General features: G+C 43.4%; 2 protein-coding genes across 2 annotated transcripts in view; both read right to left on the reverse strand.

Moving 5' to 3' along the window:
• Window positions 1–2,491: 2,491 nt before the first annotated feature.
• On the reverse strand, window positions 2,492–46,870 carry kif20ba (kinesin family member 20Ba). The gene is made up of 34 exons (XM_063192266.1): window positions 46,641–46,870; window positions 46,222–46,335; window positions 46,027–46,107; window positions 45,805–45,924; window positions 45,395–45,533; window positions 44,553–44,737; window positions 43,969–44,011; window positions 43,648–43,857; window positions 42,978–43,089; window positions 42,749–42,811; window positions 42,460–42,606; window positions 42,124–42,286; window positions 41,584–41,844; window positions 40,818–40,948; window positions 40,233–40,362; window positions 39,649–39,865; window positions 39,020–39,069; window positions 38,691–38,759; window positions 36,735–36,891; window positions 34,362–35,844; window positions 33,836–33,974; window positions 33,467–33,589; window positions 33,099–33,153; window positions 32,493–32,618; window positions 31,659–31,789; window positions 30,859–31,014; window positions 29,961–30,137; window positions 27,368–27,559; window positions 25,221–25,331; window positions 21,924–22,133; window positions 8,552–8,626; window positions 4,656–4,776; window positions 3,858–3,985; window positions 2,492–3,191 (listed from the first exon to the last, which is right to left on the reverse strand). Exons 2-34 carry the CDS (start codon window positions 46,327–46,329, stop codon window positions 3,111–3,113), a joined length of 5,694 nt encoding a protein of 1,897 aa, XP_063048336.1. The 5' UTR covers window positions 46,330–46,335; window positions 46,641–46,870; the 3' UTR covers window positions 2,492–3,110.
• A 3,732-nt stretch (window positions 46,871–50,602) lies between these two features.
• ankrd1a (ankyrin repeat domain 1a (cardiac muscle)) overlaps window positions 50,603–55,000 on the reverse strand; it is a 4,950-nt gene continuing 552 nt past the window's right edge. Inside the window, exons 2-10 of the mRNA XM_063192177.1 lie at window positions 54,141–54,317; window positions 53,638–53,763; window positions 53,037–53,144; window positions 52,825–52,923; window positions 52,558–52,656; window positions 52,256–52,354; window positions 52,015–52,113; window positions 51,584–51,693; window positions 50,603–51,248 (exon numbers count right to left, since the gene is read on the reverse strand). Of these exons, the coding sequence (XP_063048247.1) occupies window positions 51,592–51,693; window positions 52,015–52,113; window positions 52,256–52,354; window positions 52,558–52,656; window positions 52,825–52,923; window positions 53,037–53,144; window positions 53,638–53,763; window positions 54,141–54,317 (909 nt within the window). The 3' untranslated portion in view covers window positions 50,603–51,248; window positions 51,584–51,591. The remainder of the gene's footprint in view (window positions 51,249–51,583; window positions 51,694–52,014; window positions 52,114–52,255; window positions 52,355–52,557; window positions 52,657–52,824; window positions 52,924–53,036; window positions 53,145–53,637; window positions 53,764–54,140; window positions 54,318–55,000) is intronic.

Here is a 55,000-nt window from a genome sequence, read left to right on the forward strand (position 1 = left end):
ATTTATTTAATGTAAATATAGCGCAATCTCCCTCTCTCAAAAACCATCTTATTTTGAAATTAATTAGAACCATTCATCACAAACTTAATAAGGGCCCAGTTCTGGGCCCCCCTATCCCAGGGCCCGGGACAAAAAGCCCTTTTGTCCCCCCCTGTCGGCGGGGCTGGTAGTATGTAACTCATTTCCTGAAGATGCGATGCAACTGCCCAGAGTAGACCTTTGGGACACTTCTGCAGAACTATCATTTTATTGCCATACCAGGACATGTCCTGATGGGAACAGCGGTAACACTTTAGTTTACGGATCGCGGCCCGTCAGGAAATCAGTGTCCTCTCTCAGACTACAACTTGTGGACCAATAGCAGAGGCTAAATCAAATGTCCACACTCCAAAATATTCAGGGCATAGTTAAACTAGTGTTTCATAGTAGTCTCACTATGCCCTGAAGAAGGCCCAATTGCCGGTATGCATGGGCAATTTCCAAGGTCCTCAGTGGACATTAAATTTAAATAAAGACACTATTTTGGAGTGCCTTGGTGAAGAGAACCTTTTTTTCACTCACTCGGGACAAAATTCACCAAAAACCAAAGAGCACCCACCGAGAACTGCTTTTTCATCTATTTTTCTAAAGGAACCAGGCACGGCTCTGACTTACTACAAGAGTAGCCTAACTCTACAACTATAGTAATAAACTAATAAAAACTGAAAACTGGAATAAAAACCAAAAAACACAAGTATGAAATGAAATTTGATTCAAAAGTCAGTGCTAAAATAAATGTTAGAAGATTTTGGCTTCGCGACATTTCAGTGGTAAAAACGTAAAAAAAAAAAATTAAAAAAAAATGTGTACATTAATTCGATCAACCAACTTTATTTTGAAAGATCAAAGCCAACACGAGCCTGAAAATGTGCAAAATAAAAACAGTGTTACATAAGACAACTCACAGATGCTCTGAGAACAACGGTCTCTCTCCAATCGGTCATTATTGTGCCCATAAAACTCCAACTGCGCCGTATCAGTGCACATCAAGATGTGAATTTGTACCTGTCTGTTTATTTTGCATCGTGACAGGATGTATAAATAGCACACCTGTTTTCAGTCATTTTTCCTGTGTATGTAAACGTTTCAGACTGGCTTTTCATTTTACACCCATTTTTTTTAACAACTTTAGACACATACAGTAACTTGTATCTACGTGTGTGGTGATACTTTGTCTGACACATTAAAAGTGTCAGATATACCTGGTCCCCAACATGCAGAATTAATTGGATATTATATCCTGCTTTGTGAGACATCTTTGGTTTGGTAAGGAAGCTACAATGGGCAGGAAGGACAGCTAATATTAATCATCTTGGTGCATCGTGATACTATTGGGTATGTAATGTCACGCAAGTGAGGACGTTTGCTGATTTTGTCGCCTTCCAACATTTGAGCGCTCTTTTAAGATCGCCATGACAACACGTACAGAAGTACCTGTACTCTCGCTGACAGGAGAATCTGTTACTTTCATTATGGTTCTCTCGTTCTTCCCATAATTTAGTTAATCTTTTTCAGATCATGCAAACCTTACTTATATATAGCTGTACATTTTGACAGTGGAGGTGTGTGTGTGTGTGTGTGTGTGTGTGTGTGTGTGTGTGTGTGCGTGTGTGTGTGTGTGTGTGTGTGTGTGTGCGTGTGTGTGCGTGTGTGTGTGTGTGTGTGTGTGTGTGTGTGTGTGTGTGTGTGTCACTTAGTATAGGGACCTATTTTTGTAGCAACTGTCTTTGAAAATTCTCATTCATTCAGGTCACGTTATTCAAAGAGTTAAGCTGTAGGCAGCTGGATTTGGTAAATACAGAATTTAGTTGTGGCCAAGTAGTTTTTACAGACTAGAGTTTAGAGGTAGACAAGTGGACTAAACTAACTGCAGAACACAGACAAGCACAGGAAATAAATAAATAAACAAACAGTAAAATGAAATAAATAAATAATAAATGAGATTAGCTATAGCCCATGATGTGTGGCTTCGCTCCTGTGAGCACATGTAGCCCCAGAGAGCCATTTACAGCTGTGCTCCTCTCCAGCGCCACTGCAGATGGACTGTGCTGCCCTAGGGTGCAGTGGGCATATGCTACCTACAGCTCCCCTTTAACTTACTTCCCCAATCAGCCTTGAAAGTGTGTGTGTGCGTGTGTGAGTGAGTATGCACGTGCGAGTGCTGCAAAAACCTCTGTAACTGTGCCAACCTCACCTCTGCATCTAGATGTGTCTAGATAGTGTGTGTGTGTGTGTGTGTGTGTGTGTGTGTGTGTGTGTGTGTGTGTGTGTGTGTGTGTGTGTGTGTGTGTGCGCGCTGCAAAGACCTGTTGAACTGTGCTAACCTCACCTCTGCATCCTCTTGCTCGTGGCTCTGGTCAAGGCCCTGCTGTAAAGGTGGCATTGCAGGCCAGGGTGCATGAAAATGGATAGGGCCAGGGCATACTCAAACACTACAAACAACAAAAGGAGGTTGTGTTAAATGCACATGTGTTTATTCTCGCAGCTATGAGCAGTTTGATTTTCAACATTACCGTGGAAAAACATTACAAATAAATCAACTCAGGGTTTCTGAGAAACCAAGTGAAGGAAGGCACTAGAATGTTAATAGACTAGGCTTGAATAATCAATGTTGAGAATATTATATTAGTGGAACTGCCCCATAGTTGTCAAGGTAATGAAGTCTTAAGAGATGTCGTGCTATGTTAATATTTACATGTTTACACAAACCCACATACTCAGCATGGTCTGCGGGTGTCAAATAGGAGATCTGTAAAAAAATACACGATCGTCTATTTAACTGGTCAGTTAAAAAAATTATTGAATTAATGATTGAAAAAAACTCTCCTTATGTGTGCAAAATGATTACGTATAACAAAGATACACAATAAAAAAAAATACTAATACTTTGTTCTATAAAACACTACAGTGTACAACAATAATAATAATACAAGAAAGTGCAAGTATTTCTTTGAAAAAGACAGTACTATATATGATGATATCATGGTGCAAAGAAACAAGCTACTGTTGGATTTGACAGAGTCGTCCCGGGCTGAACATTATTGCGTAGGTTGGTTTCCCCAGGGAGGACTTCACTTCCCTAGCCGGTTGCGCAGTCGTCTCTTGATAATGAGGTGGTCGCTGTCCTTCTCCTCTGGCTCTCGTCCAATGATCTGTGAGATTGTATACAGGTCAGTGCTCTTTGGCTAAACTCAATGACTTGGCTGAACACCTCTCCCCATTTCACACCCACCCAGACTCCATTCCAACACAATTCCATCCCCCCGTGACATTTTATTGGACGGAAGGGAATGTCAAACCTCATGCAATATGCATGTAACATGTTTTCAGTGGACAGTGGTTTCCACACCATTGGCTGAAAGAACAAGTTACTGGATTATGGGAAATGATTGAGCCCCACTAAAAATGAAACCAAAAGAACTATACTACACTTTCTTCGTCTACGCCCTGATGAAGGCCAATATGGCCGCAACGTGTAGGCCCAAGTGTTTTTAAACAGAATTGCCATGTTAAATTAAAGGCTTTTTAAAAGGCTTTTTAAAGGCTTTTCCCTCCCTTTTTTGGACTTACACTTCACCTGGTACAGATGAGCACCTGAGTAATATTGTCTTGCAAAGTCTCCTGAGCTCTTCGGTAAGCCCTTTAGTGTCTTCTCAGGGCTATACTATTTTCTGAGTATCTGGCACAGAGCAATGCAATTCGATATTTATTTATTTTTACTCCTGGAGTTCTTTTTAGTTCATAAATCTTTTATTTTTCTTTTGTAATTTGTGTGAGCTGCACTTGGGAGTGAGCAGAGTTTGGTGAGCCGCGTTTACCTGGTGGGCAGGTATGTCCATGGGGGCGGAGATCTCCGGGTGGAACAGCTTCTTCTTGGGCCGCTTGGACGAGGAGCAGCCTCTCTCCACATCAGACTTGCCACTCACCAGGCCCATGATCTTCTTAGCTGTCAGGACCAGAGGACAAACGAGAGTCAGATTAATCAAAGCAAAAGTAGAGGACAAAAGATACGAGATAATGAGATGGGATACACCTTTTCCCCTCTGAAGCAAATCAAAAGGAATGCAAATTCTAAAAGCAAAGTGTCTTGACAATGGAGTGGTAGGCCTACATTGTAACTTGTGTAACTATATATTTTTAATAGAGTAAACAAAAATGTATGGCTTCATTAATCCATCTCAGCTGCTTCAGAGGCATGAGGGGGGAACTACGCAGAGATGATGCCAAGAATGTCAGTCCCTTATGACAAGCATGAGGGGTTGGTCTACCTGCCCAGTTAAGTGTGGAGGGTATTATGAATGAATGAATGAAGGAAAAACAAACAAATGAACAAATGAATGAACGGATGTATGATCCAACGAACAAACAAACAGCCAAAACCAAATCCTGAACTTTAAGTGGTGGTGTGACGAGGTCTGTGGAATGAAGATGATGGGTCTGCTTCAAACCTAACTAAGGGGTGTAACACGCTCAACTCAACCAAAGTAAAAAACTGGGTGCTCATTCCTCAAGAATATACGAAATAAAGAGAACAGGACAGCACTCCAAGCTTTGTGTTTTATTGCCCGTCAGACGTTTCGGTTTTAACCTTCTTCAGTGTTGCGTTTCAAGCCTACCTTTGCTGCCCAGGAAGGTGGGGGAGCTATGCAGGAAGTCTCCGATCTTCTGCAGCTTGCCCTCTCTGCCGCTGCGCAGGCTGGACTGGGAGTTATTGGAGTTCATCAGAGCAGGGGAGCGCTGCAGAGAGAGGTGGAGACGATATGATATTTAATAGTTTATAATGATGCTCCATCAGCTGATGGGACACATCAGCTACTCTTTCTGTGGTCCACGCAGAATATATAACAAACAAGAGATCAACATACAAAGCTACAGATATATACCGTACAAAAAGCAGGAAGAGGAAAAATCTTTTTCTTAGTCCACACTCTTAATCGGACAAAACCTCAGCATGCAGAGGAGATTGATGTTACAAGGATACTCTGAGGTAAAGATACTGATTAAAGCAACCATGCATTGGAATTTGCTGTTAGTCAGCCTGTGGAGTGCTGTGTCACAATGACAATGGGAGTTGGAGTTTCCCAGTTGGGATTTCGCTTTCGCTAATCTAGTGGGTGAGGGGGATCACCCAGGCCTTGCATGGTGCAGTCATATAAACATGGTACAAAGAAGTGCTGCAAGTGCACACAAGCAAGTGCACACGGCACCAAAAGATCTACTGAAAGTGTTTTTCTTTTTCCTACACAGAACAAACTTTTTTCCCGTACGCTCAAGGTTGCCATCTGTTTAAACTCAATGCATTTATAATGGCTGCATACCACTCTCATCGTCTCCGAATCTACGTGGAGGACACTGGGACGAGGCCTTACGGTTTTCACTTCACTTCCATTCGGTTTTAATTTGTAGACTGACGTTAAAGGGGTATGCCACTGTTTTGGGGCTTAATACAGTAAAAATCATTGGCTGTGGTTTATAAAGGTGGTAAAGTGTCTTATTTTTCATGTTAAGCGTTGTCTTGCTTTAAGACAAGTTAAAAGAGGGAATATGTCGCTAAGCTAGTGAAAGCCAATGCATCCGTGTAGCATTGTAGCATGCTACATGGATACATTGACTTTCACTAGCTTAGCGACATATTCTCCCTTTTAATTTGTCTTAAAGCAAGACAATGGCTAACATGAAAAACACGACACTTTACCACCATTATAAACCCCAGCCAACGATTTTAACTGTATTAAGCCCCAAAATAGTGGCATACCCCTTTAACACCGCATTTGTCCCCTGGAGACTGACGTGGAGTCTCTGAACCATTTCATTCAGGTACATTTTCACACCTTTCCCCAAAAAAAGTTTAATAAAAAGAAGCCAAAAATAGGCATGGAGTCAATTTTTTTAAAAAAATGCTAGAACAATTTCTTTGACTGCAAAGAAACAATTTATTGAGCAGCAGTACGCCACAGCACCATAACCTTGAATATGTCTCAAGGCGCCTTGTAGTTATTAAATGTACTGGGGTTTTGGCCTTCCACTGTACAGATATGGAAAGATATATATATATAAAAAAAACCATTATCCATTTAATGTTTTTAAAAAAGAGAGAAATTAATCTCTAGCAGGATAGGGCCAATGATGTGATCACAGTAGTTCTGTAAATCGCACATTTCGCAGCACACATGACTAGAATGTATTAACCGTCTAATTAAATTGTGCTATGATGCCATTTAATAATGTTCCCAGAACATGGCAAAGAAACGAGCTCGTTGCACGCACACTCAAAGAGGCCTGCTCAGATTCAGCCTGCTGTCCACTCGGCAATTACATGGTGTGTGTGGTTGTGTGGTTGTGTGTGTGTGTGTGTGTGTGTGTGTGTGTGTGTGTGTGTGTGTGTGTGTGTGTGTGTGTGTGCATAAGCTTGGATGATAAGCACTGTGTGACTGTGTCTGTGTGTGCGCAACATCACAATGTATGTATAAGTCTGTGTGTACTGTACATACGTATGTATGTGCGTATGGCAAGCACAGTGAGACTGTGTGTGCATGAGACTGTGTGTGTGTGTGTGTGTGTGTGTGTGTGTGTGTGTGCGTGTGTGTGTGTGAGCGCATGTCTTCTTCCTGGCACTTGTTGCCTGAACTCCTGCAGTATCATCCTCCTGCGTGATTGCACGCAGTGCTGCAGGGCAAAGTGCTGCTGTGCCTCTTGATGGGCATGGCTGCCTCATTAACCCCCTACTGCTCCAACCGACCGGTGATGATGATGCCACCATCGCCAAACAACCGCAAACACCCAGACAAGTTATTTTTAGGAAGATCTGAAAACGTGACTGAGTGACCGCCTATAGAAAAAGAAAGAAAGTCAATTTTTCCACTGCGCTACAACGGTCAGTTGATGATGCAATGATGAAGATGGCGGGTTTTTTTTTGAGTGGCGTACGTACGTCAATGCGCCATGCTGTCAGGCGTGCCGCCACCAAGCAGTGCCAGGTGCACCTGTCTGCCCGTGACCAGATGGACATGCTCATGCACCAGGCGCTAGATGAGCATTAGTATTCATCTGCTGGCCGAACAAAGACTGTGGTGTGTGCTATTGCCAAAAAAGCTGCCGTTGTCTAATTGCGAAGTACATGTTGTTCTTTTCCTTGTCTGAGACACGGCTCATGTGCCGTGGGTGTAGCATGCCTAGTACACACCGTTGGTTTAATGTCAAAATCTGTGGAATAGAATCGCCATGACCTTTACTTCATTTCCACTATCAAGTTTAAAAGGTGCACTGTGTAACATGGTGGTCAGAGTAGGTATTGCAATTGTGCTTCACATTGAAACTGTGCTGCCTATTGCCATATTTCATCTTTTCATTAATATTTACTAAATAATAAACGAATATTTACTAGTATGACCAAAGCACAGTAGGTTTTGCAGCTAAAAATGTCAATTTCTGGACATTCAAAATGGCCATGGGATAGATCCCCATTTTCATGTATGAAAAATGCAATTTCCCCAGTCATAATGAATTCTCATTATGATGGTGGTATGATGGTTGTGGTAAGTATTCATGAAAAAGGTAACATTTCTGAAGGGGCAGCATGAAGCAAAAAAACAGTAGCAAATAAAGGGAACAGGTTAACTAATGCTGTTCGGGAAATGTTAATTGTTATGCTCTTGGTCAGACCAAGTCTGGAAGAGATTTGAAAGTTGATGATAATCAGGCTGACAATTTTCTTTTTTGGAAAAATATAAAACCAGTACAATGTGAAAAGATAATTATGTCCATTCGTCTGCATTATGAAGACAATGGTAGGTGTTTGACAGATTGTTTCATTACCCAGGTTTGGTTTTCCCATTGGTATTCCATCAAAGTTTTCTCGAGAGGACACGATGGGCGAAATCCCATTACAGAAAATGTATGCTTTATTGACTACATCATCAATGTCCTTGATGACTAATATCACTTGCTGCCTCCAATCCTCTACCTATAATTTGTTTAACCCATCATTAGTAATAGTGCTATATATTGCTGAGACCTCTTCTTACGTGCACAGAAGAAAATGGCTCGTGAAAAATTGTTCATGTCTACTTCTGCTGTTTGATATGTACTCTAAAAGTATGTCCTAATAAAACAATACATCAAAAAATAAATTAAAACATCCATTCCCTGTGTGCTCCTTCATGTTGTAAAACAGAGACATTTGCCTGCAAAGCCAAGAGCTGATTCGTGCAGGCACTGGGTTGGAACCAACCTGCAGTGTGATAATGGCTGTTGAGCATCTGTAATAGAGCTATTAAGCCCTGCAAATGAAGATGGGTGAAAAGGGAGCACTAGTGTCGGTATCAGAAAGCCAACACCACCAACCTTGCTACCTTATGGTATCTATCGCAACTCGGTCAACAGGAGGGGAGAGAGAGAGTGAGAGAGAGAGAGAGAGAGAGTGCGAGAGAGGGGGGGGGGGGGGGTGGGAGGCTTGTAAATAACACATGGGGAGCCGTTTCCAGTCGGGCAGGTGTTTCTTTTCCGGACTCACCTCTTCCTGGTGCACGGCCAGTTTGGGGGTTCTAGTGGTTCTAGTGTTCCTCTTGTTCTCACTCTCCACTGGATCCTAAAGAGACGAAGAAGCCAGACAGAGGGGTCACCAGAAGAAAAGAAAGAGACGAGAAGGGAAGAAGTCACTACGTTTCAAACTGAACGTCTATAAATCAAATTTTGTCGTAAAATATGTAATACAAATGCAACAAAACAGAGCCACAAAATTGCAAATTAAAGCAGTGACAAATTACTATAAAAGAAACATTAAAATAGAAAGAAAACAGAAATAGAAAACATAAACATAAAAAACCCTCTGTAAACGTCAACGCACTTCATGAGCAGAATAGTGAGAGGTTTCTGCTTCTCCGAACAGATATCAAACAACCCCCTGAAACACAGAATCAATGGGCTGAAAGAATTAGGAAGACTGATATGATGCAGGATTTCTGTACTAAAAATCTAGGTTAGTGACTGGTGAGGTTTAAGGTGATTCGCGTGGCCTTAATTTTTTTTTAATAAAATAAAAGATTTCTGTGTTAAAGGAGTGAGATGTTTGTTGTGATATGGTGACCTCATTTCAGCATTGAATCAGTTAGAGGTGTAGGTTAGGTGTGATTGAGGTCGATGTGATTGAACGGCTCTTGAGGCTCAACGTCTGTTAGGAATCTGGGTTACTGAATCACAGCCGCGTCCATGGACCCAAACACACACAGATGGAGACGAAGTGGCAGATCCTCCACCTCCACCCCCAACTCTTTCACACACCCCTCAACGCTTCCACATGCCACCTCTACACAACACAACACATCATGGACCATCGGCCCGATGGTGAGAGACAGTGACGAACGAAGACAAGACCAGAAGAATAAAGGCCATAAATAAATTAAAAATATGTAATAAAAATGCAACAAAACAGAGCCACACAATTGCAAATTAAGGCAGTGACAAAGCACGAAAAAAAAAAACATTAAAATACAAAGAAAATAGAAATACAGTAGAAAACCCTCTATAACTGTTGAAACGTAAGGCATAAAAGACAATTTCATTTGGGATCAATAAACGTCCTCTACTCTACTCCACATATGGTTGTGCCATGACCAGACAAAGGTACATTCCATTTGTCTCTGCGACTGAGCTTCTCAGGTCATAATGACCTCACATCCAAAACACAACTCTAAGTTCTCTGTGCTGTTACTGAATTTTTCGATTGAACATCTAAGATTTCTCTTAGTTGGGAACCTTTCCATCTCCTGGCTTTCGAATGCTCCCCAATTACTCAGAAATCAATCTTTGCATGGACATGCTGGGATCTGGAATGCTGGGAAGTGGAATCTCCCATAAGCCCCCTGAGCACACACTGTGCTGGTGTTCTGGTAGAATCTGTGCCTCAGATACAATATAGACGGGAAATGGACACCAGCGATCGCTCTGACCTCACGTCCACCACAAACAGTTCTCTGAGCTGCTCCTGACTGACTTCATAGGCTGAAAACCCAAGATTCTCTAGCGTGCATCGCCGTACCCTTTTATACTTTTCACATTTTGCAAATTTACTTAAAAATCAAGCTCTGGATGGACATGGAAGCTCTCCCTGGAGAGAGACACCACCGATCATTCTGACCTCACATGCACCTCGAAACATTTGTTAGTTGGCCCTACCGTGGCTTAACGGTAGGGCACTCATCTGCTATGCGGCCTCTCCCTCCACTCACTTCCTGTCACCATCTTCACTATGCTATCACAAATAAAGCCAAAAAGACCACAAAATATCTTTAAAACAAAAAACAAAAAAACAAAAAAACATTTGTCCGTTGTCTGTGCTGCCCCTGACTGAGATTCTGTAGAGTAGAGCAGCGGGCCATTTCCTGCTTTTGAACATGCACGACTTGGAACTAAATGGAATCTCCCATAAGCCTCCTGAATACACCGCAGGCTAGTTAGTTAAATCTGTGACTGAGATACATAAGAAGCTGGAGATGGACATCAGCACGGTTGGGCTTGAGTGACGGGTTGAGACAGTGGCAGAACAATTGTACACAGGGTCCTAGGGCAAAACACTTATCGGGCCCCCTATATGACCTGACAAGATCACAATTGGGCCCCCACCACCAATGCAAGGGTGCCCTGGGCCCAGGGGCCAATGCCCTGCTCGCCCTCCCTATAGCCCCTGCCCTGGATTGAGAGCTTGTTCTTCACTCCTGTTAAGTCTCAATAAGTCATCAGATGCTTCTGTCTTTGTGTTTTTCCCTGACTAGATTGTCCAGGCCACAAAACAAAGATGACACTGGCACAAAACCAGCTATGAGAAGACACAACACAACACACGCATTGGAGAACGTCCCGATTTCTGTCCTTATGAATTACAATCACTTGTGTATGCATGAGCACAAAGACGCTCACAGTCAAAAAATGGGATCCCATGTATAGAACTGCAGAATGCAGAGGCAAGTTCTCAATTACTCAAAGAAAGGCAGATGGGCGATTAAATCAAATAAAAGACATAAATGAATCAGAGGACGATCTGCGTGATGACCTCAGTGGGCGGCGGGTTTAGTCACTGTGAGGATGCTTTTCTGGTCTCTTTCCCTCGCTGCTGCCTTGCTGGATGTGCCACTGTATGATTAGCGAATGGGTTTTCGCCAAAACGGACGTGACACACTCATTACGCTCAAGACATTCACCAAGAGAAGAAAAAGGAAACAATATGAAAAAAGAAACAATCGAAAGCAAAAATTGTAAGAGGAAAAAAACAACAAAATGCACTCTCCAAAAATACCTTAAAAAAATAAATAATAATAATCTCTAAACACAAATGGACATACAAATACAACTTCATACTTGTATACAGCATATATTTGTATAACATTTAGGACAAGGACATTTTGGCCGACTTACACGCTCTTACTTTGTATCTACAAGTAACATTTGGTAGTAAATTGGAATGTACTCATGACGTATTCTATGCATACGCATAGACTTAAGCATGTGACAAACTGAAAGTTTAAAAGCATGTACAACAAGACATTAACCCAAATCCATGAATCAATCCAAATTACATTTTCCCATCAGAGAGCATTTTGATGATTAATGAAGTGATTCTATGCCAAGTGCTACGTAATTACATGATGCCGCAATACCATGAATTAAAACGGGTATGATGGTAGTGGTGATGGTGATGGCAATGGCAGAAGAAACAGTGGATGATCAGGGCAAGCAGGAGTGAGGACTACAGGACAGGCTACACGGTGAAGACGGCTGAGAGGGAGCAAATACCTGAACAAAGTTTGTGTGTGTTTTTGGCTTCGCCTTAGCTTTCTTGCTGCCTTGCACCCTAAGAGAGAAGCCCTGTTGCATGAAGGAGGAGGAGGAGGACAGAGAACCATACAGATTTCATCAGCATTTTGGATAACAAGTGTCAGAATAAGCTAGCGACAGGGCACATAGAGAATAAATAAGTAAATAATAACAGAGGTATCTAATAGAAGCACCGGTGTCATTTGCTCAGGGAATTGACATAAATCGACACACTAGTTTCACCAGAAGTTAACTCCTTACACGAAGCAGAAGGACCAGCATTGATTCACACAAACACACAGACACAAGTTCTTACACCAGAGAGAGAGAGAGAGAGAGAGAGAGAGAGAGAGAGAGAGAGAGAGAGAGAGAGAGAGAGAGAGAGAGAGAGAGAGAGAGAGAGAAAGAGAGAGAGAGAGAAGGCAGTGGCAGACAGTGGTTGCTTTGCATAGCCCTTGTGTGAAAGCACAGAGGGGAGGGAGAGGATGGATGGATGGATCACACAGCAGAGTAGTCCCACTGCAGCGAGCAGCAAGGGCCAGACTCTAGTACTGTGGTAGTCCAACCTTCAGATTGAACTACCTCTGCACTCACATGTCACGCTGAATACAAGCTGAGCAGTATACAGCTCCAGGCCTTTTTATTAGAATACCATGAAAAAGTTGATTTATTTCCATAATTCCATCAATAATGTTAAACTGTCATGGATTGTAGATTCATGGCCCAGTTTTTTAACTATTCCAATCATTAAATTGTTTATTTTTACACATTTTGGCCTTCCAGCTCAAAAAAAACATGAATTGGGGAATTCACATCATTAGAATATTGTAATAAAATCACAATTTTCTTCATCAAAATTTGTTTCACATCAGTGCACATCAAATCAGTTGAACTTTGGTACTTTCTACACAACATGCAATGTTCAATACTTGGTTAGGACTCTCTCTGTCTTCATATTATTAATAATAACGGCCATGATGCGTTTAACATTGAAGTCAATGGCAGAAACAGTGCATGGGAGTAATGGAAGGCCAGATATCCTTGATGCTTTGCCGTCAGCTTTTTTTGTATAGCTGACCTGGTGTCCCACACTTCCCTCTTCAATATACCCGAAGATTTCCATGCCACGTTTTGGTGTTAACTCACCAGTTTAATTCTAACTCAACAGAAATTAAACCCCATTCATTTTCAATGGGGATTCATTTCTGGTTATTTAGAATTAAACTGGTGAGTTAGCGCCAAAACGTGGCATGGAAATCTACAGGGAATATTGAAGAGTGAAGTGTGGGGTACCAGGTCAACAAACAAGAACAGCTGACAGCAAAGCATCAAGGATATCTGGGCTTCCGTAACTGCCATGCACTGTTTTTCCATTGACTTCAATGTTAAACGCATCATGGCCATTATGAAGACAGAGAATGTCCTAACCAAGTATTGACCATTGCATGTTATGTAGAAAGTACCAAATTTCAACTGATATAATGTGACCCGAATTTTGATGAAGAAAAATGTGATTTTATAACAATATTCTAATAATGCGAATTCCCCAATTCATGGGTTTTTTGAGCTGGAAGGCCAACGTATATAAAAAGAAAAAAAATAATGATTGGAATAGTTAAAAAACTGGGCCATGAATCTACAATCCATGACAGTTTAACATTATTGATGGAATTATGGAAATAAATCAACTTTTTCATGGTATTCTAATAAAAAGGCCTGGAGCTGTATGTGAGCTAGGCCATCCAATTAATAAGTATACAAATGGATGAGTGCGCGCGCGTGCGTGCGTGCGTTCAGGCATGCGTGGGTGTGTGTGTGTGTGTGTACGCAATATTGCATTTCTTTTAGTGTAGTAGCAGTATGTGTGTAGTGTGAGAGAGAGAGGGAGTCCCCAGGCATGTGTGTGTGACCCCAGGTGTTTGTGCGTATGTGTGTGTGTGAGTGTGTGTGTGTGTGTATGAGAAAGAGTCCCCAGGTGCTTGTGTATGTGCGAGAGCGCCCATGTGTGTGTGTGTGTGTGTGTGTGTGTGTGTGTGTGTGAGTGAGTGAGTGAGTGAGTGAGTGACCGTCTCTCCATACTCAAGTGTGTAGTATAAGGGCAGGTCAACAGCGCACTGTGCTAGTGTAGCAGCAGCAGGGGTAGATATTAATGAGTATATTAATCACACTCCAAAATATCCACATGAATAGTCAACCCATCCCGGCTGATAAATATGCAACGGCCCCAGCCAGAGATCCACTCAGCCAGCTGACAAGACTAAACAAGCTCCCAAGGGCATTACAGGCTCAGAGAGAGAGAGAGAGAGAGAGAGAGAGAGAGAGAGAGAGAGAGAGAGAGAGAGAGAGAGAGAGAGAGAGAGAGAGAGAGAGAGTGTGTGTATGCGTGTAGCGGTGCCCATGTGGGAGATAACTGTGAGGAAGAGGTGGGTGCGAGCCAGACGAGTGTCATCATCAGTCTGGTTGTTGTTATGTTATGTAGGATGATGATGATTTTGACAGTTCCTATTGTGCAGTCGGGTCCGGATGAACGCAAACATATGCACACATATCGTGTGTGTGTGTGTGTGTGTGTGTGTGTGTGTGTGTGTGTGTGTGTGTGTGTGTGTGTGTGTGTGTGTGTGTTTAATAAATTGGGGTGTGTGCAAGTGGAAGTTGTGGCAACTGTGTAAAGGGTGCAAGCCTGCGGGGCATTTGTGAACATTCATCTTTTTTACTCTGGATCAATGCACTACACATTTGGATAGAAAGGTCACATCTACAGTATGTGTACACATTGAGTGTGTGTGTGTGTATCTTAGGGAGCATGTGTGTGTGTGTGTGTGTGTGTGTGTGTGTGTGTGTGTGTGTGTGTGTGTGTGTATCTTAGGGAGCATGAATGTGTGTGTGTGTGTGTGTGTGTGTGTGTGTGTGTGTGTGTGTGTGTGTGTGTGTGTGTGTGTGTGTGTGTGTGTTGCTGTCTTAATGAGGATGAGTGTCTAAGCATGAGTTTGGGGAGTTGAGGGATAGAAAGTGTGAGTGTGTGAGTGTGTGCCCGCCTGGGCGGATGATTGGGAAAGGAGCATAGTGTAGCCGCATGCGAGAGAGAAAGAAAGAGAGAGAGAGAGAGAGAGAGAGAGAGAGAGAGAGAGAGAGAGAGAGAGAGAGAGAGAGAGAGAGAGAGAGAGAGAGAAAAAGAAGAGCGGGAGAGATGAGGAAGAGAGAGAGGAAGAGAGAGAGGAAGAGCAGGAGGGGCCGCAGTCAGCACAGCAGTCATTAGCAGGATTATTCTGGGACACAGACAGCTTTTTCCTCCTTACCAGACTCCATGTAACAGATTATTCACACGCGCGCACGCCGGCCGGCAGTAGACTTAGCACACTTATGCAGGATTCTCACTCACTCAAGTATGCAAATTTACCCAGGAGAACAGACAAGACACACACGTCTAAAATTCTTGCACCGGACTTGATGCAACATATTCTCATGCAGACACAAACACATGCAAACACTTTCCCACAAGTATGTGAACATGCACACACACATGTAGCTAGACTTAACACAAAACTCAATGCTCTTTCTTGAACACACACACACACACACACGCACGCACGCACGCACGCACGCACGCACACACGCACACACACCTATACATTCACTACCTTCTCCAAACAGGAAATTACATAACTCATTCACTCCCCATCGATTTCCCCTTTTGTTTGTAACTGCAATTACAAAGGTTGCTAAATCTATACATACACCATTACAGACGCAGCCATCAATAACCACCATACAGCGGTGCAGGCTAGGTTGGGAGCCCAGACAAACTAGAGGTAGGCATAGGCCTATCAATTGCTAATGAACACCCAAGGAAAGCAGACAAAAGAGAGAAGAACTAAAAGAACTGGGAGCATCAAGTGATTAGATACAGTAGATATTAATTTGGGTACTTTGCCTTGTTGGCCAATAAGGAACTCGGAGGTGGCAATCCTGTGTTCCCAAAACCCAGATGACAAGTCTGCTGTTTGTCCTAATCGGACAACTTCGAAGACTTTACCGAAAGCTGAGCTTACCAGTGTTGAGTGCTCACTACGATTAGCTTTTTCAGAATTGGCAGTGTCTTACTTGTGAAAGGGTTTTTACTTTCTGTCCCTGGAATTGTCCACTGATTTGGAGTATTGGAGTAAATTTGGCCCTGCAGAGCGAAGTTGGTTCAGATGCACACCAGCATAACAAAAAAATATGTCAATAAATGAATATTTCACTTTTCACTTGAGACTTGTAGTCCATCAGTGGGAAAAGGAAAAGCAAGGAATTATTTTTATGCAGGAAATCACCAAACGTTTAAAAAGTTATTACTGTAGGCCCATCTACTTGCAAATGTTGAATAAAGCCAACTGCCCTACGCCAGTTTTCAGCCACCACGTCTGGACTCTTTCAACCCTGCCCACCCCACATCTCATAGGCACTGGTTCAACTGCGGATTATATGCTTGATCCCTTCAATCACCTTTTTACAAGGAACATAGCTGTCACTTACAATTTAGACCACTTAACATAATACCATCATACTGAAGAAATAAATTGCAGGGTAATATATATCCTATTACATTTGTGCATGGGGTGTGCGCATGAGAAACACGAGATTGTTTTCATGAATTCTTTACATGACTTCTGGAAGACCTATTTGAAAAGTTTCATGACTGCTCTAGTCATGATTTGGGCATAATTACACTATAAAAATGACCTTAAAAACATCTCAGAGTTTAAGACTCAATTAGAAGTAAACAAGTATTTTACAACTGAGTATTTTTTAGAAATAAAAACAACATGGGCTCTTCCAAAAAGAACAATGAAACAACCTCAACGATCTCAATAATGTCTCGCTACTAACAAACATTTTGTTGAAAAAAAAAAGAGAAATAATTAAAAAAGCTTTTTCCAAAGCTAGACTTTTCCTGCCAAGTCTGATGATGATGATATACATTTGCTGACATTTCATAGTTTCTGCATGGCAGTGAGAATACTGATCTCATGGTGAAAACAGAGAGACCAAAAGACTCCCTTTTACACAACTCCAGTTTGAGGTGGTCATTCTCAATTTCCCTCGAATAGCTGCCTCACAAGCCAACATAACCGATTCACTGACGAATGCGAAAGACATTAGAGGTAATTATTTCTCAAGTCACCCTCAAGTAACCTGTCGCGGTACATATTGTTTTTTCGAGATAGCATCAAACTTTTATATCAATCTACTCTGACAAAACTACACGGCCTGGAGAGGTTGGTTAATGTTCACTTTGATGACATCATTGACATATTTCTGGGGTATATAGAGTCTGTTGAATGGTTCTCTGGTCTGTACTGCAAGCCCCGAGTGTCCGCAGTCCGCCCCTGCCGTCAACACCCTGACTGATGTGTTCTTTAGGTTGGCTGCGGATCACAGCGGGAAAGCTAGGGTGGGATCCATCTGAGTAACATGGAAAGCGTATTAATGAAGTGGAGGGTTACATTTGAACACATGTGAGCCTGCTGGAATATTTATGTTTGCTCTCGTCCTCAGTTGATTAATCTAGACTGACTCAGATGCACGCACCGTACGGCTCGTTGGGGTTTCACTTAACCGACTCCCGAATCTCATGAGATGCAAACTTGTTTCTCATTTTCTGCCACATACAACACACTTTTCAGGAATATTAAACTAGTATGATCTGTAGACCTCAGTTCAGAAAACGATATTTGTCCCATCCATGATTAAATCAGACCTTGAGTAACCTTTAGAACAGTCACTCAACAATAAATAGCCTTAGTGTTCTCAGAACTGAGATGTACATTTCTGTGTGTTTCTGTGTGGGTGCACATTTCTGGGTATTCTCTATCGGAGTGACTGTGATAAAGCAATTTCATTGCTTTGTTCTCACTATTGACTGTACTCGCACTGCTGTGTTTTTTTCCTCCTGAATTCTTCAATCACACAGATCTGATTCTGCAGAGGTGTCCTCAATGCTGCCTCTACCAATCCATCAGCTCCCTCCCAAAACCGTAAGACGTGACTGATTACTCTTAAGTCACAGAAGACGAGCACTCTCCATTTTCCACTGCATCAATCAGTCATGTCCTGCACGATCTGAGGAAGCGTCAACATGCCCGATTACCATAGTGCTGCCGCCGCAGTACAGCCTGGCTGATTAAGTTTTAATGGCGGTTAATGACCCCAGCCGAAATAAAGCTAGGTAGGTATGTTTTTCCCAATCTCTCTGCAGTCGAGACAGATGAGAAGAGGACAGGGAGACAGACTGGGCAGCTATGAGAGGATCTCTAATAGGGGAAGATGATGAGAGGTGCAATAGAATGGTGAGGGGAATTGGGGAGCTGTTGTGTTGTTGCCCCGGTGGAGTTGTAGCTTGAGAGTCCAAGAGGGGGGCACTTGAGGAGGACGGGGGAAGGGGGGTACATACGGACGGGGGAAGGCAGAGCAGGGCAGGGCAGGAGGGATTAGGGGCAGGCCGCCTGGTGTAAAGCTCCCTGTACCTGCCTCAGAGGGAGAGGTGGAGAGGGCACGGTCGAGTGCTCAGACTAATGACCTAAGAGAAATAAAAGTGGAGTGGATTGGGGTGGTAAGGGGGGTGACGACGGCGATGGTGGTGAATGCGAAGGGTAGCTTGGCAGCTTTATTTTATTCGCCTGGAGGATCCCTCAGGGAATGGCAGCTGTGGTGCACACTCTCCACGTGTACGGCTGGCCCCCTGGACTTCAAGCGCTGGGAAAGAACCCGACGGCCAAGTGCATGGACTGTTTCATTATTAGATGGAGAGCAAGTGTGTGTGTGTGTGTGTGTGTGTGTGTGTGTGTGTGTGTGTGTGTGTGTGTGTGTGTAGCGCGCATGTGTATTGGCAGAGGGGGGGGATTAGAGACACCCACTCAGCCAGTGATGAGCCAAAGGTGGAATTTCTGTCCGAACTGGCCAAAATCAATAAGCCAGATGAAGGCAATTTAGTCTGCCAAGATACCAGCGAAGCTCCTTTAGTGCCACTTTCACTCACGCAGGTTGGCTGTTGCCGTACTACAGCAATCATCTTTCTTTCTTTTGATCCCCAAACACGGCCCCCCACGCAGTGCTTTAACAGCCATTCTGCACAAACAAAACACACAAATAGGCGAATGCACACAGAGAGCATTAAAATGAGGCCTTAGATAAGTCAAGTGAAGGTCTAGAGTGGAGATATGGGGATGACACACCATCACAATTCTGTATACAGTACAAAACTCCAAGTAAGCTAATAGGTATAGGGATCCATTAAATGTGGTTTCAGTTGAGTTTGGAGTGTCTTGAATGGAGGTACTGCATACAGTTAGCAGTCTAGTAGGTAGGGGGTTTGTTTTTAATCCCTTTTCAATAGAAACATGTGGATGTGGAAGGACCCTAGCATGGCGAGCCAGACTAAAACTTTAGTCTGGGGCTTGCTCACATCAGACAGCAGAAGGGTGAGTGGGACCAATCCGTTGTCGTTATGGTTCAAATTTTGCCTCTGCAATACACCAAGACCAATGCTTTGGCCCAGTGACAACTTTTCGTTAGCTGTAGCCACTCTGTTGTTGCCACCGTCCTGCCAAAGCCTGACCCAGCGAATCACCCAGAAGGGGAAACAAAAAAAAGTGTGCCTTGATTTTTGATTGGTGGGCTGTACATTATTTTCTGATGTGAGGTTTGGTAATTGGCACTGGAAAAGACTGAGCGGATTCCTTTATCCTCATACAACAATAGTACATTATGTCCGTTGTGTTCCAAAAGCATCCACAGAGTGCGATTTCCGACACATTTACAAAATTCAACCATTTTTCTTGTGCCTTTCACACACTGGCTGTGGATGAATCATAGCATTCCATTTGTGATAATTTACAAAGAAAAGAGAAAGAAAAGAAAATTGATCTAATTGCGCGGAGCTACCAAAAATAAATCATGCCATCGGCAGCAGTAACAGTGGTGTATGAGCTCGCACTGAAAAGAATGAAATCTAAACTAAGGAGTAAAATGTCAGAAGCGCAGCATGTTGCACTCCTGTCAAAGCTGCTGTGCGGAGCCCTTTCAAGGTAACAGGAGAAAGGCACAGGAGGCTCTCTGCTTGCAGCAAAGCCGCAGGGAGCGCCGTCTTACCTCACTTCTGGGTCACTGAGCAGACGTGAAGGTGGTACAACCACAGCTAATGCCCATCAATTAATAATTAATGTACGAGCAGCAATGATTATGCTTCTTATACAATCCAGTACATCAACAACAACAACAAAACATTAAATTCTTACAATCGTAGCATTAGCTATGACTGCACCACCCCGATGCTACTAAAAAAACATCAACGATCCTTCTACCAGGCAAGTCAAAGTGGAAAAGAGCCAACAGTGTGTGAATGTGTGCACTGTGCAGACTTGTCTGATCTTTGCCTGTCTGTCTCACGCCAGGTAAAGCAACCCATTTTCTTGCTATTGCTTACCAAATTAACTTTTAGACAGCACTTAACAGTAGGGGTGGTACGGTTCACAAAATTCACGGTTCGGTTCATATCACAGTGTCAAGGTCACGGTTTTCGGTTCTCTACGGTTCTTTTTTTTAGTTCATGATAAATGATGCACTGGGAATAAACAATATTTATATAACTGCAGTTATAAAGTGATGTATAGGCTTATAATAGGCTTATTTATAGTCTCCTAATGTGAAAATGTTGTGATTTTAATTGTGTCATCCTCTGATTGGTCTTATACAAATGTTTTAATCAGAGAGACTGGATAAGATACTCCTAGAATGTCTGTTTTACATATTTTTCTGGGCAGTACATGAATTGCGGTTTGCGACGGATGGCACGGTTCGGTTCGGTATGTGTGTGAATTGTACGGTTTCGGTTTTCGGTGCGGTTTGTGCCATCCCTACTTAACAGTAGTTGAACACACAGTTGCAAGTGAAATGCATGCCGTCTTATTCTCTGTTACACACACACACACACACACACACACACACACACACACACACACACACACACACACACACACACACACACACACACACACACACACACACACACACACACACACACACACACACACACACACACGCACGCACACACGCACAGATCAATACCTAGTTGGCTCAGCAGCAGGTTTAAAGTGGCTAGATGCATGCTTGGTGCAGTTTATAGGCTGGGACAGTGAGCTACACTCTCAACATTGTAAAGTCACTGTTAGTAGCGATCCTTTGTAGGCAATAGCAGGTGTGTATGTGTGTGTGTGTGTGTGTGTGTGTGTTCGCCCTTCATGTGCTGCAATGCTATGGCCTTGAAGAACAGGACTTGGGTATTGATTATCATGTGTACATCAGGATCCTCTCTTTATAGTAGCACTGTCACCGCCATTAAACTCTAAGTATTCATTATGACTGGGAAAATTGCGCTTTTCATACATGAAAAGGTGGATCTTCTCCATACCTGCCATTTTGAATTTAGTAAATATTCATGAAAAGATCAAAATTAGCACTAGGCAGCACAGTATCATTGAGCAGCATAGCTGCAATACCTACTCTGGCCACCATCCTGCACAGTTCACCTCTTATTGGCATAATATATTTATTAGCGTATTGTTTTATTTCATATTCCTCATATTACTTACCATACATATATCCTTACATTGACATTTTTAATCTTGATTGATGGCCTTCTATTGGTGTTTAGTGTTCAAAAGTGATCAATATTAAGTTGATTCTTTTGTTTAAATCCGAAAAGTGATCAATATTAAGTTGATTCTTTTGTTTAAATCCGAGGGCATGTGGTGAAATCAATAAAAAAGAAACAATTGATTGATCAACACTACATTCAATAAGTTGACAGCTTGCTAACTAAGGCTGATCTATTGGTTGCTACCCAGTCCTTTAACCCCTTTCCTTGGCTGACACCCAAGCCCTTCACCCCTCACCTTCAGGACTGGATTGGGTACAAAAAAAGACCCGGGCATTTTTGCGTAGCACTCTCTAAATAGTGGGCCAATCGTAAAATGCAAAAAAAACCAAAGCCCCAATCCCAGTCCATTGACCCCTTTCCTTGGTTGGCATCAACTCACCTTCTCCATGTCGTTGCTCTTCCTCTTGCGTGCGGAGCGTGTGATCTTGACGGTGACGGCCTCCTCGTCCCCCTGCCGCTTGAGGGCCAGCCTGTCGGGCTGCAGCGGGCTGAACGAGATCTCTAACTCCGGCCGCGGGAACCGGGAACGGCGGCCTGCGTCCGTGGAGATCTCCGACGACTCCAGCACGGACGGGTAGCCCGATGAAGCCTGCCAGTGTCCAGACGCACAGACGGGGCGAGGACGAGAGGAGGTGAGGGTGGGGACGAGAGGAGGTGGGGATGAGAATAAGAGGAGATGAGGTGAGGACGAGAGGAGGTGAAGGTGGGGAAGAGAGGAGATCAGGATGAGAGGAGATGAGAGTGGGGAGGAGAGGAGGTGAGGAGGAGAGGAGGTGAGGGTGGGGACGAGAGGAGGTGAGGACGAGAGAACGAGAAGAAACAAGGGTGAAGAGGAGGTGAGGACGAGAGGAGGTGAGATGAGGTGAGGACGAGAGGAGAGGAGGGTGGGGAGGAGAGGAGATCAGGACGAGTAGAGATGAAGGTGGGGAAGAGAGGAGGTGAGAAAGAGAGGAGAGGAGGTGAGGATGAGAGGAGATGAGAGTGGGGAGGAGAGGAGGTGAGAAAGAGAGGAGAGGAGGTGAGGATGAGAGGAGATGAGAGTGGGGAGGAGAGGAGGTGAGAAAGAGAGGAGAGGAGGTGAGGATGAGAGGAGATGAGAGTGGGGAGGAGAGGAGGTGAGAAAGAGAGGAGAGGAGGTGAGGATGAGAGGAGATGAGAGTGGGGAGGAGAGGAGGTGAGAAAGAGAGGAGAGGAGGTGAGGATGAGAGGAGATGAGAGTGGGGAGGAGAGGAGGTGAGGAGATCAAGACGAGAGGAGATGAGGGTGGGGAAGAGAGGAGGGGAGGATGAGGACAAGGGATGAGGTGAGGTGAAAGAGGAGAGGAGATGGAAGTGGGGAGGAGAAGAGATCAGGACGAGAGGAGGTGATGGTGGGTAGGAGGTGGTGAGGGTGGAGACGAGAGCAAATGAGGGTGGGGTGGGACAGGAGAGGAGAGGACAGGGGCGTGGCAGTTAATTAAAGTCCTGCTGCTCCCCATGGGGATCAGACATGCACCACCCCACCCCACTCACAACCATGAACACAAGACACAGTAGCAATGCCACCTGTTCCACATACTGAAGAACGCCTATTGAATACATGCCATACGTCTGTCCGTCTATGTATAATGTGATCTATGATGTCATCGGAATGTATAGGCAATTTTACACAGAGTAGGTCGCAAACACAATGCCATATGAATCGTGATATGAAATGGGGGATTTTAGGCTTTAAAATGACTGAAGCTAAGAGGTGGTGGTGCGCACATCCGAACTACAGGTGCAAGACCAAGGGGTAAACAACTCTACTCTACTCTACAACTATAAAAGTAAAATGGAATGTCTGCTTATTTGCTCTGCATTGTTTTTGTTTTTTTGGGGGGTTTTTTAAATCCCAGTACCCTGTATTTTTATAGGCTTTATAAATATAGAAAATATTTTGTAACACTGTATTTGCTCATAATCCATCATTAAAATGGAATATGCGAAACACAAATTTCGCACATGCACACACACAGGTGAATAAATAGTGCGATGCCTGCCTGCTAACTTTAATGACAAACCTTTCCTAATCCATTGACTTTAATGGCATAGGTCAGCCTCGGCAGCTAGATCAGTTTTTATACTCCCATGAGACTTGATTTCACCGGGGTTAGGGTAGTGTTTATAGCTTTTCCCTTCTTTTACCATCCTTCCAGGGGTGCGTTGATGACCATGGGCAATGATATTGGACAAGATGACCTGGCTTACGGCCTCCAACCTTAATTCACCCCAAAGGTGCTGTACTTGGTTGGGGGGGATCAGAGTTGTGTGCTGGCCGGTCGAGTTCCTTTACACAAAACTCACTCATTCGTGTCTTTATGGATAATGTTTTGTGCACTGGGGTACAGGCCAGTGGTGGCATAGGGAGGGGCCAACACAAAGTTGTGCCAACAAAGTTGGAAGAACATATGGTTTAAAAACCTCTTCAAATGCATAAATGAATAAATAAATAAAAATAATTAAAAATAACATTACGAGTTTCTTAAATTGAAAGTAAGGGGTCAAAAGAACACCCCTAATAAAATACCCCCCCCCAAGCATTGCATCAAACTTTACACTTGGCAAACCAGTGAGGTAAATCCTCTGCTATCTTGGGAGTAGGCCAAAGTCTAACTCATTCGTCTGACTGCCAGACAGAGCGGAGAAGAGAAGCGTGATTTGTTACTGCAGAGAGCACGTCTCTACACTCCTCTAGAGGCCACTTCAGCTGTCAATTAGGATTTTAAACTCTACTACTTCGCATTGATGGAATACTTGGATTTCGACGCAGGAGGGTTTTTTTGGCTATGTATAACCCCACCACGCCATGAAGCTCTCTGTGTACTAATTTCTGACCTAAGAGGAGGGCCACGCAAAAGTTTGGAAGTCCCTACAAGCCATAAACATATATGAAGAACGTTCACTCAGCAAAATTGACACAATTTTAACAGACAGAAGACATTCATTGTTTTATACTTTTGAGCTACTGCCATCTGGCTGCAGATTTAGACACTCTGCTTGGATCTGTTTTTAAAAACAGCAATCTTTTATCCCACAAGCAATTAGCTTTTTTAACAAAAGGAATGAATGACACTCTAATGCTTTATCTTATCTTTATCTTTTTTTATAATGTTGTGCTTATCTATTTATTTATTTGCTGCTTGCACATCCTCCCATGCTTTGTCCACGCTATGGGGTTAACTGGGACTGACCACTGTTGATGGATGACATCTGTTTTTGTCCAATGTCTTGTCTGTGTTATGGGGGAATGTGTTGCTAGGGGTAAATGTGCTTGGTAATCTGACTGTATTGTGTTTGTTTTCATGTCTTACGCTCCTCTCACTAGAAGAAATTTCCCCCATGGGGGACAATAAAGCTACTACTACTACTACTACTACAAGCTACTGGCATCGCAGAAAGTTGGCTACTTTTGGGAATAATGCGTTTTAGCATGCACTGACTGGCTGGCTGTGAATTAGATTAATGTTACTGAATGAAACTGTGATTTCAACAATCATGGGGGGTGGGGGTGTCCCAATATGTTTTGGCAAAATGGTGGTGTGTGTATGCATGTATCCTGCTAATATATATATTAATCTGGGATGTACACTTGGGTCTCTGCTTGTGCACTCGGGTCTCTCGATTGCAATGATTTGCGTGTGTCTGTGTTACGCTACCTGGCTGATGACAGACGCTCTGGTCTTCTCTGTGGATCTCAAGGTGCTGGTGTCCAGAGGTTTGTCTGCATAAAAGTCCGAAAGCTTTGTTGGTTCTTCCACAGGTATTGTCTGAAAACCCAGTTAAAAGCAAGTGATCAATTAAATCAGTAAGAAAAAGGGACTTCAAAAGGCCGGCCAGCAGCATACAAAATTCTAACCAGTGAACTTACACCTACACTGCGGGACACATCCAATCTATTTGAGTCGGAGGGTGCCAAACTTTAGATTAATATTAGGACCACATCATGACAGTGTAATTTCTTTAAAAACACGGGTTGACCCCACCGCCCCTGCCTCCCCTCCCTGCCTGCCTTAATTCCCATCTCTAAATTACATACAGTATGATGATGCCATGTGGCACCTATCCAGCTAGTGTGTGTAGGGAAGCCGACATGGGGGGGGGGACAAAGGGGTCAGTTGCCAGATCCCCATAATCGGGTCCTCCTCATTACATTGGATGTATTGGGTGGGGGTCCCTTCGAAATGATTTTGTTCTGGGCCCAGCCCAGCGTACAGCGCTATGACGCAGCAATAGCGGGGGCGCTAATAATCAGATGGCGCCTGGCCAATGCTGCGCTGATGGGGCTACACTCGCTCGCTGCTTTGAGCCTGTGGTAGCTCTATTTGAAGGGGAGGGGGAATTGGCAGAAATGACGTCGCAAATCAAACCACGTTCGCCGTAGCCATCAGAAAAATTACAGCGGGGTTAGTAGAGCTTCAGATCATGATCACTCAATTGTGTCTCTTTCACATTTGCTGACTTCCAATTGGTGAGCTTGCATATCAGAAGCAGGCAGACACGCACGCACGCACGCACGCACGCACGCACGCACGCACACACACAGTTGCTGGCTTCACTACTTTTTTTGCAGCCTTTTGTGGAAATGAATTGTAAAACTTTGGATAGAACTGCAGGTCTAAAATACGACTATAGTAGGGCTGTAACGATATTGTATCGAACCGAGAAATCGTGATACAGAGAGTCACAATACTGTATCGTGATATAATGAGGCAGTATCGTGATACGCCCTTTTAACATTTTGATACCCATCAGTCCAGAAAACTACCACATGATATGAAGTGATAGTGCTTCAAAGCAACATCATTATGTATAGAAACTTTTAAAAATAATTAGTGGCCTATAAACTATGATCGTTTTTATTCATAAAGTTTATAATGTTGGCAAATGTGAAATCGCGGGGTGTATCGAACGGTAGGTCATGAATCGTGATACAAACCGAATCGTGAGTTGAGTGTATCGTTACAGCCCTAGACTATAGGCAATGCTGATGAAGACTTGTGGAAGTTAGACCCTGGCACACAACAACAGGACTGTCAATTTAGGACTAGGGGCAGCAATAAAAATAATAAAACTAAATCTTCCCCCAAACGAACGGCATGATAAAATAAGGTTTGTACTGAGGAAAAGTCAAGTGCTCTCTGTAGCTTGTGTTCTCTCCAAACTACTTACATAATATGTATCTCTTTCTCTATGTATCTCGCCATCTCTTTTTGGAGGCTTTTGGCTTCTGGTGTCCACAAGCACACACCTACACACTTACCCACGCACACCTACACTGATATCATGTTAAGCGACCTTGGGTGTTTTGGAAGGCGCTATAACGAGTATTATAATTATTTAGATTTTTTTTTTTTTTTAACCCAACTGGGAAACAATCCCATTGGCATTGTGACACAGCAATCCACAGTACACAAGTGAACACTGCACACAACAAAATTGTATTCATGCCTCACCCGTGCAAGGGGGCAGCCCCAAATGGCCCCCGAAAGGGATCAGTGCGGCGGGACAGTACCATGCTCAGGACACCTCAGTCATGGAGGAGGATGGGGAGAGCACTGGTTAAAACAACCTAGCAGGTCGGGAGTCGAAAGAGCAACCTATGGGCTACAAGTCTGACACCCTAACCGCTTATCCATGATTGCCCAAACCTATTACTATTGTTATTATATAATTGAACATTTGATTACAGTTCCATAAGTATATTCATTCACAGTAAATTATATTTCAATTGGGCAGATTTTCACAGCCTGTGCCTTCACGAACAAAGACAATGATTGGTGTAGGCCAGCAGGCCGGAGCTGACCTGAGTGGAGGAGTCCTGCCGAGGCCTGGGTGCTGGAGCTGGTGCTGGTGCAGGTGCTGAGGGTCCAGGCTGGCTGCTGCTGCTGGTACTGGTCTTCAACTGCTCCTGCAGACACTGGATCTCTGCCTCCCTCTCACACAGCAGCCTCTGCAGACGCTCCACATCAGCACGTGCATCAGCGTCTGCCTCGCCCTACAGCCAACACACAGTATTCATCAGGACCCGGTTTCTCGAAAACCCGCATTGCTAACCAGTTAGCAGCTTAGTAGGTTAAGGAAGAAAAATCCGCACTCACAAACTGCGTCTCATTATTTATTTATATTACCACCATGTCCAAAAAGCAAACGCGTTTCGGCTTTTTGGACATGGTGGTAATATAAATAAATAATGAGACGCAGTTTGTGAGTGCGGATTTTTCTTCCTTAAGTTGACGCTTTTTATCTCGCACCCAAAGACTTTCGTTTTTCCAAGAAGTTGAGCGCGTCCTTTGCCAATACTTGCAGGCTGATGGAGCATAGCAGTGAGTACATAACTTGTCATGGCGGTCTAATCCTCAGTATGTGTCAATGTGAGGCAATCTCTCTGAAGTGGATTACGGGTGGTTAAACGGACCATATTGGGCTGATTTTCAGTAAATATTCTCCTTTAATGTGTGTGTTGGAGTTCATTTCCAATGCAAGCGCAGTCTTTTTTTATCATTGTTGTGTACATGTGTGATATGTCTCCCTGCCTGATGGTCTAAAATATACTTTCAGACGTTGCAATGTTCTGAAATCTTAATGCATCATGAAAGGTTTCATAAAGTATTCTAAAATGATGTGGAGTATGGTGGATCAAAGGGCTGCTAAAGCGATGTTCCTCGCTCACTGCTACGCTACCCCTCGCATACAAATATATGACCAGCTGAATGTAATGTAATCGATGGAATTTTGTATTCTACCGAGCATAAAAGCTATGCAAAAATATCTCCACTTTGAGCAGGTGTGGAGTAATAGTTATGCAGTAGATCTTGGAGGATTTGAGGTTTGATTTCCCGTCACAGAAAGAAAAAACGTAGGAGGGTGAACAAACTACACAGAAATTCTAGCTGAAGGTTCTAACTGTAACAAAAAGGTCAAAGTATAACAGACTCTCCAGGAACACTTCAGATTAATTACACTCTAAAGAATTTGTTCATACACGATATACAAGACTGCCCTTCTTTTTTCTGACACCTCGGATGATTAAGCTTGCAAGGTTATATTGAACCAGGTTCCCTGTCCCTGAATACACAGTATTCAAAATCAAATAGTTGTTCCTAAGATAACTGTGCCTTGAAAGGAGGCACATTTTCTTAGCAAATGCTTGAAGGCAGCTGAGCTCAAGATCAATATAATATGTCCCAAAAGTACTAGTGCATTGAAGAATGACTGTGTTCTTTTAGAAGTTCTTCTCTGACAGGAAACTTTACTTCATTCACTTCACTTCTTTAGTTCATTCCAAACTTCTTGTAGCCCATGCTGAAACTTGACTTGTCCATTCATTCAGCCCATGCTCTTCCAACAACACGCCAATCACTTTTATTCATGCATTACCACATTCGGCTTTTCAAATATCCATTAACACCGGAATGATTTCACCACAGAAATACTCAGATGGTTAATGCATATCTGACCATCTTTACATTAGGCTATCCGGTTTCATTAAAGCCAAGCCCTCAAGGCTCTCAGATGCGTAATGAAACAACAGGAGATTTTCCATTGACAAACTGGGGCTCACGCTAGTTATTTCACTAATGAACCCAGTAGCCTGGTTTTATATCCCCCTTAGTTGGGTTTAAAAATATCCATTTAAAAAGCTATCCTTTATGTCGATCCAACAGTGTTTAGAATCGTCTCACCACACCCTATGGCCATGTAGCAAAACGATACATTTAGCCTTTTTCCATGCAAGTCGTGTTATAAAAACATCTATTTAAAAGGAATCCTTTATCATGATCCAACAAATACACACAAAAGCCTCCCTACAAACATCTCCAGGAGTAGACGGTTGCTTAGTCAAGCTATAGCACTCTACTGAACTCTGGTGGCTGTGGTGCGTTACTGCACTTCAGTATAGGCAATGCAGTCAAAAGAGTTTACTTGGACTTGTTACTGGAGCTTGTAGGCAACTGGTCTTCTATTTGGAGTTAGAAGTCCAGTTGGACCTGGATGAATGAGAGTCCTCACATAAATATAGGCTCATAGTCATATACAAAGACCCTGTACAGGCTCTGTAGCTTGTGATTACTAGACTTATTGGAGCTTGTAGGCAGCTGGCCTTCAGTCACTATCCAATCTCATAAGTAAGATTCTCTGCTGCAACTAAAACCTTTCTTACTGAGGTGACATGGAAGAATGAGAACCTTGACAGACCTGACGCTAGGGACATATAGAAGCAAATTTGGCCATGCGAAGCGATCTTCACCACACAAATATTTCATTCGATTTGATTCGCCACAACGACCTGATAACGGTTGAGCTGTCAGAATGGAACAGTGAATTTCGCCTCTTTTCCCTTCACTCGTTTCGCCTGCATGTGTCCTCCCCAGTGTAAAGGCACTGCAACTACTGACCTCTGGTGGCTGTGGTGTGTTCCTGCTCTGCAAGCTCTGCAGCTGCTGGTCCTTGTCCCTGTTGGAGGCGATGAGTTTCTGAAGCTGGACCTCCAGGGCTGAGACCAGCGTGTCCCTCTCCAGACGCCAGCGCTCCATCTCATGCTCTCGCTCGGCCAGCCGCTCAGAGAGGCCCTCCTACACACACACACACACACACACACACACACACACACACACACACACACACACACACACACACACACACACACACACACACACACACACACACAGACACACACACAGACACACACACACACACACACACACAATGAACATAAATATATACACATATACAGAACAGTCTACACACACAAATATAAATATGTAACACAGGAGAACAACCATAGGAGCACATGCACAAAAGCATGAAAAAAATCAACATACAAGTGCACACAGAAAACAGACTCAACTGCTTGGACATCCCCTACTGTCCTGGTATAAACCATGACGACAACAAAATGGCTTCTNCCAGCACGGCAGAAAGTGTTGTAATCCAATGTAAAGTGAATGGAAATGCAGCCGGATGGAGAGATTTGGCGGATGTGTGGGCTCAGGCTAAAATAGTACAGACTGGCCCTGCAGTGGCCCAACAGTGGGGCACTGGGTTACTACGCCGGCGACCCAGGTTCGGTTCCGGCCCGGGTCATTTGCAGAGCCTCCCCCGTCTCTCTTTCCCCACTCATTTCCTGTCCCTCTGTAATTGCCCTGTCACAATAAAGGCATAAAAAGCCTCCCAAAAAAAATATAAAATAGTATGGACTCTGTTAGGGGCTGGCTAAAGCAGTGAAGGGTGTGGAGTCATGTTAAAGCTGCAGTATGGGATGAGGATCAGGCCGAGGCCGCATGTCTGTCTCACCATCTCAGTCTGCTGCTTGCCGTGCCTGTCGCGCTCGTCTGCGAAGCGCCTCATCTCCTGGTTGCGCCTCTCCTCCGCCTCCTTGGCCTGCCGGATCAGAACCATCTTCTCCTCCAGCCACCTCTTGCGGTCCGACTGGTACTTCTCATTGGACGACTATATATTTAAAACAGGCATACCATGCAACAAACACGCACATACTTACGTGAAGTAAAAACTTCGAGAAGTTCACAGAAAAAGAATAACAGCAGTGCTTTTATTTCTAACAAATTGTGAAGAAGGGAGGCAATTTTCATTTCCAACATTTACTGACTAGCCTAGCGAGCTAAACCCCTACAGCAGCCACTAGGGGCGTCTAAATTTCTAGGCTGACTGCAGTAAACCAAAACACATTTCCTCCACCTGTATCCAATGTGCTAGCGGTGTAATGGATGTTTTAAAAAGGTTGGTGTCTCAGTGTCTCAACATTACTTACAGAATTAGGAGACTTTGACCAAACTCTTCTACTGAACTGAACGCCACGTTTCTTCCGTTTCGTACGTGCAGTGTCCATCGTTCAAGCACTGCGTTTTTTGTTTTTTTTTACTGTTAGGGCAGCATCCAGGCACTTTCAGTACACTGAATTTACCGAAATGTTCAGCGTGGGCACCCTACACACTGAAACATCGAGTGCCCGAAGTGCACAATATGAGACACGGAGACTACCAGTATGTCTTCAAGGTGAACTCAAGGTTAGAGCAGGTGAACGTGGTTGATTGTAGATTAAACGTCAGATATACAGTGTGTGGTGTTGTGTTCACCTTGAGCTCTTCCTGGGCCTGTGTGAGCTCCTCTCTGGTCTGGCTGTCGGCCTCTCCCTCTACTACCCCTGCTGGGCTGGAGGCCCTCCTGCAGTCCTGCCTCAGTAGAAGAGCCTTCAGTTTCTCCACCTCTGGATTTGAAACATGACAAGACACTTGGTTAAGCAACTAGCATGTATAAAACACAAAGCACACACCTTTACAACAATGGGGATCAAGTCTGTGGCACCAGTTATGCTCCCAAAAATGTATGCTTAATTTGGGTCTAAAAAGGATAACTTCAGTCAATTTCAACATGCAGTTGTAATACTGACACTACCCTGGACTTGTCAGTACGTGAGAATTTTTTTTTTTTCTTCAGCCTTTTCTGAGATCCTGGTCATTGTAATGGGGGCAGCTGTTTGTTTACATTTCAAAAAAACATCTTTGATTTATTCCCAAAATCATCCAAAAGGTTATGCAACATCAGCAGACAACTAGTGAACAGCTATACCTTTTGGGAAAATATTTGGAGTAGGCCTATGTTAAGAATTTTTAAAATGTAAACAAAAGCTGCCCCCATTTAGAATAGCTCAGATCTCGGAAAGGGCTGAGACGAAAAACGCAGCATCACAGGGTACTGACAAGTCAAGGGTAGCGTGAGCAATACAACAGCATATTGAAAATGGCTGAAGTGGTCCTTTAAGAGCATTGACTGAGCTTGTTGGGTGATTGCGTTTGTGTTGTTTCAGCTATTAAGCTATCTCACTACAGTAGCACGTGAGTGCTTCGATTCTCAAGCAGTGAGTTGTTAGGAGTTAGATTAGCTTGTTGTAGATTGGAGTGCGTGTTGACCTTGTGTGAGCTGCTGGTTGTTCTCCAGTTGTGTCTCCAGTTCCAGGTCCATCTGGTTCTGGGTCTCCTCCTGTTCCGTCAGCACCAGCCTCATGTCCTCCATCACCTGCTCACGCGCTTGCAGGTCTGCAGCACACCAACAAACACACGTACATAATCACCAACCAGCAACTTCCATCCCATTACCTTTACTAGAGCAGCAGGGGAGCATTCCAAGAATATATGACACACCTGGCTAAGTTAACCTTAAGGAAGTGGTAAACCTGCTAATAGATTGCCCACAAGTTTTATTTAAGTAAGAAACCCATCGATTACTTTATTTACCTCTACTTCAAATATTAACGTCACCTGGTTTACTACAGAGCCAGGTTCTTATAATACTCCACAGGACCCCGTTTCTCAAAAGTGCTCTGGCTTACTAGTTAGCAACTTAGTAGGTCGCCTACAGAAAATTGCATCGTCACCAAGTAAGCTGTTAATTTTGTTGCAAAGACACACTCCAACATGAAATACAGTTCAAGACATTAGTTAATTCAGACATGAAAGTAGTTAGCACAGGTAGCGTACAGATTCTTCATTAGTAAGGATGAATAAGGATTCATGTACCTTTGCAGGCCTTCTGGTAGAGCACAAGTGTCTCGTCTGATTGAGAGTCTGCTGACTGCACAGGAAGAAGAGAGGAGACAAACATGAGAACCTGGACAGTACACACCGCAGGTCAGATGACACACTTGAGAACAAAAAAGGGAATCATTGTCAAAAGGACAAAGCGGGGACTGCAATATGTGTGTGATACATACAATACAATATTGTTGCATATAATGCTGCGTCACAATGACATTGGGAGTTGGAGTTTCCCATGTGGGCTTTCATAATTGTTCCTTGATTTACACTAGGTTAGAACTGGCTAACCAGATAATTAAAATCCATGTATGGGACTGATTGCATTGTTAACAATACAGTACAGTAATTACAGTTTTGAGCTGGTGTATGGTGCGGTCTCTGCTGGCCAGGTCCTTCTGGAGCTGAGACCTGCTCTTCTCCAGATCCTGCACCTTCTGCTTTAGGCTCTTCTCCATCTCACGCATGGACGAGATCTACACACACGGAGACAGTAAGTGTCAGATGCAAATATTCACAAATTCAACTCATCTCTACACACACACACCCACACACACAACATAAGCTTAAAGGTCTTCTCCAGGTTCCACATGAACAAGATCTACACACACAGCAACAGAGCGCACACACATGAGTAATAAACCAATAAAGCATGCAATACTGATACAGCGTAGCAAACCAATAGACCAAATTCAGCGCTTGACACCTAGAGGCCTACGTACCTCTTTCTGGACCTGCTGGATCTGTTTCTTGGAGTCGACCAGTTTCTCCTTCAGGTCAGACGAGTCATCCTCTTGTCTCTGCAGATCCACAGTCAGACTCTGAACCTTGTCCGCTCCCGCTTTCATCTCATCCTTTAACCTGTAATACACACATTCATCATGTTCTATTGATTTCTATGGATATAGATCAGAGATGGGCAACTTTTATGAGGAGGGCCACGTTTTTTCATCGCCACCATCGTAGGACCAAATGACCAAGGATCTGACTGCAAATCACAGAATTTGAGGTGCAGTTGGTTGCCCATATTGTTTGGAAGGAATAGAACTACACTGTATTGGCCAAAAGTATAAAAACAGATTAAGTGTAATGGAAAAAAAAATCTGGTCATTATTTTGATTTTCATTTGCTTTATCTATGGACCACACTGAGTGAGGAGGCGGGCCGCATGTGGCCCCCGGGCCTCCAGTTGGACATACGTGATATAAATCTACAGAAAACCCACGCAATGTCTTTTTTAAATTGTACCTCTGGATGTCCTGCTGGCGCTTCTGCAGCTCGGCGTCCTTCTGGGCGATGGCCTCCTCCGCCACGGCCAGCAGCTCTCTCCTCCTCTCGGCCTCCCTGCGGCGAGCCTCCTGCACCGCGGCGCTCTCCGCCTCCTCCGCGCGCTCCTGCTCCTCCCTCAGCCTCCGCTGCAGCCGGGACAGCTCCTCCTCCTTCTGGGAGAGACACGCCTCCCTGCGAGCCAGCTCAGCCTCTCTGGCAGCACGCCTCTTCTCAAGCTCCTCCTTCTCGGATAACTCCGCGTTCTCGCTCTGAGTGGTTGCAAGCGCTTGATGAAGGAGGGCTTCGTTTTCTACCCCCTCCTCTTTTCTGCATGACCCTGCCTCCTTGGCAGCCTGAAGCTCCTCCTCTTTCCGTACCAACTCCGCCTCCCGGAGAGCCAGGCTTCTCTGAAGCTCCGCCTCTCTTTGAGTCAACGCTGCCTGTCCGTCAACCAGCTTTGCCGTCAGCTCCTTCTCCTTCTTGGTCAGCTCCTCCCCCTTCTGAGCCAGCTTGCTCTCGAGAGCTTCTTCTCTCCGGGAGAGATCTGCGTCTCTCCTGGCCAGTTGCTCCTCTCTCTCGGACAGATGGCTCGTCATGTTGACCAGCTTCTGCTCCAGCTCCTGCTCTCTGTGGGCCAGTGAGGTTTCCTTTAGCCTGTGTGCCTTCTCGTTTTCTTCCCCACTCTGCTTCTGCAACTCTCCAACTTCTTTGTCAGGTTCGGCACACGGTGTCTGGTGTTGACCTTGCAGCTGGAGTTGGGCCTCCCTCTCGGACAGCTCCTTCTCTCTTTGACAAAGCTCGGCCTCTTTGTTGACAAGCTCCTTCTGTCTATGATTAAGCTCTGTCTCCTTGGTGGAGAGCACAGCCTGCTTCTCATCCAACTCCTGCCTGTCTTTGACCGTGTCTTCCACGATAGTGGTATCTGTAACAGCCCGGTCTGCCTGCAGCAGCTGCTCACACATCAGCCTGGCTTCCTTTTGCCCGCGCTGCTCTGGCATCACTTCCTGTTGTTGTTTGAGCTGCTCTGACCTCACTTCCTGTTGCTTGAGCTGTTCCTTCAGCTGACTAATCTCAAGCTCCAGGGTCCGGGCATTCTGACTGCTCTTCTGCCTCTCCTCCTGCCGGGAAACAGCAGTTGCTGCTGCTGTTGCGCTAGACTCGTCTAGACGGTCTTGAAGCTGTTGGATCTGCTGCAAGAGCTTTTCAATCAGAGCACTCTTCTCCTTGAGCTCGGCCTCTTGAGTGTGTGTGACACGCTCGTATCCAGCCAGCTCTTGCTCGAGTTCTTGCATGTGCTGCTCCAGAGACTGGCATCGGCGTTGCATCTCCGCCAGCTGAGCAGACTCCGCCTCTGTGACTTCAAACTCAGCAGACTCCGCCTCCGTGACCTCCAGCTGACCTTTGACCTCCATGGGGTCAGAGGACTCTTCTGCTCCGCTGTTGTCAAAGTCCTCCACAGCCCCTGAGGAGACAGCAGCATCGGCATCAGTCATCTTTGATATTTAGAATGCAGTTTTATATTTGGCATTTGAATAATTTTTGTGGACTGACACAAAATTGAAGTGCCATATGTACTTAAATTTTGCATTTATATAATTGTATATTTTGACACAAAATTTAAGTGAGTTTGAAGTGCAATACAATCAGTTTTGTTGATGGCATGCCGTTTAGCTGTAAATTGTGTATTTAGCTATTTGTGGCTACTCATAAATCATATGCGCATCTCATCTGGATGCCGAACCCATTTCTGACAGCTGGTGTGTCCGAGTGGATTTAGAAAGACAGCAAAGCAGGGGCTTGAGTACTAAAGTGTGAGATCACGTTTTTAGTTCTAAACAAACCAAATGAAATAATATGCAGGAACGGCATGGCTGCTTATCTGACACAAGCATGAACTTCTCCTGCCAATACCACAGAAGAATATATAAACGTTGACACATCGAAAGGGTTTTTTAACCCCTTGAAACTACTTTATTGTCGTTTAAAAAAAATTGAACAAGAGACTACAGTGAATAGAAAATTGTTTAGAATCACGTTGCCGGATAACGTGACGTTTTCACTTTAGTACTCAATGTGCACCAGCCTTTACACATTAGTCTGCAGATAACATCATGCCTCACTCCCCCCAATAAAAGACAACTTTATTAGTCATAGATTAAAAACATAGTTTGTTCTTTTAAAAAAAAAAAAAAAAACAACATGAAGTGTCCCACGAAGCAGCCTACTTCCTCAATCCTGATCGTCTTCTGCCCACGGCAAATCTGCGACCATTGACGGCCATGTTTTTCTTACTGTGCCTGGTTGCCATGTGGTGTGGTCTCTGCTCTTCAACAGTTGGGCCCAAGTCTTTACCTTTCTTTAATGGGGGCTGTCCGTCAAGCCCCTGTCCCCGCTCCTGTTGGCGGCGCTTCCTGGTGTCACCTGGCAGGCTCCTCCCACCCACACCTGAGCATTTGCACTTGCCTTTCAGCACCGAGAGCTCTTTGCGGATGGTTTCCATTTGCTCCCTCTGCCACATAAGAAGTAATAGGGGGAGAGGAAAAAAAAACATAGAATTTTGACTGTGTTCTATTGAACCATAAAATAAAAACTATCCATTAAGTTCTGAATTAACAAGGAATAAGTGGACAGATGGAGAGGACAGAAGGATGATGCAAATATCGAGAATTCATCTTGGAGTTTAGGTATCCATCTATCGACTAGCTCTCCTCACACCATTATAACCTGCCTTTCGCCAGCTGGTATAATTCACAATACCATCTGGGTATTTCCCCACAACAGACAAGTTTTTGAATGAGGCTGACAGAGGCTCCTTATTAAAAATCCTTACATGTGATTGGATAAACAATCTGTCCATCATCTTTACTGACGTGCCACTTCAGTCATTCACATTGAACTCAATCTGTGGCGCAGCCGAGAGTGCTCTCGGTGAAAGCGTGGATGAAGAAACATAACCCCTCCCATCAATGGAATATCCCAATCTGTGATCCTGATTGGCTCCTTCATTCAGAAATGATTCTAATCTGACTTTCACGAGCCTCAATTGGTTGCGTGAGGAAACCTAAAACGCCCTTGTCTGTGGTTTCGTGAAACACGGCCAGATGATTCAAGTCGGGGTAAAACGATTAGGCCACAGCTCCAAAAAAGCTTCTTAAAAACAAGAATCAGAGACGGCAACACTAGAATAGAAACACTAGAAGTTTGTCCATGTTTACCAAATAGTGTATTGATATAGTGATTGATGGGAGGTGAAGTTAACAATGCAGTGTGCACGCAAAGAAAATATTCAAATGGACTGCATCAGATTCAGTTTAACAATAAAGCCATGACTGCTCGAATGGTCAGCAATGACTGTAAGACACACCTCCGTGTGATTTACTGCTGTAACTTGCACATAATCAGCATTTATCAACTCTGTGTGTGATATGTTCACTATAAACCAGGGGTGTCAAACGTACGGCCCGCGGGCCGCATCCGGTCCGCCAGAGGGTTCTATCCGGCCCGGATGTAAAAAATTTTTAAAAAATAATATATATATATTTTTTTGACGTTTTTTTTTTCCCTCAATGAAATAACAGAAATGCGCAATTACGCCAATCGGGACAAAATCGAGACCTGCATGACATTAACCCAATGGTCCCTCTGTTATACTGTATATGTAGTAAAGTGCACATCACTGTAACAGGCATTTGATAAAGATCATATATTATAGACCTCATATATAGAAATAAAATGTTAATACTTCTTATTCGTATTGTATTGGTATTGGTTGTAATTAAATAATAAATATAATTGGATTTGTATTGGTTCCTATTAAGCTGAAACTGGAAACAGGGCGTTAGAATGCGTGAAAATGCATCTAAGAAATACAAAATTTTCTGGGGGAAAACCCCCCGACCCCCTGCCAAAATGGTTGTATGCGGCCCCCGGACCAAAATGAGTTTGACACCCCTGCTATAAACAATACTAACCTCCCCTAAGCATCAACAAAGTATCTCTTGTCTACTAATCCAGAGGTCCCTCCCACACACATACCGATATAGTCCAGCCAAGGCCCGCTTATATATGTAACAATAACTATCATAGTATAATGCTGTTGACAATATTGTTGATCTTATTTTTTATTTCACTTTGGTTATTCAGTGTATTCAATTATTCACTTTGTTGTGTTGTACTTTTCCTGCCAACCTACCACGGCCCCCCTAGCACTCCCTCACAGCCCCCTGGGATCCGACTCCCCGGCCCCCACTTTGAAAACCACTGCACTAGTCTATCCACTGCAAAAGAACTGAACAAAACTGGCCTTACCTCCGTAGTGAGGGACTCAGTCTGCTTAGCCATGGTGGCAGCCATCTCCTTACAGCTCACTTGTATTTTCTGTTGACAAACAGATAGACACACGACACACATGCAGACAGACACACGACACACGACACACACACACGACACAGACGACACACACACACACGACACACACACACACGACACACACACACACGACACACATGCAGACAGACACACGACACACGACACACACAAACATCAGGGTCATCTCCTGAACATGAAACATCTCTATTTAATTTGTTAGGTGCAATACTAATGTGCAGGGAAAGGTGAAACATTGTCGCCAGAATTACTTTTTTAGATTCCTCAAGCTCCTCCAAGTGCTTGTGGCATTTGTCCAGCTCTGGGGAAAACAGACAGGGACAGCACACGACACATGTTAGCAGGGACAATTAGCTTGTTAAGCACAGACACACACACAGACAGACTTAAAACGGCAAAACCGCAGAGTTAAGTCAGTAAACATATAGTTATGGGGAGTCATACTGATATGATTAATGTGTTCGCACACACTGTATTACTTTACACTTTGTTGACGCTTGTATCCAAAGTGACTTAGTTATTTACAGGGTATTGGTTACAGTCCCTGCAATGTGGGCTTGAGTGCCGTGCTCAAGGCGACTTAAGCTATCAGTGGAGGTGTAGGGAGAGGTAAGGGCGGAATTTGAACTCACTGCTCTTCAGACCACCATTACACACCACAGCTACCCATTGTACAAGAGTCAACAGCACTGCTTTCATGTGCAGGCAGCAACAGATTGTGTGGCCTTGTACAGAGTTGTGAAAAGTGATGCCTTTTTCCGTCACTGCATGTGGAACACTATTGAAATATAATTTCAATAGAATTCAAAAAGCCCCCTGTCGGTGCCAGGCCCATTCTGACCCTCTGCTGCCCATGCCATGTGGAGAGCTGGTTAGTCACCTGAGGTCTTGTCGGAGAGGAGTGTCTGGGTCTCCACGAGCTGCTCGGTAAGCTCGGTGACCTTGCTCTGGAGATCAGCCAACATGGCCATGGGTGCGAGGGGGGGAGGGGCCTGGGCCACCAGGCAGGACTGGGCCTCCTCCGCATCCCTTCTGATGCTGTCCACATCACTACAGATGGAGCCAATCATCTCGTCAAGGGACAGAGACTGCTCGTCCTGGGAAGAGAGAGGAGAGAAACAGGACATTATGATCAATGAATGAATACTACATGGAATAAATACAAGCTTGGACTTCGACCGGTCTTAATGTCTGTATGTGAATGTGTGCCATATATCTGCCCGTCTTGCAGTGCTCATCAATACATACACTTTGGATAAAAACAAATAAAATCAGTTCCATAATTGTTGTACAACTAGGTATGTGCATTTATCCTGAATGTGCCCAAACATGACTTAAAACAACAGAAATACCAGTACAATAAAATCACTTTGGAAACATCAAACTGTGGTGGTCCTCAAATTGAAGTGTGTTCATGGCAAGAAAACCTCCAAGGGTCAAGGAGTTCTCTTGAGGTAGACATACGTGCGACAGAGCTCCTTCTTCATCATCCTCGTCCTCGTTGTTGGAGTTCTTCCTCACCAAGTCTTTGAGCAACTCTAAACGTTTTTCACTCCTCTCCTCAATGATTGCTTTCTCCTTCTCCAAGCGCTCCCTGCAAGAGACAGGACAAGTTGCAGCCCATCAAGGTGATTAGTTGTAGCATCAAGTTGATGGAAACCTATGTTAAATGGCAGTAAAATCACACCTTTTGGGCAGCCGTGGCCTAATGGTTAAGGAGGTGGGCTTGAGTAAGGCACCTAACCCCATACTGCTCCACGGACTGTGACCGGTACCCTATTAAACACTGTCGCAAAGTCACTTTTCATAAAAGTGTCAGCTACGTGTAATGTAACGTGTGATTTGCTGGAATAGCGGTCATCCAAGAAAAGTGTCTGTCATTAATCAAATTATTTTAAAAGATATTTCAACCTTTTATGAAATTTCAATTTGGATTTAATTGACGCCTATAGATGAGTTGTTTCTCGTTTGGCATCCATTACAAAAGGCCAAAGAGCTTTTTATATATGGATCTATAATTTAAGCCAGCAAATGAGGCACTTCTCCAACCTGAAGTCGGTCTCCATCTGAGTGAAGAGCTCTGAGAAGTCCTTGGTGACCTCCTCGCGGATGCGGCAGTCCATCAGCAGCTTCTCGTTCTTCATCTTCTGCAGCTCAGCCCTCAGCTCCGCCAGCTGCTCCTGTAACACCACAAAGCCAGAGCAATAGAAAGAAGAGTTATGCTATGAGAAGACACAAATGGCTTTGAGCGCTCAGGACACTGTGCAAACAATGTAACTCAGATGCTCATTTGTTACCCTTACCGGATGAAGTGTAACGAGTGATAGAAGCGACTGAGTGTGTCCGTTAAAAGCAGACTGCAAGCATTCCAACATTCCCAGCGTTCTTATCCATTCGTGATTTTTGTTTGATTGTTTATTTAGATTAAGCAGCTATTGCTCCTCCAAGGATCAGGATTTGACTTTCTTTTAAAAAACATAATAATAAAAAAAAAAATCACACACTGTTCTGGTCCAAGGAAAAAACTCAAATACCGGTAAATAAACTCCATAATACCAGTGCTTCCAATCACGATTTCAATTTTGCCAATGCTGATGTACATTTATGAGCACACTAAGCAAATGTATAACCGCTAATATCAATAATGGTTGTAGTAATGATAATAAGTTGTATTTGTGTAGCACAATTAATTGAAGGTGCAACTAAAAGTGCTTCAACTGGAAAGAAAGCACAAGACAGTTCGGTGACCTCCAAGTACACAAGGAAAATAACACAGCACAAAGACAAGCTCAACAAGCATCATGAACGAACGTACTTCGTATGCTTCTCGGTCGGGTTCAGCCATGGAGTCGTCCTGAATGGTGTCCTCCACCGTGCTCTCCTCCTCCTCTTCCTCCTCATCATCCTCGTCCTCCTGCACGTCCTCCAGGCTACTGTCCCACTGCACCAGAGAGCTCCTCCGCAGCCTGCGCTGCTGCTCGTAGTTGCGGTCTGCGTTGTTGATGATCATGGACACCTTCCTGCTTGCCCTCGCCCCCAGAGCATCCTGGATGGTCCTAGTGCTCAGAACCACCACCTGTGGAGGGATGGATGGACAGTAGTGGATGGATGGATGGATGGAGGTGGGGAAGCGTAGAGAGAGAGAGAGTGAACGAATTAATGGATTTGAAGTGTGACAAACTTTATACTGCTATATTGTTTTAATCATTCAATGCCCTCATCATTAAGGTGTTAAAAAAGAACATTTATTATAAGCCTATATTATTTGTTATGTTACAGTCTGTGATGGTCGGAAATCCAAATCAATGAACAAATAAACTCATAAATACTAAGAAACACACAAAAACAAACATACCTTTTGGGCGACAGCAGAGAACTTGAGGACATTGAGGGTCTCATCGTACATGGAGGCGCACTGGTTGATGTTGACGATCATGCAGGCCTTGCCCCGGCCCATGAAGTAGCTCTGCAGGTAGTGAGTCAGCTTACTCTCCCGAAATGGCACCAGCTGGGGGACCCTGAAAACAAGAAAAAGCATTTCGTAAACTTTAAAAAAAGAGTTCACACTTCGTTCGTTGAGGTGTACTTTCTACAACATCTTACATTTTCATTAAAGATAGTCGGGATCTTGTAGTAATGCCAATGCAGCCGTCACAGTGCTTGTAACATTTTCCCAACACATGGAACTCACTTTGCCTGCTGATTGTATCGCAGTATGTTGATACATTTGCCCAGAGTGAGTAGTGAAGTGTTGATGTTGCCTGCCTCCTTCAAGCGATCTCCTACATTCTGAGTCTTAGCACATCTCTCAGAGCCAGCCAGGTCACACAAAGACAATCTGTCAGAATAACACACAAACATGTTTAGCATCAATGCTGAAAAATACACAATACAATAAATCAATCAATCAATCAATTTGCTCAAAAACAAAAAAGCAGCACATCTTTGAAATAATATGCAACGTCACCCAAGATACTTACTCACTGACTTTCACTCTGGAGATGCCATCAATCCGCATAATCCGGATGGAAAATATGCTATGACTGAGAGGAAAGAGGAGCATTAAAAACTTCATTCAATGCTGACTATCAGCAGGACTGCATTTGTTTAACTATCTCGCTATGACGAGGTTATGAGTACTGTACAAAAAGATCCAAATATTAATAAGAATTGACATTACTAAGCTGTGGAAACACATATTGGGCCCACCTTCTGCTTGAGAGCTGGTTGAGTTTGGTGCTGGAGAAGCTCTGGTTCTTCCTGCCCAGCCTCATGACTTTGAAGGCTTCTTCAGCACTGTTCGCCTGGACCCACCGCAGATCTGCAGTAGGGGACAAAATAAAGAGCTTTTCACATTGTGCAATTCTGGGAGCGGTAGCGAAAACCAGATGGAGTAGACATGTTTCTGCTGAGCTACTCTTCATATACAAGTCGATAGTTAACCTAAAATTTTACAGTTTACCAATCCTTTTGTTGATTTAACTGACTCGTAGGAGGATGGGAAAACTGAATGCAGAATTTGGAAAGCAGGATAAGGACGAGGTGCACTCTCTGACTGTCAAGACTGGCTCTTTGGTGTAGCGGTCAGAAAGCTACTTTGGTGCACCTGAGAACCCGAGGCCCAATCCAAGCTCCCCTTTCACTGTATGTGTGTGTGTGTGTGTGTGTGTGTGTGTGTGTGTGTGTGTGTGTGTGTGTGTGTGTGTGTGTGTGTGTGTGTGTGTGTGTTCTGCCTAACGTCTTAATGTAAGCAAATGTGTGCTATATGTTCAATAAGTTGAGCAATGCACATTACATGTTGTGTATTTGTGCATTTATGCATGCTGCTGGACACCTTTATTTCCTTCGGGATTAATAGAAGTTGCTCTACTCTAATTACCTTTGACAAAAAGGTTTCCCTTGACGTCCTGAGAGAGCCGGAGTGCAGGTCTTCTCGTGGCGCCGTTGGGAAGCGGCTCCAGCAGATCGTGGATGTTCTCGTTGTAGATCTCGCAGAAGGACACCCAGACAGAGAACTTAGTCTGCTCTTCCAGCTCCAAATTAAAACTGTTCTCTGTTAACGACCCTTCGATTTCACTCAGTGTGGAAGCTGACAGGCAAATGATATGCAGAGGTGGGGAAAAAAACAATTAATTCCAGGAAATTGATTAACAGTATTCAGACACAACATTTCTGAGCAAGAAGCATTGCAATAACTTACCTTCCCTAGAGTCAGATTGGTTACTGGTATTCTTCTGATCAGACTTGGAAAGAAACAGAACAAAACAAAAATTCAGATAAGGCATGAGTCCCATGTGGTAGTGTAACTTCACTAGTATAACATGAAACAGTGTATCCGCAGATGGCATCAGATGTTGGCCAAAAAGTTATTTAAGGTACAGTATGTAATATTTTTAGCTATTTATTTCCAGAATTCATGCTGCTCATTCACAAATGCTACCTTTTTCAAAAAAGACTTACCACCACAATCAAATTATAAGTATTCATTATGACTGGGAAAATTGCACTTTTCATAAATTAATAGGTGGATCTTCTCCATGTACTAGAAATGTTTAGCTGCAAATTTGACTGTACTTTGGTCATACTCATAGGCAAGCACAGATAGGGACAAGGTGGTGTCAAAGCACATGCCCCTTTGCCCTACTGGATAAAAAAAATTGTGCTCGCCACTAGTCATACTGGTAAATATCAGTTTATTACTTAGCAAATATTAATGGAAAGATCAAATTTGTGAAAAAGCAGCAGTTTCCATTAACAGCATAGTGTGTGTGTATGTGTGTCTACCTCTTTGAGGAGTTTAAAAAGGCCGCGTTTCATAGCAGCCTCTTCATTCTGTTCATCTGAACTCAGTCGTGTGAACTCTCGGCATCTCTGGGGCTTCAGGTTCATTTGGGTGCTGACGCGGCCCTCTATGCGGTTAAAGATCACGCTCAAAGAACGTGGCAGAATTCCTTCATTCTTTTCAGTACCTAAGAAAACAGTGGAACTTCACATGAGACTATCCTAAGAATACAACAAAGACCATTCCATAACAAAGTGATTTGGAGCTAGGGTTGTATTTCATATACAATTCTCTGAAGCAAAAGCTTGAAACAACACAGAGAAAGCAATTGGTTGGCACAAAGGAGGAAGAGATGACAACAGAGGAAGTGAGAGCTGCAACACTAAACTCAGTATCGGGTTGACCCTCTAAAATCACCACAGACTTATCACAATCAATTACTTGGCATGTCAATCTGCAAACCCTGTTGCACATTTAGCAACATGCATGTATGAATTATACAAGTACTATACAAATACTGTTATTCTGATCAAAAAGTAAAATTCACAAGGTCAATTTCGAGTAGTTTTGAAATGGCCCAATGTGATGCGTCCATATATTGAGGTCTACTTGGGTGCCACGGGTGTGGTTTCAGCCACAGATGGTCAGGTATTGATGGTTTCAACTAGGCCATCAATGGTAACCTGAAACCCACCCCTGTAAACAGCTGAATAACAAAACCACCAGTAGGCCAACAAGTCCATATAAATGATGCAAAATAAACATAGAAAACTTCAAATTGAAAAGAAAATGAACAAACACCTAAATATAATAGCAAAAAACAGACAATCAAAGTTACCCATACCTAAAAATGTGTAGGTCTTTCCTGCATTGGTGACACCATATGTAAAGACCAGTGAATTCTCTCCATCCAAAACATCCTTGACCAGGGTTTTCACGGTCCCGTCAAACATCTCCTTTTGTGTGGTTTCAGGACCATAGATCTACAACACATTGTAGATAGAGAGATGTCTTTATTGTCCAGGAAATGTGCTACCACAAACCATCAAACTTGAAACAGGTCAAAATTGTGGGTACAGATTAGAAAGACACCAAAACAGCCCCAACATTGAACACAGTAATAGCGATATGCATGCACACAAACAAAGACAGTAAAGTACAACACCAGACAGACAACACTATTTACACATTTCGGAATGAATGCAAAGCAATGTCAAATGTCACTCAGGCAGTGGATCTACAGTTGTGTTTTACCTGTGAAAACTGAAACCTTTGAGTGATCTGTGAAACTGACTTGTCACTCAGTCGGGCTGACATTGACATTTTCGGTGCCCTCAACACGACCGTATCTGGAGGCTCTGTGGCCACACAGTCCTAAATGAGGAATACAAGACACACCAATAGTTAGAACCATGTCCCTGCACTGCAATATACCATAACGTGAAATGAGGAGCAAATATCGCTTAGAAAGGATACCTGAGACTCCCCATTCTCGGTCTCTGATGAGGTGAATGGTCGTATTCGCAGATAGACCTTCAAGTGTTCCTTTTCGACTATCTGTAAGCGATACGTGCACGTTTTATAATATTGTGCATATTCACAGTCAGCAATGAAGGAACGTACCGAATGTTATAGCCAACAGAATCAAATGGCTTTCGCCGAGCCACTTACCTGGTTGTGAGACATCCCTGAAAACTGAGAAAGCAAGTCTTTCTTCACATCAGCACAATGCTCTTCTTCCAGCTGCGCCACCCTAGTGCCAACACTCGAATAATCCATTGCAGTCTAAAACATAGGTGAAAACTCACGGTTGTTAATAGTATATCAAGCACAGACCTATACTAATCTGTGATATCAACCAAGACAAGAGTGTGGGCAAAAAAAATTAAGTGAGTCAACAAATAGCAGGCAACATGACACTCGCAAAGAGAGTTGCCGTTGCCGAGCTTGCTACGAAGCACCAATCCAGCTAATACAATGGAAAGACACATTGACATAAGTATTCAGGGATAGCTGTAATCGCAAATGCTTAAAACATCGTCATATGCATGCAAATAACCCAAATGCCAAATATAATAGCATCGACTTACGTTTAAACGTGTGTTGTTTTGCTAGCTGGTTGACAGACCGGTTGACACTGGCTACGGCCAACTACAAAAGCATTATTATATCTGGATAAGAGTCGTTCCTCAAATTGATTAAGAGACTATATTCTTCTTTTGTGTATTCACTTACCAGTGAAATAAAACAAAAAGGCAAAGCGACTTACACAGAAATTTAGCGTCTCAAAACAAAATCCGCAAACGTACTTCTGCTTAAATCGCGGCCCCGCTTTTTGAATTCGACCAATGGTTGACAGGCGTTTTGCCGCACAGCATCACGGGATTGGCTACTGCGCACCTGCTGGTAAGATTTTGTAAACATTCCATGCTCAGCAGCAGCACAGTGAAAAAGTTGGTGAGGACATGAATATCCTTGTCAAGTTTATGGTTGTCTTATTAGATGTAGGCAAGAACAATGATGGAAAGGCAAAATGCAGAATAAGCAAACTACTGAGGATGACGAAAAAGACCAAAAGTGGACTTTAGGGAAAAATAGAGGGTTCATCATGGTTCAAGGTTTGTCTTGAGCAGGCCTATAACAGCCCTTCTTTTTGCTGTGTTTTACATTTCTCTTCTACTTTATATTCTAAAGCAAGCTATTTGTTTAACAACTTTCATACTACAGATGAAGCTGTCTTGTCACTGTTTTTCACAAGACATAGGCCTACCTTGTGAAGTTTCAGGTTAGGCTACTGATCATTGAAACTAGGCTACCTGATCTCACAGTGGCTCAGCACACAGAAACTGCAGATCCAGATGTCACACAAAGCAAGGCAATGGAAGCATCAAATTGTACAATAGGCTAATTGGCCAATTTATGCTATCACCCATTACACACCCCACCTTTCTCATCCTTACTGCTTTGTAATAGGCTACCTTTGACATCTTTTACTGCACTGTGGGACAGTCACCCAGGACCAGTGGCGTATCCAGGACATTTTACTGGGGTGGCCAGGACAGGACACAATATTTGTCTGGGTGGCTCAAGTGCACAAACACACACACACACACACACACACACACACACACACACACACACACACACACACACACACACACGAGTGTTGTCTTTAGGGCGAATGGTCTCTAAGCCTCTACAAAAGGCATGCTAAGGGGGTTTGGGGGCATGTCCCCCAAGAAAATGTTGATAAAAATGCTCTAAAATAGATTTTGAGCATGCTGTACCGACCAAGGGACACTGAAAATGACAACTGCCAACCACCTTCATTACTCTGTGATTGAGTAGAAAGGTCAGGGTAGACAGTCTGAAAATATGCACGGTTATGGCACATAACAAAATCTTTTTTTCACTCATTGCTAGTGACTGGATGAAAACATGTATTAGCAATCCCATGCATTTACTCCTTCAAAAACAGAATCACAACACAAAATTCAAATTACCCTGATCAAAAGTTTACACAAAGAGTAAAACTGACCCTGATCTGTCAGTCAGCCATCACCATTGATTGACAGTGCTTCTCTTGTTTCTCGTGTTGACAAACTTGATCAACTAGCCTATCATATCTTGGGTGGCCCCTGTGGTCAATTAGATGTCAGGGGTGGTGGTGGCCTAGCTACGCCCTTGCCCAGGACTTTTTGTTGTTTGTGTGCAACATGCTCTACCAGGACCTTACTGTGTGTGTGTGTGTGTGTGTGTGTGTGTGTGTGTGTGTGTGTGTGTGTGTGTGTGTGTGTGTGTGTGTGTGTGTGTGTGTGTGTGTGTGTGTGTGTGAACTGATATAAGGCTGGTTGTTGTAGGCCTGCTCAAGTGGCTGCTCTATATGTTTAATACGGTGTGCAATAACGTGTAGCCTATTAGGTCTTTGTGTGTGTTTTGTACTTATTTATGTCAAATGTCAGACACCTTAATTTCCCTTGGGATTAATACTCTGCTCTACTCTACTTTACTATTCGTTTGATTAATATTCATGTTTAAAGTGAAGTGAGGAATGTGTTGTGATTGAGGTATTTTGTTGGATAATGCTAAGTCTATCTGATCTGTGATCATAATCCAATATCACAGGGTAAAATGAAGTTGTTAAAGCTCACTAAAGAACAGAGAACAAAGGTAGTCTACGGTCAATAAATAACTTGGAATATAATGAGATAGACAATGAGCTGTTTAAATGTAGGCTTAGTTGAAATGTGGTTTCACTGCTTCAGAAAGAACACAAATGACACTACGACAAAGTGCTTATCAAAAACAAAACAAGCTTTATTCAAGCAACATTAAATAATTCTATAAAATACATCATTGTAAAAGACAAATATACAACTTTCATCTTGAAAAGTGGATCACATTTGCTTTGCATTTTGCATTGCACATACAGTGCCCTCCATAATTATTGGCACCCCTGGTTGAGATGTGTTTTTTAGCTTCCAATTATTTATTTATTTTTCTAAATAATATGGGACCTTAATGGAAAAAAAGAGAAAAATCCAACCTTCAATACAAGTGCATTTATTCAGTGGGGAAAAAATCCCACATAAAGAAATAATTATTTGACATCAAATAATGTGTGTCACAATTATTAGCACCCCTGGTGTTAATATTTTGTACAACCCCCTTTTGCCAACAAAACAGCACCTAATCTTCTCCTATAATGTTTCACAAGATGGGAAAAGACAGAAAGAGGGATCTTCAGCCATTCCTCTTTGCAGAATCTCTCTAAATCATCCAAAGACCTGGGTCCTCTCCTCTGTACTCTCCTCTTCAGCTCACCCCACAGGTTCTCAATGGGGTTGAGGTCTGGGGACTGAGATGGCCATGGGAGGAGCTTGATTTTGTGTCTGGTGAACCATTTCTGTGTAGATTTGGCCATATGTTTAGGGTCATTGTCTTGCTGAAAGACCCAGTGACAACCCATCTTCAGCTTTCGGGCAGAGGGCAACAGATTTTGATTTAAAATGTCCTGGTATTTCAAAGCATTCATGATGCCATGCACCCTAACAAGGTTCCCAGGGCCTTTGGAAGCGAAACAGCCCCACAGCATCACTGACCCACCCCCATACTTCACAGTGGGTATGAGGTGCTTTTCAGCATGCGCATCTTTCGTGGCACGCCAGACCCACTTAGAGTGTTTGTTGCCAAAATGCTCAATCTTGGTCTCATCTGACCAAAGCACACGGTCCCAGTTGAAGCCCCAATACCGCTTGGCGAACTCCAGACGTTTGCGTTTATGATTGTGAGTGAGGAAAGGTTTTCTCCGTGCATGCCTCCCAAACAGCTTGTTGGCGTGTAGACAGCGCCTGATGGTTGATTTGGAGACTTTGTGACCCCAGGATGCTACCATTTGTTGTAATTCTGTAACAGTGAGCTTTGGAGATCTTTTGATTTCTCTTAACATCCTTCTCACTGTGCGTGGTGGCAAAATAAACTTGGGTCCTCGTCCAGGCTTGTTTACCACTGTTCCAGTTGTTTTGAACTTCTTAATTATTCCTCTCACAGTGGATATGGGCAGCTGCAGTTAAGTGGCAATCTTCTTGTAGCCTCCGCCTGACCTGTGAAGGTCGACGCACATCTGCCTCACTTGTATGCTGTGTTCCTTTGTCTTTCCCATGTTTAAGAGTGGATAAGAGAAATGGCCTCTGTGTCACGTCATATTTATACCCCAGGGAAACAGGAAGTGATGAATTACTAATTAAATGTTCCTACATACTCTGGTAAACTTTGTAATCTACTGTAGAAATGACAGAAATGCTTCAATTATATTTATTTCCTGGGAATTGTTAAGGGTGCCAATAATTGTGGAACTGGTGATTTAATGAAAAATAATTATTTTTTAGTCAGGGATTTTTTTATTTTCTTACAATTCATTTGAGTTGAAGGCTACATTTTCCTACAATTTTCAGTGTGACAGTATTCTTCTGCAATAAACACTGAATTTATTTTAAGGCTTTTAACACATCTCAACCAGGGGTGCCAATAATTATGGAGGGCACTGTACCTCCAGTAATCCTGCCGCCACAGTACCTCCTCAAGCCATAGACAACATACATTTTCTCTCATCCAGGCAAATTGTATCATTATCAATACTGCCCTAGGAAGACCAAGTGTAGCAACTATGCCCAACTATGCCCAACATTGTAACTGAAAAACAAATCCAATTTGTATTCCACGTTGTTAAACTGACCAGCCAAATATGTTGCTGACACAATAATGGTGACTCTCTTTTTTGTTGCAAAAGATTGATCACGATATTGCAATTAGTTAACTACCTTTGGGCTTTGTTGGGTAGAATAGTGTCAAATACTTCCATTATTGCAACCTTGGCCTAAACTGGGCAATGCCCACTCAGGCTGTCGCTGAACTGTCGCTCTTGCAGTTACACACTGATTGCCAGTACATTAAAGCATCAACATTTCCCTCTGCCCTCACTGTTTGTCAAAAAATCTGACAACATTTTACAAATGTTATCAGTAACACAAGGCAAATTAGAAATATCAAAAGTGACTACCCCACAATTGGCCAGCCAATTTGCTTTGCCTAATCCTCTCTGCTTGTTGAGCGGAAGCTATAGTAAGGGGGCCTGTCCCGCTTCCTCAACCTCAGAGATGGTAACACTAAACGCTACGCTGCTCTTTGTCCCGAATAGCCTACACCAGGGTTTCCCAAACTGGGGTGCGTGCACCCCTGGGGGTGCGTGGCCTGCCACAAGGGGGTGCGCGAGCTGAATTGAGCAATGGCGGATATGTGTTTCTATACAGATTTAAAGAAAATGAAGTAGTTTTTAATTGTATGGTGAATTGTATGCTTTAGGAATATTGATGTCTATTGGAAAATGAGGATTCCCTAAATGGCTCTGCATAATGTACAGTGAAGCCATATTTGAGTTCCCATAAGTACACCAAAACATTCGATTAGGGGGTGCGCGAACCACATTGAAATGTACAAGGGGGTGCGCAAGGGAAAAAGTTTGGGAACCGCTGGCCTATCCCATCACTTGGATGACTTCACACCCTCATCACTGACACCGTTCACCAGAATGGTTTTCGCTCCGCTTTGCCAGGCCAGAAGACTCTCCATTGGTGATTTTCCATCCTGTGGGGGAAGGCATCAGGAAGTTACATGTGAGTTACATTTAAAACTTTTAAAGGCATGTTTGTTGTATTTTTCACATAAATATAAAAGTGACTTGCATTTACTACTACTGGATGCTTTTGCACTGATTTGTGCCCGATCATTGACCTAGCTTCATTATGTAGCCTACATAGATCATTTTGTCTGCAACGTCATTGTCAGACACTAGGTGGCAGTGTGAATGTGGCATACACAGACAGGCCTACTAGAAGGCCTTGGGCATACAATGCACAGGGGGCTTTCAGACTCTTCCTGCAGCAGACTTTATCCAAAAGCACTCACCATGTTTTTAGTTTTAAGACTGGCCCCATACATCAACAGAAGCTTGATCATTTTGAAGCGGTTTATCCTGACGGCGTCATGCATCGGTGTGTCACCATCCTGCAGATGACAATATAATCCAATATAAGTGATAATGCAAAGACATACAATGTACATTTTGTGTAACACACATATTAACCACAGTATGCGCTTTAATTGCCTTCTCTGAGTTAAGTTGGGCCGGAGTGGTTAGATGACTTACTCTGTCTTTAGCGTTGATGTCGGCTCCGCAGTGTATGAGGTACTCTGCACACTCGTAGTGTCCTGTCCTGACTGCCACATGGAGGGGCGTGCTGCGGAGCTGTGCACCAAGACAGAATCAGGGTCACACGTGAGCAGACAGATGACACTGATAGGGTGCTAATCAACTTACTCCGGCTGTGTAACAGTAGCTGCCCAAAGACCTCCCCCGATAAGGAGGATTTAATTTAATTTACCACTTAATTTAAAAAAAATTAAAATATCAGAATTGTGGCATTGGTTGCTGTGTTAATCTGTTAATACCTTATCCCTGGAGTTGAGTTTTCCCCCCTGGTTCAGGAGCAGTTCAAGGGCGGGCAAGCTACCGCCTCGGCAAACCCAGTGCACAGCTGTGGCATCCAACTACAAAAACACCAACATCATGATCATAAAATACAAATATATCAAAAAAATATTGAATTCCTCAACAAGTATTGTAACTTGATATTTTAGAGCCAGAGATGTTATCAGGGGAGACAGTCAGCCAGAATGCTTGTTCATTTTTGTTTGTTTGCTTTTGATTTATTTTACCTTGTCTTTCATCTCAATAGATGCCCCAGCCTCCAACAGCCTCTTCATTACATCCAGATGGCCACGATAGCTGGCCTTGTGCAGAGCAGAGCGGTTGAACTGTAACGGGGAAAAAATGATACAATGGTACGTTTGAGAAGACATTTATTGTGTAAACTTAAAGTGTTTCTGTACAGTAATAATGACTTCGAAGTGCAGGTTTTCAGACTTACATGGTCACTTGTGTTAGGGTCTCCTCCGTCCTCCAGGTATTTCTCGATCACCGGTAGCTTGTTTTCCATGGCTGCTTTTAAGAAGGCGTCTGCGTCCACTACTTCTGGCTGGAAACAAAATAACAGCAACCCAAAAATGAATTCACTCTCTTTCAGGATTCTGACGTGGATGTCTTCAGCAGCGAAAAGAGATATTGAGATTTTCATGTGTTGAGACTTCCTGGTAATGTTAAATTGAGATGGTGCACAGTCTTTAAAATGAACACTCTTGTAGTTGTACTCTCTTATGTGTTGAAATGAACACTTAAGGAAGGTAGGTCTGCACACTGCAAAATAGGCCCCAAACATTTAACTTTAGAAAATTAAAACACTTAAAAACATATTAAAAACATATTGAAAAGATTTTTAAAATCTCAAAAAAGTTTACTTTTTGGAGCTTATTTTGCAGTGTGCAGACCTACGTACCTCCCTTAACTGTCTGACACTATTGTTTGGCACCTGCAAGTGCTTTTGGATGTGAGCACCCTAACCAAAACTACTTGAAAAAATCAACACTGCAACATGTTCTATTTGTCCATGTACTGTACTGTATGTCTCTCACCACTACTTCAGGTTCTGGCTCCTTTTTGTGTGTGATTGGCTTCCTCTGTCTCCTTCTCTTCCTGAGCTGCAGGATGTTGTAGAGGTCGTCCACTGTCTCCAGCTTCAGATGGCCTGAGATGTCAATCTGTTAAAGAAAGAGAATTACTTGGGTTTTTTTCTTTCTTTTTCTTTCTTTCATTCTTTTTTCATCCCTACAGGAAGTGGTTTGGGATTTCCCCTGACTTTTTTGACATTTATTTTAATAACTAGCTGTATAGCCTATACAACTCGTATACACGTATATTCACCACTTCTGGAGTATAATATCCCTTCTTATTATTACTTTTCCGATAGGTGATCATGTCTTTAAATACAAAATGTGTGAAATTACCACTTTATCTCAATGTGGATCATCGTTTTATTTTCACTTTTCACATCATGTCTGACATGAGCCTGCATGTCTCTCTTCAAGTCTAGTCATCACTGCCAGTATGACTGATGACGATTTGTGTGGTGGCTTACTTTCAGGTTGAGCTCGTTCAGCGTGGCATCAGTCCCTGTGGTAATCCCCTGCGGTGGCTGAGAGCGCACACCGTCTTGTTTCTCTTGGTGAATGGATGCCTCATACTCGCCCACCCCCACCGCGTACACGTCAGCACAAGCCCCGTCATCTTGGCCATCACAGCGCTTCCCTGTCACCTGTGAGGGGACCAGTCAAGTCAAGTCGCCGTTATTGTCAGTTTCTTCATACAAGGAAAATTAAATTGTGTTTCTCTATTACATGCAAAGACATAGGCATACCACGGGACTGACATTAACAGGACAGACATTAATGTACAAGACAGGACCAATGACAGTGTGATAAGATACAATCAGGTTTCGTCCATGTTATACCAGTTTGGGTGTATTGCTGTTTTAATCACAAAATATTGTGAACGATACTGCGGCAGGCAAACACTCAATGAGTTCATGCACAGCAAAGAAAAGTTCCCCCCATCCGATCTTTAGCAAAAACACACTTGGATTGTGTGATGTGAAAGAGTTGTACTGTAGTAGACTCCTAGCTACAGTATGGCAGTTCTGGTAACACTTTGTTTTAGGGATACATCTATTAGCACTAATACATAAAATGTTAATGCCTGCATAAGTACCTTGTAAGGCATGTACTAAGCAAATGCTAAGGTTCACTATGTCCTTACTAAGGTTAAATTGGTAATAAATCCCTTATTGTGCATGAACAAGACATTTGTGAATACATGCCTAACAAATGTTTGATTTTGCTTTGTACATGCCTTACAAGTTACTTATACAGGAACATTGTATGTATTAGTGCTAATAGATGTATCCCTAAACGTTACTGATGATGACGACATTCCATCGAA

This window comes from Engraulis encrasicolus, chromosome 24 (assembly GCF_034702125.1).
Source record: "Engraulis encrasicolus isolate BLACKSEA-1 chromosome 24, IST_EnEncr_1.0, whole genome shotgun sequence".
In the NCBI taxonomy this organism is placed as follows: domain Eukaryota; kingdom Metazoa; phylum Chordata; class Actinopteri; order Clupeiformes; family Engraulidae; genus Engraulis; species Engraulis encrasicolus.

Excerpts from the sequence above, each read along its gene's own strand:
- kif20ba (XM_063192266.1), bottom strand. The coding sequence starts at position 46,329 with ATGGATTATTCGAGTGTTGGCACTAGGGTGGCGCAGCTGGAAGAAGAG. Across the intron at positions 33,975-34,361 it reads CGCCAGCAGGACATCCAGAG|GTTAAAGGATGAGATGAAAG; the intron begins GTACAATTTAAA and ends TGTGTATTACAG. Across the intron at positions 25,332-27,367 it reads GGCAGGACTCCTCCACTCAG|ACAATACCTGTGGAAGAACC; the intron begins GTCAGCTCCGGC and ends CTGGGTTTTCAG.